This window comes from Castanea sativa, chromosome 5 (genome assembly GCF_040712315.1).
Source record: "Castanea sativa cultivar Marrone di Chiusa Pesio chromosome 5, ASM4071231v1".
Taxonomy (NCBI): Eukaryota; Viridiplantae; Streptophyta; class Magnoliopsida; order Fagales; family Fagaceae; genus Castanea; species Castanea sativa.
This window is the reverse complement of record NC_134017.1, coordinates 58,761,667-58,833,755: the sequence shown is the minus strand read 5'-3', so window position 1 is coordinate 58,833,755 and position 72,089 is coordinate 58,761,667. Positions and strand designations below refer to the sequence as shown.

The 72,089-nt window shown below is 35.5% G+C and overlaps 2 protein-coding genes, 1 long non-coding RNA gene and 1 pseudogene across 5 annotated transcripts in view; all 4 read left to right on the top strand.

Moving 5' to 3' along the window:
* LOC142636388 (GDP-L-galactose phosphorylase 1-like) overlaps window positions 1–6,315 on the top strand; it is a 7,460-nt gene extending 1,145 nt beyond the window's left edge. The window contains exons 2-8 of the mRNA XM_075810597.1: window positions 1–180; window positions 1,899–2,020; window positions 2,101–2,160; window positions 2,273–2,503; window positions 3,507–3,686; window positions 4,647–4,898; window positions 5,908–6,315. The exon at window positions 1–180 is cut by the window's left edge and continues 276 nt beyond it. Coding sequence (XP_075666712.1) covers window positions 90–180; window positions 1,899–2,020; window positions 2,101–2,160; window positions 2,273–2,503; window positions 3,507–3,686; window positions 4,647–4,898; window positions 5,908–6,105 — 1,134 coding nt within the window. The 5' untranslated portion in view covers window positions 1–89 and the 3' untranslated portion in view covers window positions 6,106–6,315. The remainder of the gene's footprint in view (window positions 181–1,898; window positions 2,021–2,100; window positions 2,161–2,272; window positions 2,504–3,506; window positions 3,687–4,646; window positions 4,899–5,907) is intronic.
* A 34,353-nt stretch (window positions 6,316–40,668) lies between these two features.
* On the top strand, window positions 40,669–42,207 carry LOC142633304 (phenylacetaldehyde synthase-like; annotated as a pseudogene).
* Window positions 42,208–53,512: 11,305 nt separating this feature from the next.
* LOC142633968 (uncharacterized) lies at window positions 53,513–55,354 on the top strand. Its single transcript, XR_012844007.1, has 3 exons — window positions 53,513–53,629; window positions 54,669–54,886; window positions 55,077–55,354. It is a non-coding gene; the product is annotated as an uncharacterized LOC142633968 (long non-coding RNA).
* A 9,317-nt stretch (window positions 55,355–64,671) lies between these two features.
* Window positions 64,672–70,896, top strand: LOC142633902 (2-succinylbenzoate--CoA ligase, chloroplastic/peroxisomal). 3 transcript variants are annotated; one of them, XM_075808162.1, is made up of 10 exons: window positions 64,672–65,058; window positions 65,147–65,219; window positions 66,441–66,609; window positions 66,721–66,819; window positions 67,526–67,623; window positions 67,815–67,989; window positions 68,525–68,662; window positions 69,522–69,910; window positions 70,170–70,384; window positions 70,476–70,896. In XM_075808162.1, the coding sequence occupies exons 1-10, from the start codon at window positions 64,811–64,813 to the stop codon at window positions 70,603–70,605; spliced, it is 1,734 nt and encodes a 577-aa protein (XP_075664277.1). In that variant the 5' UTR covers window positions 64,672–64,810; the 3' UTR covers window positions 70,606–70,896. The 3 variants fall into 3 exon arrangements, with proteins under 3 accessions (XP_075664277.1, XP_075664276.1, XP_075664278.1); XM_075808161.1 differs by having other exon boundaries at window positions 67,815–68,008; window positions 68,535–68,662; XM_075808163.1 differs by having other exon boundaries at window positions 64,982–65,058; window positions 65,147–65,190; window positions 67,815–68,008; window positions 68,535–68,662.
* The last annotated feature ends 1,193 nt before the right edge of the window (window positions 70,897–72,089 follow it).

Sequence of the window (72,089 nt, the reverse complement as noted above, 5' to 3'; positions counted from 1 at the left end):
TTCCCTGCTCGTAGAGGGTGCTAATATCTACATTGAATAGGTTTCTTTTGGTTTTTGTACTGGTTAGCTTGCACACCATATATACAGTCATGGTTACAGTTAAGCAGGTTGAAGATGACAATTTGGTTTCAAAAGTTGCAATCCCTGAGCAGTTGAAGTGTCCTCGGTTCTGTTTTCAAGGTCAGTACAGTTGCGATCTAGCCCTTCTTGTTAATATGTTAGTAAGCTGTAAAGATTCTTAGATGTTTAAAGTTTTTAGATTTCATGGCTTTTTCTTCTAGTACATTCCTGCTTTTGTTCATCTGGGGGACTTGTATCTATGATATTCCACTATTTTTGTTTTTATATTTTTTGATCAAAATGCTTACCTTGATTAGATTTTTTGCTTATAATCAAACACTTATATTTATGTCTCCATTAAATTCATAAGACATTCGATGAAAAATTGGGGACTGGAAAAAAAAATGTGGACTGCCAAATGTAGGCATAGTATGATTGCGTTCCATTTTTTCTTTTGTTTATAAATACTGGAATGATCACATGTTTAAATTTGTTTGAAATCTCTGAAACAAGCAACCTGATCTAAGAATATGTTTGGATTAATGTTTTGAATTTAATTGAACTGGGAAGTTGTTTAGTAATGGTGATTAAAAAGAATATAGAATGATTGTCATAGCAGCAGTGCCGATGGTGTTATTGTGGGGGACTGGGAATTTGACATTGGCCATGTTTATTTTTCGATGGAAGGGAGTGGTGGCTGCAATGATGCCTCAACGTTGTGGGGGTGGTTCCACACAGTATGTCAGAAGGAATATTTGATGTTTGGGAAATATGTGAAATCTAAAATATTTGTGAAATTCTATAATTTTTGTAAATTGTATACCATTGTTTCTTTTTAGTTCTGAATACAGCTAAAGTGGAAAACGAAATAGGGCTGTTGCTTTTTACTGAATTATGTTATATTTGTATCATGTAATCCGAGTTGCTTTTATAAGGATCACATGAGCATTATCAATGTACTTGTGCTCATCTACATCCTACTAAAGTAGTCTTGTCTCTTTCCTCAATCATTACTTAAAATATATTCTTAATATAATGGATTATCTTGGAGGAGTTAACTTTGTGGACATCAGATTATTTCAGGGGATGGTGTGGGTTGGCTTTAGTTTGTGTATGTCTATTGAATTTTTTTTGGTATTGTACTTCTTGATTGCTTGTTTACATGGTTTTGTTATGTGAATTATGGGAAGTCATAAAGTTGTTTATGTGTCTGTATTTGTTGGGTTTATAGAATATTGATTCTCTCTACAGAAAGGTTGTTTATGAAACATAGGGTAGATGCTTCTGCAATTAAAAAACTAGTTGACAAATTAACAGTTTTGATGAGGCTGCTGTCATTAAGAGTAGTGAATAATTATATTGCTGTATAGTTGGTACCAAAAGCAGGTGCTTTCTTTCATTTCTTCTGTTATTTTTAGGAGACACCGTCAGGGAAAGTGGGTGCCTTGATTTGAAAATTGGTCTAAACTTACAGGAAAATACATAAGAATGGTGGTAGGTAAACAAAGATGTAATTGAATCTATTCACAGATTATAGTAACTGTATATAATAACACCACTTTATATCATAGTAGTGATGGATGAACTGAATTCCATATTTGTTTTCTTTGTTTTTTAATTTTTTTAAGGAAAATCGTTTATGTGCTTAGTATCATTTAATTTGTTACCGCTCCCAAGCCCAAAAAAAGGAGGAGGATTGTGGTGGTTGACGGCCAACGTATAATTTTATCACTTTATTATGACTGTTTTTAAATAAAATGGTGGTTTGGTTTATAAATCTTGGGATTAGCTAACATCTTCTTTCACATAAATTCATTTTGATTGTTTAATTTGCCCAGATATCAGGATTCCTCTTTATCGCTTCAGTAGCCAATCTCTTTTGGATGATAGTCCATTTGAAGGACGTGTATGCATTACAGAAGATGAACAAAGTGCACTAGATTCTCTTCTTCTTGCTCAGGTGAGATTCAAAACAAATATAAACAATGATATTTGTCGAGGTCTAGCCATAATATATGTGCTCCTTTATTACATTGCCAGTGGGAAGATAAAATGTGGAAAGGCGTTCTCAGATATGATGTGACAACCTCTGAAATTAAGGTAGGTTATGCTGCACTAATCATCTTCTTCTGGTATAAGCTGTTTGTTCCTTTTGCATGGGTCCAGATTTAATCACCACAGAAGCACTTATTTACTTAGATACTTTATGCAGGTGATATTTGGCAGGAGAAAGTTTATTGCCCAGTTGAATGAAAGACTGGGTATGGATTATGTGCCCAAACCTGAGGCGGATAAAATTTGTGGTCAAGGGAATTTCTCTGAGTTTCAATGGACAAAACATCAAGAGGAGTCTCTCTTTTATGTTGCAAGTGGTGAAATGGCAATACCTGAGCTTATTCCTTCTGCTGCTATGCCTGATGGCGCTGTCTTGATTATTATTAATGTAAGGTGGAGGGTTTATGGCTTGTGTTTATATATGCAGTTTTAATCATCTTCATGCAATTATCATGACTCAAGGTGCTCATCAGGTTCAATAATTATGCATACATATGATCCTAACTTAGGAAGCAGGAACTTGGCAAACTCCCTGGACCGTATGTGTCCCACATGTATTGTACACAAATACTTTGAAGTGTGAACATCAGAGAAGTCATGGTTGAAGAGGATGGAGCGAGAGATCTTGAGGATGCGAGATTCAGTGGAGGATTATGGATGGGAGGGAGAAGATAGATTTAAATGAGAGAGAGAGGTTGGGTCTTTAGGGCAGGGGGTGGTTTGACCAAATGAGGGGCTAGGAAGCCGTTATCCTCCATGACACTTATTTTTATTTTTTGACTGGGCACTGTACTCTGTGACACTGACTGGGATTTTAATTGTTAAGTTGACCAAAGAAATTGAGCTTTAGATTGAATGACTAAATAAATCAATTTTTGGGCCATGGCTTGCGTCTGGATTGATGGGAAACTTGTTGAAGCCCAGTAACTTGACAAAATTTTTTGTTCTATTAAAGAGGCCAAACAAAACAAATTTTTGGATAAAAATTTATTGCATTCCTAAGATCATGTATTTCTAAATTAGATACCAAAATTTTGGAGGAAAATTAAAATATTTTATCTAATCATAAATTGGTTTGTTGATATCTTTTCAAATGTTATGGGACTAAGGTTTTGTTGTTTCAAATGTTTTTTGGCAGTATTATTTTCATCTCTAAAACTAATAAATAACCCTAAAAGTATTAATTAATTAATTCTTATATCTATGTTTTCAAGAATTAATGTGTTGCTGTGCAGCTGTGTTTGTATATTTTCGTAACTGTGTAATATTTTTTGTATCATGTGTGGGAATAATTTATTATAGATGCTGATTGCAATTAGTTATGCAGGCTTATATGTTCTAATGTCATTCTCAAGGGTAAGATTTGATTTGTAATCAACTTTATTTTCTAGGAAATCCCTCTGGAATACGGTCATGTCTTCCTGGTGCCTTGTGGCTCAGATAGTTTGGCCCAGGTCCTAGATACAAAATCTTTAGAAATGGTTGCAAGGTTTGCAGTTGAAATCAATAATTGCTCCTTTCGCTTGTTCTATGACTGTCCTACAGCTGGTACTTCTCATCGATATTTTGAGGTATGAGATTACTTATACTTGTTGATTTTTCACTTCTTTCAGCATGACACTGTTAATTTGGCAACTGATGATGTTATTTTCTCCTGATAATATGTGAAGCTTTGTTGCATAAGGTTATTGTGGGCTTAGAAATTTTTTTTCCATTTGTGTTTTCTTGTGAATTTATGAGGATGCATTAATGACTCGTGGTATCTGTTTCTCCACAAGGTCTGAAATAAACCTAACATTTGATGAATGTCTCCACAAGTGGGGCCATGGTAGATTTGACATTTGTCTAGTAATTGATTAAGTCTTTCTCTTTATAACTTTTAGTTTAATTAATTCATTTTTTTGTTCTTGAATTTACAAGACAACTTTCTGGTTAGTAAATACACACATGCACATTCTTGGGGGAGCAGGTGTGGGTGTTTCACATATACTAATAAAAAAAAAAATTCTTAACATGGTGGTGTCAACTCTTTTAAGATTGAGAAGACAAGTAAAAAAAAAAAAAAAAACTTAACATGATGGTGTCAACTCTTTTTAGATTGAGAAGACGAGTTTGACGCTGCATGTCAAATTATAAAATAAACCAATTTGAACTTCTCATGTAAGCATTAATTGTTAAATGTGTCACCTTATAAGTACATTGTTAATATATAACAACAGAACTACAGGAATCTCAACAGTTTTTTTTTTTTTTTTTTTCAAAACCTAATTGGCATTTATCATTTAACTTAATAGAGGATGGAGGTGAAGCAGTGAGTTTGGTTTCTGATACTAAAATTTTGACAACATTGAAGATATGGTTAATGAACTGTACATACTACATACTTAGGTACCTTTTAGTTGTTCCTAGAGTATGTGTTTGGTTTAATAGCAGTATATTTTAAAAACTAAAAAGTGTATTTCCTGTGCCAAAAATTTTATTCTGCTTGGTTTATGATTGGAAATGCATTTTTTCCTCCTTCGATAATGCAGGCCTGCTACTTTCCAAGCCCTTTACCTGTGGAGCTGACACCTGTTGATACTTTTTTTCATGAGGGGCGGAGGGGGATGCGCATCTCCGCCGTTACAGATTTCCCCATGAAGACCCTATTGTTTGAGAGTAACAAAAAATTTAAGGGAATGGTGGAGGTTCTTGTTGAGATATGTTATCAATTACAGGAGAAGAGCATTCCATATAATTTGTTGATATCCGATTGTGGTAAAAAGATCTTTTTGTTTCTTCAGGTAAGATGGCCTTTAGTCTCATTATAAGCTTCAAATTTTTTCTTATTTTACTACATACTTCACCCTAGGAGTGATTTGTAAGCATTAGTTTAAATTGAAACTTGGATTTCCTATTTTTTTCCTGGACACTGAAAAGTTAGCAGATTGAGGTGCACTTTAGGAGTGTGGCAGGAATAGGTAGACAATGTACAATTTATTTCAAACCTCTTACTTGTCCTATATTTTGACCCTTATGTGCCCTTTGAGAGAATATAAAAGAATCTTTTTGATAGCTGTGTTACTTACAGCAAAAACATCTGTCTATATATAGTTGAATCTCTTTTTTGCATTTTTATTTTGTTTCAAATTTGAAATCAGAAGCAAACGTTTGATTTTGAATTACACATATACCACAATGAGCTGTATGTCAAATGACTCATCTTCTTCTATAATAGTGAGGAGATTAGAGTGTGCTTGGAAAGTGATGAAACCAACAGCTTATTAGAGTTTTTAGTTTATTTTTATTACTATTTATAGATCCCATTGTATTTTTTGGTACTATTTATGAGTCTCACTGCACTATTCAGTTAGCTTTTAGCTTTTTTTCTACAATACTTTTAGCAAAAAATTTTCAGTTTCAGCTAAATAAACTATTCCCAAACGGACCCTAAGGTAGTGGGTTCATGATCCGGTGGGTGCCTATGTGGGTAACATACAATTTTTTTTATTAAACAAAAATCACTTTTTATGGCTTCTACATTTTCTTTAATATTTACATTCTGGCAACTTCATTATGCTTGTGCAGTTGTGCTGAGTTCTGAGAATTTACCTTGAGGCAGCATATAATTTTTCTTTTTTGGAGATGCTTCTTCCTCCATTTGTATAATGTATCTTTTCATGAATATGCATGTGAATTTCTTGTTGATATAGTTATCATGCAAAGTTGATGTAACTCCGGAGGTTCAAATGTGCTCTGCCATTGGTTTTGGATTGACTGAGTGTTTGCTAATCAGTGATTGATTCTGTGCAGATGCAAAATATGGCAAACTCCGGGACCCTATCAGCTTGGGAGTGCGGAGGTTATTTTTTGTTTCAATCAAGGTCTGAATTTGATCAAGCCACTGAGGAGGCTATGCTTAATAAGCTGCGTGATGTCTCTCTTGATGATGAAGGCTTTCAAGTAGTGAAGGAGCTCTGTTGCAGTATTGCTGATAAGTTCGCCGCATGAATTTGCACCTTTGCTGAACATGCGGCACAATAGATGTCCATTTGACAACTGTTGATACTTTATGGTTAACACGATCTTGTTTTCAAACATTCTTGTGCTCTTTTGCAATGTTGTGGATTAGTTTGTTACTTGAATTTGGGACCTTTGATGAATGTAATGCACGAGTATTTGTTGATTCTTTATGGTTAATGTGATTCTATATTTCAAACATTCTCGTGCCTAACTCAGATATGTAATAATAAACATGAAAGAAGTGGGATTCGTGGTTTTGTTCATAGTAATGTTACTTTACTTTGGATTTGATGTGATGAAACTTACCTTTGGATGAGGGAGGAGGATTAATAAAGCCTTTTTTTCCCCCCAAATCAAGGGCAGGAGAGTAAGATTGAAGGTGGTTTCCTTATTGCGTGACCATATTAGCATTTTATTTGTTAGGATTGGCTGAGACATGTTCCTCAAAAAAAAAGAAAAAGAAAAAAAGAGGATCGGTTGAGACATCATGACCCAACCCCACTAAAGGCACGAGTGGACATTGGGCTAGTGGCATGGGTGGCATGGAAATTATTCAAAGCGCTTCCTAGTTTGGGATTTGATACCAAGACTTGCAACTCATTTCTAGTAGTTCATGCTCCAAAAATTAATTCAATGAAAAGCTTTAACTGTTTTTTTTTTTATGATGTTAAATATAAAATCGATTTTATTTTGGTCCCTTAAATATGTATTGAGTTTGATTTTGGTCTTATAACTCTTGGGAACTTAGAAATTCTGAAGGCACGAGTGGATATTGGGCTAGTGGCATGGAAATAATTCAAAGCGCTACCTAGTTCAGGATTTAATACCAAGACCTACAACCCGTTTCTAGACGTTCATGCTCCAAAAATCACTTCAATGAAAAACTTTAACTGTATGTTTTATGATGTTAAATATAAAATCAATTTTATTTTGGTCACTTAAATATGTATTGAGTTTGATTTTGCTCTTATAACTCTAGGGAACTTAGAAATTCGATGAGAAAATTTGAGGGATACAATTGTCTCCACGGTAAAGGATTTGTCTGTCTCACATGGACCTAGGTACCACATTTGTTCTCAATAAACTCATCTTCTGAGGTAGAATAAGCTTGAATCTGACTCATCTTCTGAGGTAGAATAAGCCATGACTGTCAAGGCTTGAGGAGAATAATCATCATCTAGGGAAAAAAGTGATTCAACATCTAAAAATGAGGTGTCATCTGCATGAATTTGAGCCTTCTATGATAACAAGCATGCAGAACAAGTTCGAGGAAAGCTCAGATTGGTAATCAATTACCAAGATCTTAATCATTTCCTTGCTGATGACAAGTTTCCACTGCCAAACAAAAGTGCTCTCTTCTAGCATCTTTCCAATGCCAAAGTATTTTCAAAGTTTGATCTCAAAGTAGGATTTTGGCAATTCATCCAGAAGAAAGATACAAGACAGCATTTTGTATTCCAGACCACCATTATCAATGGACAGTAATGCCTTTCGGCCTCAAGAATGCTCCATCCCAGTTCCAAAAAGCAATGGTAACTCTGTTTCAACCACTGTTGTCAAATGCATTGATCTATGTAGATGATATCCTCCTATTCTCAAAAGATGCAGAATCCCATGAAAAATTGCTTACGGAATTCTACAATTTAGTAAAAGCTCAAGGGATAATGCTTTCAGAAAAGAAGATGGTCATAGGAGTATCTTCTATTGACTTTTTGGGAGTAAACATTTCAGATGGAAAGTACACTCTGCAGCCTCACATAGCAGTCTCTCTCAGTGAATTTCCAGATACACTCACCAGCACCAAACAGATCCAGCAGTTTCTTGGAATTGTTAACTACATGTCAGATTTCATTCCAAAAATTTCCAGACACAGAGATTGTTTGTCCAAGTTGTTGAAAAAATCTCCTCCAGCATGGAATTCAGTCCATACAGAAGCAGTTCAACAATTGAAAAAATTAGCAGAAAAGCTTCCCCCTTTGCAGATTCCAGGAACAGGAAAAAGAATTCTACAGACAGATGCAAGTGATGAGTATTGGGCAGTAGCTCTCTTTGAAGAAAGTGATGGTAAAAGAAACATTTGTGGATACAAAAGCGGTGCATTCAAGCCTTCAGAACTCCATTATCATTCTACTTTCAAAGAAATCCTGGCAGTTAAACATGGCATTGAAAAGTTCTAGTTTCACCTCCTTGGTCACAATTTTCTTGTAGAAATGGATATGTTCTCTTTTCCAAAAATGCTCCAGTTCAAAAGAAAAATGCTCCCCCATTCCCAGTTACTCAGATGGTCAAATTGGTTTTTACAATGGTCCTTCCAAGTCAAACACATCAAAGGTACAGATAACCTTATCACTGATTACCTTTCTAGAAAGCCTCCTGTCCTTCATACCACAATAATTCCTCCACCCTTATGTGTATACTCAATCACAGATCCATTCTCATCCTCTGGTCCTTCTACTTTAACCTCTAATGAAATCATGAATATGATAGAAACCCTTCCCTCAGACATAAAAGACCAAATAAAAACCCTGACCCTTCAAGCCAGATCCAAAAGAATCATTCGAATCCTCCATGATTACATCAAACAACACCAAAGCCATTTCCTTGCCCTTTTCCCAGACATTGAGCAACCATGGAAAACCCCATTTGCATTTTGGATATCAAATTGGAATGTTGTACATTACCTTTACATGTGGTACTTACTCAATGAGTACTACTTGTGTATTTATTTTGAACCACAATTCTACTCATACACTTTTCCTTATCAAAATAAATATTTTCACAAATTTTGGCATGAAATTTTGAAAAATGATGCTCATGATGGTCAATGGTCCAAGTATCACAAAATAGATCACCCCCGGTTTGGTCACAAAATTACTTTAGCATGTCTAGTAGCAAAGTTGAACTCCAAAAATAATGTTCAAGCAGAAGGAATTGTCCACCCTCCAGAAGTACATTGGATAACAAATGCCGACGAAACTATTCACAGACACACGGATGTATCTTGGATATCCTGTCACTATTCACTCACAATGGCAGAATCCCTCAATCAAGGAATCCTTCCAGACATTGTGCCAGCAGACCTAGATGTTTGCAGACAGCAATGGCCCCATCAACACCATTGGAAAATGCCCAGTCCTTTCGACTTTGATGATCCTTATTACCATAACCATGATCCAGATGCAAACATTGATGAAGAATGGTTCCAAGGAAGAGATGATTAGAGAAAAATATATACAAAAGATACATGCAAAAAAAAAAAAAATAAAATAAAATTTGCGGGACCTACTTTTGGACCCACTTTTGTCTTGGCTTTCCTATCTCCATTGCCGACACACTTCCTTTAAGACTTCAACTATTTTCATGCATGATGCTTCGTCCTTTCCCTCAGTTTCATAATTCCCATTGTCAGTAAAGAATCCTGCAGAAAAATAATTCCTGCCCATTCAAAAGACAGTTGGCACTGCATCATCACACCTCTTCGACAACTGTAAAGAAGGAAGTCAGAATTCACATTTCTCCACTGTAAATTATTTTCTCATTTTGTAAAATATTTGCCTATAAATAGGCCGTTTGTTTCCTTAGTTCAACAGGAGTTGAAAGAGTGGAGAGACTTAGAAAAAATTCCAGAGTTAGAGTTAGCCAGTTTGTGTAATATTTCCTAGTTTATGTCTTCCAGTCCTGTAAAAAACTTGTTCAATATAATAATATCCCTCAGTTTGTTGTATCTAGTTCTATGTTCTATTCCATATTTTTCTGTTATTTTCTATAGTATTTTAGTAATATATGCCATTAATAAGCTTCCATGATCTTCTTACACTCCCATTATCCAGTCAGCGTGTTCGTCTTGTAGTCATAGCTCGTCCTTATTGTCATTCACCATTTCTACTTTCCCGTAGCTTCCTACTTCATGTTTTAAGTTTGGTTTTTGTATTTTAGTTGTTCTTTGTCTACTACCTTAGTCTTCGTCCCTTTCTTCCTTTGTATTTTTGCCTAGTTTTCGTCACTTTCTCTTGGTCTTCGTCACTTTCTCCCATAATTGGTATCAGAGCATTACTGTCCATTGATAATGGTGGTCTGGAATACAAAATGTTGTCTTGTATCTTTCTTCTGGATGGATTCCTAATTGCCAAAATCCTGCTTTGATATCAAACTTTGAAAATACTTTGGCATTGGAAAGATGCTGGAAGAGAGCACTTTTGTTTGGCAGTGGAAACTTGTCATCAGCAAGGAAATGATTAAGATCTTGGTAATTGATTACCAATCTGAGCTTTCCTCGAACTTGTTCTGCATGCTTGTTAACATAGAAGGCTTCACACGCCAATCATTGTATAAAGATTTGTCCATACCAGTACCCTCACCATTCTCCCCAGTTTTCCCATACCAAAACCTCCAACCACTAAACATGACACATCCAGCCCAAAATCCTTTTAAACCATGTGTGACGGAAATTTGATGAAGGTACTAAATTTCAAAAATTTGAGGGACCAAAATTGAGCCTTTTGAAATTAAATTGAGAAAAGAGGGGGAGGGGGAGTGGGGGAATCAAACAAACCATATATTTGAGGAATCAAAATTTCAATTTACCCTATTCTATTTTAATCATCTATCGCGCGCACACACAAATTTTATATATATATATATATATATATATTTTAATTATTAAATTTGGGTCTTACAGATGTGCTTGTGTGGTTTGGTTTACTCATGTGTTTTTACCATTTGGCACATTATATATACATTTTTTTTAACGGTAGAGAGTGAAGACAGGGAAGTGGAGTATAAACCACAAACATGAAATACTACTAAATATATCATTACCATTGAGTTATCACTTCAATCTCATATGTACATTTATATTGTTAACATACTTATATTATTAACATACTTATATTAGTGTACGGTAAAACTTCATTATTAAAGTTTTAAGAAATTTAGAATACTGCTCTTATTAAAACTAAAACCAAAATTTTCATGAAAATTAAAAAGAGTTCAATTATTTATATTATAAATAAATTACAAATTATAATTAATGGTTTAACCTAAACATGTGTTTGAATTTGCCTCATTTGTTAAACAAATGAAAATAAACAAGTTTAAAAAAAAAAAAACCTTTTTCTTAATCAAAACTCTTTATTTACGACCTAGTTATTTTTGTTGATAATTTAGTAGTTGAATGAAGTGGAATTAGAATCCTAGACATCTTTGTTAAAAACACTAGAAAGTGCTAGTTTAGTTATAAGGCTCTAGGTCATTTATCTCAATATATAATTTATTAATCTAGAATTTGACATTTTAAAACCTAAAATTTAGACCATATTTTGACAAAAGTAATTGCCAAAATTTACACCTTACAAAAAATATTAACTTGGGACAAAAAAAAAAACCACAAAAATTACTTATATTCAGGCCCATTCCATAATCCGTGGCCTTTTAAAATTGCTAACAAAACCCTAATTTTCCTTTGGGTCATTTTATCGTATTAGGGTACGGCACTCACATAAATCTAAACCATTAATTTAGTGTTGTTTCGATCTGGATCTTTCATTTAATTTGAGTAGATACTGGTAAAACATGGATTGAGATCCGATGCAATAACTAGTAATTTCTCCCACAACATTTTAACTTTTTAAAAAATTTCAACTTTTTTTTTTTTTTTAATCCATAAAAAAGTTAACTTTTGGTTTTGGGGCTATTGCATGGATCTCAAACTGTAAGGCTTTGAGCATGCATATATATAAAAAAAAAAATTAAAAAAAAAAAAATCAGATGGGGTTTTCTACTTTTCTCAATACGCTTCAGTCTTCTCTATTAACTTCTTCTCTTCCAACCCAACCGCAAGAAGAACCCACCATAGAAGATACAGAGTACTTGTCTTTAACTTTTATTCGCTGTTACTAATCAGCTAATGTTACTAATTGCTTTAGTTTTGGTGTTGCTCGTTTGGAAAGTCTATTAAGATTCTTAGTTTCATTGAGGATGTTGGATTGAATATTCACCAGCTCTTGTGTGGTTCAAATTTTTTCATATGAACAATGCCCCACAATGAGGTTTCAGAATATCAAACTATGCTGCCATGTAACAACAATTGAGAACCAAAACTTGGGATAATTATTGTTGTTGCAATTCTGTGATTTTGTATGTCTGTCTTGGTTGTTTTAATGTGTTAATATGCTCTTTGCAAGGACAAATCCATCTTGGGTTTAAAAATTAAGGCATATATGCCAAGTGCTTGAGGAAAGTTCTCATAAAATTTCAAATTGGGGTGTCTCTCAACCTTCTAGTTTGGACCTTTATCCTTGAAAAAGGTAAATACGAGTTCAACAGGTTCTGCATCAAATGCACGTTCAAAGGGAGGATGGGTTGGGTTTAACTGGAGGTTATTGATGTTACTTGCATCAAACGCATACATAAATTGGAATTGGAATAATGATACCATGTTCAAATGGTTTAGTTTATAGCCAGAATTTGTGACCCATGTTATCTTTCTATTTTTTGTGATATTATTTCATGTATTGGTAATAATTTGCTTCCTTTTGTTGCCACTATGTTTGTGTGGGGTATTTCCTTGACAGTAGGTTACATGTATTGTTCTTAGTCCTGAATTATTAACATGGCAGAGGACATTAATTGATTACTGCTCACTCGTGAGTGTACATTGTCCACACACATCGCTTGTTTCATATTTTACACGTGGACATGCTTAAAAATGTGAATATTGTGTGGGAAATTATAGACATTCATCTTCGTTTGAGAATTGCTTATTTCCGGTAGTTTATTCTCATAATATGAGATAAAAAGCCAAAAGCTAACTTATTTTTAAAAGATTGGAAGTTAGATTATTTAATGTGAGGCCCGCAATTGCCATGAAAATTAAAATACTACTCTGATTAAATCTAAAACCAAAATTGCCATTGAAAATTAAAAAGAGTTCAATTATTTACTTATAAATAAATTACAAATTATAAGTAATAGTTTAACATGCTCGAGTTTGGTTTGTTTGTTAAATAAATGAAAATAAAGTAGTTATTTTATTTTATTTTTTATTTTAACAAAATTATTCATAGTTAGCCCACTTCATTTATGGTCTAGTTATTTTTGTTGATGATTTGGTAGTCGGAGGAAGTGGAATTAGAATCTTAGACATCTCTGGTTAAAAGAAAACACTAAAAAGTATTAGTTGAGTTATAAGACTATTGATTATTTATTTCAATATATATAATTTACTAACAAAAAAATAATCCAACTAGTTTATAACAAAAATAATTTTATCATAAACATTCCTCATGCCGGATCAATAAAGTTGGGGACATAACAAAAATTAACAATAATTTCACAACATTCTTAAATTAGTCTAGCATTTCACATATGGACCCACCACAATATGCAATTTAAATATTTTTATATGTGAGGTAGTAGGCTAATTTAAACATATGAATTTTTGTTGTGTCGCAACTACTCATGTCAAATTTCATAACAAAAATTGTAAAATACTAAAATGTTATTGCCTTTTATTCCTCATAGCATGTTTCAATTCTTGGACAAAAGTTGTTTTGGATATGCCTTCCAAAAACAAAAGCCCCTTACCTGGGAAATTTTATTTTGGGAAGCACTATCCTTTAGAAAGACAACAGTGTTTGTATTTTATTGTCTGCAATCAGCTGTTTGGATTTAATCGAGTAACCTAATCTATATCTAAGTTTTATCCTAAATTATGAACTTTACTTTTGCATTAAAAAAACAAAAATCCTTTACTTTTGCAGATTGAGCAAGTAGAGTAGTAGAAGTAATAAACTAATGGTACTACTAGGCTTTTGGTATTTGCCAATGGAAAATGTAATCGATCAAGATCATCAGCATTCAGCAATGACTGCTCAATTGATCAAGATCAGCCTCTCTTCAACGAGGTTTTCACTTTTTTCTTTCCCCTTCTTTCTTAAAATGATTTTGGCTTGAATTATTAGTGTATTGCTATTATTAGCTATATATACGAGTGAAATGGTTATTTTATGTTGAGCTTCTGTTGTTTTTATTCATTAGCGGATATCCCCAATGAGTAAGTATATCTTATAAATTCAAATGAAAATATTTTGTGAAATTAGTTAGTAAAATACGGTACGTGTTTAATATGGTAAGTATATGGACGGATATAATTCGGTATCTTTTAGAAATATGAAAACTGCACACCTTTGGTGTGATAGTCACTCCACAAGTATAAGTGCTTGTGGGGTGTGGGGTGTGGGGGGCAAGGGCTAGGGTTTAAGTCTCCAGGAGAGAGCTTCACACACATATACACTTAGATTAGGCTAGAGTAGAATTCTATCTTGTATAAAAAAAAAAGAAAAAAGAAAAAAGAAATACGGAAACATATAAAGAACGATATGTGTATAGCACGAGTATGTTACTTTATTTTTAAAAATTTCTTAACAAAAATACAGAAATATTTACAATATATGTTATTGAGATTAATACTATAATCCACTGCACTGGGGACAAGATGCTGATAGAGAGATGCTAGTGTCGAAGCTTATTGATACTGAATTAAATTGGTGGAGATGTGATACTATTCTGGAAAAAATTTGTGAGGAGGAGGCTGCTACTATCTGCAAAATCCCATTGAGCCGAAGGAACATTGTTGATTCAGTGGTATGGACGCATACCAAGCATGGGAAATACTCTGTTAAGTTCGGGAATCATCTGGCAAGGAAAGTGATAAGGAATGATGATGGGGTTGGCAGCTTGGAAGGTGCTGGTGGTCAGCAAATATGGAAGAAACTTTAAAAGCTACATGTGCCAAGCAAAATTAAAATATTTGGGTGGAGAGCTTGCCAAAATATTCTACCACCCCGAATGAATCTTGTTCGATGGAAAACAATAACTGAGATGGGATGCCAATGCTGCACAGGGGTGCCTGAATCTGCAATACATGCAATCCGGGAGTGTGGAGTTGTGCAAGATGTGTGGGCTGGCTGTGCTATAAGGTTACAGAAGTGTACCATTGATTTCCCTAACATTATGGCTTTGTTTGAGTATGTTTTGGACAGGTTTTGGACAGGTTTTCAGCAGCTGAGATGGAGGCGTTCCTTGTTCAAGCCTGGTTTATTTGGAATCAGAGAAATGCAATTATACATGGAGGATAGATGAGGGACCCGAAGTGGCTGAATCAGAGAGCAGTGGAGTATTTAGATGAGTATCGAAATGCTCAAACTCATGTGAATATTCCACACTCACAGCCACAGACCGGACAGAGATGGAAACTACCCCCTTCACAGTTGTACAAGCTTAACTTCGATGCTGCGGTATTTTCTGGAATTCAGAGATTGGGATTTGAAGCTGTAATAAGAAATTCTGCAAGTGAATTAATGGCGGTAATGTCTGTCAAAGGACCCTTGGTTAGTTGCAGTGAAGAAGCAGAGGCTTTGGCGTGTCAAAAAGCTCTTGAATTTGCCGTGGAGTCAGGTTTTGCTGAGTTGATCATAGAGGGTGATAACGTTGCTGTCATGAAGGCAGTAGCAAGCACTTCAGGCAATCTCTCTTTGCTGGGACATGTGTATGAGGACATCAAATGCAGCATTCATGGTTTGCAATATGTTGACTTAAGTTGTATTAGAAGAGGGGGAAACCAGGTTGCCCATATTTTGGCCAAATATGCTAGAAATGTTGATAATGAATTGTATTGGCTCGAGGACTCTCCTCCCCCGGTTATAGAAGCCTTGTATCAGGATTGTTTAAACATGAATGAATTAATATTGGATTTGCTTTCAAAAAAAAAAAAGATTAATAATATAATTTTTATATCATGACCTTTAACTGTTATCAAGTGTGATTATATATATATAAATGGAGGTTAGGATTATTACAAATTTAACTACATAGGCTACATATATATGGAGTGTTTAAATCTTGCCCCATCCCCGCCCTACCACCATTGCGGGGCGGAGAAAACCCGTGCGGGGCTAAGCGGGGAGGGGCGGATTAAGCGGAGCGGGGCAAAATTGCCATCCCTATACATAGGGGTATTGATGTGTCAATAATCATAAAAAAATAATTTAAACACTCATTTAGTCTTGTGTTGTGGTCACACCAATCTCATTAGTTGGCACATCAATTTGTAATTTTTAAAAGTAAAATTTGTACTCCATTTTTAGCATTTTTTTAAAAAGGAACTATAAGGTACTAATTTACAGGCTTACAGCAATGATTTTTTTATTTTTATTTTGAACAACTTTAAAAAATTGGAATTTGTGTATAGAAGCTTTAGTTTTTAATTTTGGGTTTAGGATTTTAATAAATTAATAAAATATTCTTATAGCAATCAGAGGCGGAGCGGTGGCGGCAGGGGGGGGGGGAGTGGGGGGTGAGTGCCCCCACTGACTCCTCCTAAAATATTCCATATTTACTACTGTTAGGAATTTTTTAAAATGCTTTACCCTTCTTGATGCAGAAATTAAACACAAATCAGGAAAAAAGCTTCCCGCCCTGCTGAAACAAAGGGAAAATGACAAGCTTACCTAATGCCCAATAAGTCAATGACACTGTGCAAGGAAAAAAAAAAAAACAGAAAACAAAAAAGAAGCTTACCTAATGCCCAATAAATGGAAGAATTTCTCCTTGGCATAATAACACACACCAAGAACTTTGACTTGTCAGTTGTTAGCTTTTAAGAGCATCCACAGTAGTGGAGCTATTTTTTTAGCTATTTGGCACAACTATAAGTTTATTTATCTATTTTACCTACTCATTTTACAACACATCCGATAGCAGTAGATCTATTTCAGCTTTCAGCACAATAAAATAATATAAACATCACAATAAAATAATATACCTACTACAATGAAATAATATATCCCACCATAGCCACCACCACTTCATATAGCCCAACACCAACACCCTGCCCACAATCTACTCCTACCGCCACCACAACCACCAAAATCAGCCCACAACTACCCAAGAAAATCAACCCACAATTACCCAAGAAAATCAATCCACAACCACAAAAATAAAACCCACAGAGCTTCGATTTCTCGGAGAGATAGAGTCTTGTAGACTCAAAGAGACTCTTCTTCAGCTCTTGGATACCAACACCACCTCCGTACTTGGATCCAATACTTTGTATCCACTTCTCTGATCGTACACTCTCCTCCTTCAATCACCTGTGTTGACCCAAGTCCACAGATCTCTCATTTTCTCCACAGATCCGAGGTAAGCCCGATCCCAGTTCCAAAATCTTGAAATTTTCAAAACCCAGTTGTGCTTTCATGTAGAATTCAGAGTAGCAATGGCACCAAGCTAATCGATTTCTCGGAGAAAAAAAAAAAAATCAAATATGAGCTATTTGAATCGGGTTTGGATGGCGGCGAGTGTGGCAGTGGCAGCGAAACAAAAATTCTTCTCTGGCACCAATAGCGACGTGTCGGATCTCAGGCCATTTTCAAGAATGATCGGATCGAATCTCCGGCCACTTTCAGGGGACGGGTCGGCGACGAATGAGCCAGAGACAGTTGAGAGAGAGTTGAGAGTTGAGAGAGAGAGAGGTGAGAGAGTGGTGACTTAGAGATAAAAAGAAATAGAAAAAAAAAAAGAACAAACAAATAATAATTTAACGGGAGGGAGAATAAAAAAATAAATTTTTTTAGCTTTTACTTACACAGTGCACAACCATAAATAGCTGTGCATTGTAGCAAGAAGGTAAATTTTTTTACCTATGGCACCACTATTGTAGCATGGATTTTTGTGTTTTGGTGAAGCTAAAATAGCTATATAGCTATTTAGCTTCACTGCTGCTAATGCTCTTAATTATCATGCACTTAAGCTTAGCACAATAATAATAATAACAATAATCATGCATTTTAGTATCTTTCTTATGACACTTCAATTGATAGTCCTATATCTTACACAATTTTTTTTTTGTCCTCAATTTCTTGACATTTCAGTTTTAAATTGTGGGTTTATGTTATGAACAAATTTTTCGATTATTTTGAAAAATAAATAGAAAGTAGAATTTTACCTATAGTTTAAAAAACAATTAAAAAAAGATAGTGAGACGTGTATAGAACTTTGCAAGTAAACTGCTATACTTTTAATATTTTCAAATTAATTTATTTACAAAATTTATTTTATAGTATTAACTTAAATGTCTAACTATAGTTTACGTTTAATTAGTTTTTGTATGACACTTATAGTTGTTATTGTTCTTTTTTTTTTTTGTTAATATAGATTTTTTCTGTTTTTATTTTTATTTTTAATAATGACTTCTAATCTTGCCCCCCTGAATTGAAATCCTGGCTCCAACATTGATAGCAATACGTTTCATTAGAAACTTTTCAGTTTGTGTTCTATAGCAATACGTTTTAGTACTTTATTGTTATCAGTTATCATATCGTATTCTAGATTATGGATTCAAGAGAGTGGGAATGTCAAGGGGAGAGAAAATTCGATCTATTGATGCATGTCTCTATTTCTATCATAACTCTCTCTCTACCTTACCACTAGATTTTCTTATTTTCTTTTGAGTTTCTTTTCTCTTTTCTCTTTGGGTGTTTTATATCTACCTCTTGTCACTCCTTCCTCCTTCCGTTCATCCCCTGTTCATGGTTACCTCTATCCCTTTTGTACTTGCTTAAATTTATGAGATTTCTCCCTTTTGTCCCTAAGGTTGTACCAACTACTTTTGGCATCTTTCCAAGACTACCCACTAGCTTGTTGGTTGCCTGGCCATTACCTCTGCTCAGAGGGTGCTTGCCACACCACTCCCCATTTCCAAACAAAAATTCTTGTTTTGTTTCTCCCCCGCTCACTACCTAGTGTCCCCTTAGCGGATAAGGGTTGAGTGCTCTCTATACCTACTCGTATGGCATGCATCAAGTGGTCCTAGCCTGTATTTACCTCTTTTAGGAGAAATGTCATCCCAACAAAGTATTTTCCCAAAAGGAGACTTAGTAGGAATCCCATAATAGATCTCTTTTCAAACCACACCCTTTGAATCCCTTGACCGAGGACCCACCACCTATGTATTGGCTGGGTACATGTAGGTTGTGCCTTGGGCCTTGTGTGAGTGCCACTACCATCTAGGTTTGTCTTCTTTCATTTCCACGCCATTTTTGTCACTCCTGCACCGTATTCTACTGCCACGTGTACTGGGTAAAGTTTGTCTTTTGCAGCATGAAGCATGCATGGGCTTTTGGGCCTGCATAACCCTCTGTGGAACAAGCATTGCCCAAAAAAGGGCCTCTGTCCGTATAGCTCATTGGATGCCTATTCCTGCCATTCCTTTTCCATTCCATGGGCCTACTGGCCATGTTGACCGATTGGGCATATTACCTCTTTCCTTGGGCTCCTTCGGCCCACTTTCCTTATCTTTTCCCCTTATTCTTCCCATGGGCCTACTAGCTATTATTCCAGCCATGTTGGCCCATTGGGCTTGCTACCTCTTTTCTTGGGCTTCCCCAGCCTAGTAACTTCATCTTTACCTTTTATTCTTCCCATGGGCCTGCTAGTTGTTATTCTTGTCATGCTGACCCATTGGGCTTACTAACTTGCGTTTACCATTCTTATTTCATTTTCTTTCAATTTCCCTTATTGTTGAGCTTCTTCTATTATTGGGCCTTTCATAGAAAATGGGCATCAACAATAGGAAATGAAATTATTGTAAATGTAGTATCTATTACATACTCACTAATATACACACAAAATTGTGTGTGTACAAGAGTATGTGTATTAGTGCATATATAACAGAATTTTTCAATTTTGTAATACGTTAAAGCAATCCAAATCACTAGAGCAAGGTTTTGAAACCTGGACCGGACCGTAGTCCGACTAGGAAAACCTGGAACTACTCATTTTTGCGGTTCTTTTAGCCTTAAGAACCGCTCTATAGGGAAAAAAACATTGACCCGTGCGAACCACAGTCGGACCTCACAGTTTTGAGAACCGTGAACAATTCTTGCGGTTCTCATAAGTTCCTTCTTAAAAAAAAAAAAAAATTAAAGCCTTAAATGACACCATACCAGAATAGTTACTAGTTTTGGTTTGAAAAAAAAATTCACTGGTAAAGAATTTGAATAAAAGTAAAAAGAAATCATAAAAGAAAAAAAAATAGAGCAACTTTACCACCCGCTATTTTATTATCTCGTCAACCAAATAGTAACTTAGCTCCACCTCAGTCATTAAAACAAAATCCAAAAGTAAAATCAGAACACAAAATTTTTAGAGCAAGTAAACAAAGACTATAAGAGAGAGAGATAGAGACCGTGGAGAAGGTCGTAAAAGCGATCGGAGATTTGGAGGAAGGTAGGGGCGGAAGCGACAACGTGGGGAGTGATACCATTGCAGCGTGGAGACAAAGTGGAGATGAGAGAGAGATCAGCTGGTCTGACCAAGGTGGAGATTTTTAGATCCATTTTTGACTTCTTTTTCTCTCTTCCTTTAGTTTCATCTGCCTTTGTTTGTATTGCTTTTTTATCTCTTCCATTAATTTCATTCAATTTTGTTTTTAGTGCTTTTTTAGGTTTGTGAATGTGAGCTAGACAGCTGGTCACGTAGGCATTGAAATGTGGAAATTGAAAAGACAATCTGAGACTTTGTTTCCTACAAAGCCTTGAGCCCCACATGATATGATTATACATCATATCATCCTCTTTTGTCCACTTACTGGTACAAATTAATGCTTTTAATTTTCTTTTTATAAAAAAAATGGTTATTATTATTATTGGATAGATATTTCATATTTGGGTTCGAGATGGATATAATTGACAAAGTTAAAATATGGATTTATAGTTTTAATTGGACTATTTTAGTTAATTTTTCTATTTTTTACTAATTTAATATTTATATATATATTTAAAATAATTATGACATCATCACGGTTTGACCCCGGTTCGACCTCAGTTTGACCTCAAAAATCTTGAACCTCTCCTTTAACGGTTCAATAAATGGTCTGGTTTTCAAAACAATGCACTAGAGACCGATTTCATAATGGTAAGCTTGACGTGGTAAGCTTTCAATCTTCAACGTGTTGGAAAACATATATCTTGATATGTCTTGAAGCATTCAATCTTCGAGATATTCAAGATATTCGCTAGGAAAGTTTAAAAAAAAAAAAAAATTAGAATACTAAGTATTTATAACCACACACACACACACACGGGGAGTGGGGAGAAGGTTTTTCTTAAAGAAACTTACAGTGGTGTATATCCAAAAGAGCCTAAACACTGTGGCTACATATATCTAGATAGCTAGATTCTGGACCTTTGACTTCTACTCCTATTGTTCATCTGGGCATCAACAATAGGAAATGAAATTCTTGTAAATGTAGTATCTATTACATACTCACTAATATACAGACAAAATTGTGTGTGTACAAGAGTATGTGTATTAGTGCATATATAACAGAATTTTTCCATTTTGTAATACGTTAAAGCAATCCAAATCACTAGAGCATGGTTTTGAAACCTGGACTGGGCCGTACGGTCCGACCGGGAAAACATCGAACCGCTCATTTTTGTGGTTCTTTTAGCCTCAAGAACCGCTCTATGGGAAAAAAGCAGGGACCCGTGCGAACCGCGGTCGGTCCTCACAGTTTTCATAGGTCCCTTTTAAAAAACATTTAAAGCCTTAAACGGCACTATACCAGAATATTTACAATTTTTGGTCGGAAAAAAATATCCACTGGTAACGAATTTGAATAAAAGTAAAAAGAAATCAAAAAAAAAATAGAGGTACGTTACCACCTGCTATTTTATTATCTCATCAACTAAACAGTAACTTAGCTCCACCTCAGTTATTAAAACAAAATCCAAAAGTAAAATCAGAATACAAAATTTCCTGAGCAAGCAAACACAGTCTATAAGAGAGAGAGATAGAGACCGTGAAGAAGGTTGTAAACGCGATTAGAGATTTGGAGGAAGGTAGGGGCGGAAGCGACGACGTCGGGAGTGATACCATTGCAGCGTGGAGACAAAGTGGAGATGAGAGAGAGATCAGCTGGTCTAACCAATGTGGAGACTTCTAGAGTTGTTTTTGACTTCTTCTCTCTTCCTTTAGTTTCATCAGCTTTTGTTTGTATTGCTTTTTTATCTCTTCCCTTAATTTCGTTCACTTTTGTTTCTAGTGCTTTTTTAGGTTTGTGAATGTGAGCTAGACAGCTGGTCATGTGGGCATTGGAAAGTGGAAATTGGAAAGACAATCTGAGACTTTGTTTCTTACAAAGCCTTGAGCCCCACATGATATGATGATACATCAGATCATCCTCTTTTGTCCACTTACCGGTACAAATTGATGCTTTTATTTTCTGTTTATAAAAAAATGGTTATTATTATTATTGGATAGATATTTCATATTTGGGTTTGAGATGGATATAATAGACATAATTAAAATATGAATCTATAGTTTTAATTGGACTATTTTAGTTAATTTTTCCATTTTTTACTAATTTAATATTTATATATATATTTAAAATAATTATTAAATGAATTATGATGTCATCACGATTCGACCTCAAAAACCTTGAACCTCTCTCTTTTATGGTTCAATAAACGGTCCGGGTTTTAAAACCATGCACTAGAGATAGATTCCGTAATGGTAAGCTTGGCGTGGTAAGCTTTCAATCTTCAATGTGTTGGAATACATATATCTTGATATATCTTGAAGCTTTCAATCTTTGAGATATTCAAGATATTAACTAGGAAAGTTTTTTTTATAGAATACTAAGTATTTTTAACACACACACACACACACACACACGTGGAGAGGGGAGAAGGTTTTTTTAAAGAAAATTACAGTGATGTACATCCAAAAGGGCCTAAACACTATGGCTACATATATCTAGATAGCTAGATTTTGGACCTCCGACTTCTACTCCTATTGTTTATCTGGGCATCAAGAATAGGAAATGAAATTATTGTAAATGTAGTATCTATTACATACTCACTAATATACACACAAAATTGTGTGTGTACAAGAGTATGTGTATTAGTGTAGATATAGCAGAATTTTTCTATTTTGTAATACGTTAAAGCAAGCCAAATCATTAGAGACCGATTCCCTAATGGAAAGCTTGACGTGGTAAGGTTTCAATCTTCAACGTGTTGGAATACATATATCTTGGTATATCTCGAAACTTTCAATCTTCTAGATATTCGAGATATTCGCTAGGAAAGTTTTTTTTTTAGAATACTAAGTATTTTTAACACACACACACATGGGGAGAGGGGAGAAGGGAGAATTTCTTTTTAAAAAACTTACAATGGTGTATATCCAAAAGGGCCTAAACACGGTGGCTACATATATCTAGATAGATATATTCTGGACCTCTGACTTCTACTCCTATTGTTCATCTGGGCATCAACAATACGAATGAAATTCTTGTAAATGTAGTATCTATTACATACTCACTAATATACACACAAAATTGTGTGTGTCCAAGAGTATGTGTATTAGTGTTTATATAACATAATTTTTCCATTTTATAATATGTTAAAGCAATCCAAATCACTAGATCATGGTTTTGAATCCCGGACCAGGTCGTACGATCTGACCGAGAAAACCTCGAACCGCTCATTTTTGCGGTTCTTTTAGCCTCAAGAACCGCTCTATGGGAAAAAAGCAGGGGCCCGTGCGAACCGCGTTCGGATCTCACGGTTTTCATAGGTCTCTTTTAAAAGAAATTTAAAGCCTTAAACGGCACCATACCGAAATATTTTCTATTTTTGGTTGGAAAAAAAAATCCACTGGTATAGAATTTGAATAAAAGTAAAAAGAAATCGGAAAAGAAAGAAAAAAATAGAGCTACGTTACCACCTGCTATTGTATTATCTCATCAACTAAATAGTAACTTATCTCCACCTCAGTCATTAAAACAAAATCCAAAAGTAAAACAAAACACAGAATTTTATGAGCAAGCAAACAAAGTCTATAAGAGAGAGAGATAGAGACCGTGGAGAAGGTTGTAAACGCGATCGGAGATTTGGAGGAAGGTATGGGCGGAAGCGACGATGTCGGGAGTGACACCATTGCAACGTGGAGACAAAGTGGAGATGAGAGAGAGATCAGCTGGTCTAACCAATGTGGAGACTTCTAGAGCCGTTTCTGACTTTTTCTTCTCTCTTCCTTTAGTTTCATCAACTTTTGTTTGTATTGCTTTTTTATCTCTTCCTTTAATTTCATTCACTTTTGTTTCTAGTGATTTTTTAGGTTTGTGAATGTGAGCTAGACAGCGGGTCACGTGGGCATTGGAAAGTGGAAATTGGAAAGGCAATCTAAGACTTTGTTTCTTACAAAGCCTTGAACCCCACATGATATGACGATACATCAAATCATCCTCTTTTGTCCACTTACTAGTACAAATTGATGCTTTTAATTTTCTTTTTATAAAAAATGGTTATTATTATTATTATTATTGGATAGATATTTCATATTTGGGTTTGAGATGGATGTAATAGACATAGTTAAAATATGGATTTATAGTTTTAATTGGACTATTTTAGTTAATTTTTCTCTTTCTTACTAATTTAATATTTTTTATATATATTTAAAATAATTATTAAATTAATTATGACGTCATCACGGTTCGACCCCTATTCGACATCTGTTCGACCTCAAAAACCTTGAATCTCTCCCTTTTACGGTTCAATAAACGGTCCAGGTTTCAAAACCATGCACTATAGACCGATTCCGTAATGGTAAGCTTGAAGTGGTAAGCATTCAATCTTCAACGTGTTGGAATACATATATCTTGATATGTCTCGAAGCTTTCAATCTTCGAGATATTCGCTAGGAAATTTTTTTTTTTAGAATACTAAGTATTTTTAAGACACACAAAAACACGAGGAGAGGGGAGAAGGTTTTTTTAAAGAAACTTACAGTGGTGTATATTCAAAAGGGCCTAAACACGGTGGCTACATATATCTAGATAGCTAGATTTTGGACCTCTGACTTCTACTCCAATTGTTTATCTGGGCATCAAGAATAGGAAATGAAATTCTTGTAAATGTAGTATCTATTACATACTCACTAATATACCACAAAATTGTGTGTACAAGAGTATGTGTATTAGTGCATATATAACTGAATTTTTACATTTTGTAATACATTAAAGCAATCCAAATCATTAGAGATCGATTCCGTAATGGTAAGCTTGACGTGGTAAGCTTTCAATCTTCAACGTGTTGGAATACATATATCTTGATATATCTCGAAGCTTTCAATCTTCTAGATATTCGAGATATTTGCTAAGAAAGTTTTTTTTTTTTTCTTAAAATTTTTTAGAATACTAAGCATTTTTAACATACACACACATTGGGAGAGGGGAGAATTTTTTTTTTTAAATAACTTACAGTGGTGTATATCCAAAAGGGCCTAAACATTATGGCTACACATATATAGATAGCTAGATTTTGGACCTCTGACTTCTACTCCTATTATTCATCTGGGCAACAACAATAGAAAATGAAATTGTTGTAAATGTAGTATCTATTACATACTCACTAATATACACAAAATTGTGTGTGTATATGTATTAGTGCATATATAATAGCATTTTTCCATTTTGTAATACGTTAAAGCAATCCAAATCACTAGAGAACGATTACGTAATGGTAAGCCTGACGTGGTAAGCTTTCAATCTTTAATGTGTTGTAATACATATATCTTAATATATCTCGAAACTTTCAATCTTCGAGATATTCCCTAGGAAAGTTAAGCCGTAACACTGTGGCTACATATTCTGGACCTTCGACTTCTACTCCTATTGTTCATCTAGGCCCATCGAATAATTTGGAAAACCACATATGATACAAAACATAGGCTAAGGCCCAACGATTGTGGCTATTGAGACAATGGTGGTCTATTTCAAGAAAATCACGTGAATTTCATTCCTCACGTAGCTTCATGACATCTATATAAACTCTCCATTCCCTTCATTTTATCTCATCAGCTACAAGATAGTCTCTAGTTTCTCGTTTCACTTTTTCCTTTCCACAATTATAACCCTTCCACCCAAAAATCAAAGAATCTTGAACCATTTCTTTTCCCCCTAGTACACATATATGGGTAGCTTCAAGTCTGATCATATGCCCAACCATACTTCTTCCCATAGCATTAACCCATTAGACCCCAAGGAATTCAGGATGCAAGGCCATATGATCATAGACTTCCTTGCCGATTATTATCGCGATGTAGAAAAATACCCGGTTCTAAGCCAAGGCCATATTATACTCCCTTGACCACAGCATGAGTCATAAAGACACAGCTTGACATGTTAATGGACTCCAACAATTTGCGGTTTGCCTCATTCGCAAGTTCCTCGCTTACTATGTCTAGCTTACCATTTTTGTATACTGTCTCACTTAGTGTCAATGGAAAAATCTTGAAACAAACCATGACAAAATTTATAGGTACCACGATTTCAAACCTTTTATCCATAGCTACAAATCCTTCAAAAAGGTTGGCCATTTTCACATGGTTTCTTATGAAGCTCCTAAGGTTCGCTACACCATAGCTTCTAAGCACAAACCATAATTTCAAGGAACGAAATCTTCGGCTTAGGGTTATCTGCCAGTCTTTATAGTCCACTACTTGCTTTGAATCCGAGGCTTTATTCCTCAAGAACTCAGGGTTGGTTGAGAGTGACTTTATCAAGGCACTCGGATTTTTTACCCGAAGGCAGCAACAATCCAAAGAGGTTAGGAACCATTTGTGACTTTATCAATGCACACAAATGGTTCTTGACCTCTTTGGATTGTTACTACATTTGGGTAAAAGATCCGAGCACCTTGATAAAGTCACTCTCAACCAACCCTGAGTTCTTGAGGAATAAAGCCTCGGATTCAAGCAAGTGGTGGACTATAAAGACTGGAAGATAGCCCTACGCCGAAGATTTCATTCCTTGAAATTATGGTTTGTGCTCAGAATTTATGGTGTAGCTAACCTCAGGAGATTCAGGAGAAACCATGTGAAAATGGCCAACCTTTTTGAAGGGTTTGTAGCTATGGATAAAAGGTTTGAAATCGTGGTACCTATTGTTAGAAATACTGAATTGAATAGTATTGTATTTCTTAAGTAAAATAATATACATGAGTGCCTTTATATAGGAGGCATATGCGTGCTGTACAAGTAAATATGAGTGCAGTACAAGAAGTACAGTGTGCAGTACAAGTAAGTGATCTAAATGGGCCAAGCCCACATATGAGTGTACGTTAACAGCCCCCCTCAAACTCAAGGTGGATGTGAGACCAACTTGAGGTTGTCAACCAAATCACGAAGGCGTCCCTTAGGATGGGACTTGGTGAAGATATCTGCAAGTTGATCTTTGGAGGAGACGGAGAAGAGCTTGAGAGCACCATGAACAAGATGATAACGGATAAAATGACAATCAATCTCTATATGTTTAGTCCGTTCATGGAAGACATCATTATGAGCAATGTGAATGGCACTCTGATTATCACAATAAAGAGGTGTAGCAGAGGATGTAGACACACCTAAGTCTGTAAGAAGCCATCGTAACCAAAGAAGCTCAGATGTGGTATCAGCAAGAGCATGATATTCTCGCTTCGCATCGGGAGCGGGCCACAAAGGTTTGTTTCTTACTTCGCCAAGAAATCAAGGAAGAGCCAAGTAGAAAACAATAGCCGTTGGTAGACCTACGATCGTGGGGATCTCCCCGCCCAATCAAGATCGTAGAATGCACGAAGTACAAGAGGAGATTGAGCCGAGTAGAAAAGGCCATGGAAGAGAGTGCCCTTCAAGTAACGAAGAATGCGCAATGCGCAACATAGTGAGTCGATCGTGGAGCGTACAACATCGGCTGACCCGATGAACAAAGATAAGAGATGTCCGGACGAGTAACCGTGAGATAAACTAGGCCGCCAACTAATCGTCCGTAAAGAGAAGGATTAGACAATGGTTTCCCCCCGAGGGAGTCGATGCGCATTAAGCTTAACCGGGGTGTCACGCTTTGCCGTCGCGAGTCCAAGACGAGACAAAAAGATCAGAAGCATACTTGGCTTGAGTAATATAAAGACCATCTGAGGAACGAGTGATTTCAAGCCCCAAGAAATAGTTAAGGTGTCCAAGATCTTTCATCTCAAACTGCTGACTAAGAAAATCCTTGAGTTCTTGTATGCCACTAAGGTCATCACCAGTTATGATCATATCATCCACATAGAGGAGAAGTAGAATGGTGCCTTTATCAAGACGACGAAGAAATAAGGCAAGATCATAAGGACCTGCCGTGTAACCCAAGCGAAAAATAGTAGAGCTAAATTTTGCAAACCAGTGCTCGAGGAGCTTGTTTAAGACCATACAATGCTCGGCGAAGGTGGCAAACCTTGTTGGAGTCAATGGAGAGACCTGGAGGAGGTTGCATGTAAACTTCTTCACTCAAGTCCCCATTAAGGAATGCATTTTTCACATCCATCTGAAAAAAGATCCCATTTTCTAGCAAAGAAGAACAATGTCGCAGGGCACGAACAGATGAGATGCGGGCAACTCGGTGCAAAGGTCTCTTCATAATCAATCCCATACTCCCGTGTAAAACCTTTTGCAACAAGGCGAGCCTTATAGCGCTCAATGGACCCATCTCGAGCGAGTCTTAATCTTGTAGATCCACTTACAACCAACCACAAACACGTCCAGAGGGAGAGGAACTAAGTCCCAAGTATGGTTTTTGGTTAATGCATCAATTTCCTCTTTCATTGCAACCTGCCATAAAGGGTCGCGGAGGCCTCACGATAGGCTCGAGGCTCGTGGAGTGTAGCAAGTGCAAGTGTAACAATGGTAATCAAGTAAATGTGTAGGAATGGATCTTACCCGGGTGGAGTGACGAAGTGGAATGTCTTGTGGAGGTGGAAGGTCTTGTGGAGGATCTTCAGGCGGAGCAGGAGCGGGAGACCTAGGCTCGAGTTGGGATAGCTCGTCATCAATCTGTTCATCTTCGACCAGGCCCAAGAGACATTAAAAGGATCGGGTGTTTGGATAGAGAAGTCTAAAGGAGGATCAATTGGAGTTGGAGAAGGAACATGAGACTCCTCCGGAAAACTTCAAGTACAGTATGAGGTAGTGAGAGAAGAACGAAAATGAGAGAGTTCAACAAACAAGCGGTGTTCCCGTAAGACAACATTACGAGAAACACGAAGGCGATGAGAGACAGGATCATAATAGCGATACCCTTTTTTGTGTTTCGCCATAACCAAGGAAACAAACAGAGTCTAGATCGAGGCTCAAGTTTGTTGTGCTCATGAGACCGAAGAAGAACGAAACAAGGCATCCAAAAGAGCGAAGGTGATGATAGCCAGGGGGTGACCCAAAGAGGCGCTCATACGGAGTTTGATTATGGATGATGCAAAGCTTGAATGCGGTTAATGGTGTGAACAAGATGAAGAGCAGCTTCACCCTTAATGGAGGAGGAACCTTGCGAAGAAGAAGAGTACGAACGTTGTCAAGAATATGACGAAGTTTACGTTCAAATTTCGACCATTTTGTTGAGAGGTACCTGGACAAGTTAGATGATGTACAAGCACATAGGAGTGTAACGCAGCTTGAAAAGCATATCGAGTGTATTCAAGAGCATTATCGTAACGAAATATTTTGATTCTTTTGGAGAATTGGGTTTCAACCATTTTTGCAAAGTTACTATATATTGGCAAAATTTCAGAACGAGATTTCATAGGAAATATCCAACTGTAACGAGAATAATCATCGATGAAAACAACAAAATATCGAGATCCACCAATACTAGCAACAGGAGAAGGTCCCTAAACATCAAAATGAATTAACTCAAAAATACTATTGGAAATAGAATCACTATTATTAAAAGGTAAAGCTGGCTGTTTTCCTAACTGGCATGAAGTACAATCAAAATTGTCTTTGGACACAGAACCTAACAAACCCTTAGAAACTAACTGTTGTACCCGAGAAGAGGGTGCATGACCAAGACGAGAGTGCCAAAGTGAGAGAGAAGGTAGGGAAGACACCGCAGCAGCAGCAGCAGCAACAGACACCGGAGCAACAGGTGGAAGATGAAGATTATCCACTGGAAACATACGCCCAACTCTAGGGCCGGTCCCAAGCTCTCGCCCCGTCCCTGGATCCCGCACAATACACCTAATAGTAAAAAATAAGGCGATAACCTAGTTCGCCTAATTGTCCCACGTAACACAAATTATAGGATAGGTCGTGAACATGGTAGACCCCAGAAATCGCAGAGGTTAGAGGTTGAAACAAAACCAAGACTATTCCCATGCATGGTGGAACCATCACGGCGTGAATATTGAGTGGGATGTGGAGTGTGGTCAAGTTTAGAGAATAAGGACGAGTGAGGTGTCATGTGGTTGCAACAGCAATCAAAAAGCCAAGTTTGAGACTTACCGGTAAACCGAGAGAAGCGTGGAAAAAGATGCATTACTACCATACGAACAAATTTCGAGCTATGATCTCCCGTAGGTCAAGTGGGTGAGAGGTTGATAAAGGATCCAAGACCGGGACTCACTCGAAATGGGAGGCATTGCGCAGTAGCAGACTCGTGTTAGCAACTGCGCGCAAGCAGATTTGTTGCGACGGTAACAAGTCTCAATAGTGTGGCTGTGGCACTTGCAATAGTTGCAGTAACTTTTTATTGGTCGTTCGCGACGATTGTTGGAGCCGAAGAATCACCCGAGTGCCGAGGTTGCTCTATGGAAGGAGTAAGGCCAGAACATTAAACTTATCCCGGGCTCGAAGAGTTGCAAGGCGAGCTTCTTCTCTCGACTAACTCATTCACAAGAAGATCAAGAGAGGGAGGAGGAAAACGATTCGTGAGCCGACCTCGAATGGGCTCATAGTCCTTGTGGAGTGACATCGGGAACTCATAGAGACGAAATTCATCTCTAATAGCAAGATATTGTTGGGCATCTTTTGAGCATGCCCAAGTTGGATCGAAAGGTCAATTTGGTCCCAAATGAAGCGAAGCCGATCATTGTAGTCATTGATGGACTCCGTCCCTGCTCTTACCTCGAGTTGATGCAATTCAACCACTAACCGATATTTCATGGATCCGTGAGTAGTAGAGTATCTTTTGGCCAACATATCCCATGCCGATTTCGCATCATCAAAGCCGCCCAAGAAATTGGAGATGGAGGGAATGGAAGTATTTCGAATCCATGCGAGGATCATGTGATTGTGACTATCCCATTCAATCATGCGATTGAGAAAAGAAGCATCTTCTTCACTTGCTCCCTTCACAGAATAGTGATTGCACCCGTTGCAATAATGCCAGAGCATGCGACCCTTAAGGAAACTGCGCATAGCTTGAGACCAAGATAAGTAATTCCTAGTCCCCTCCAATACAGTATTGATGGGACGAGGAAGAAAAACATCCTTTTTATCCATTTAGAGACACAATATGCAAAAACAAACTGCAAAAATGAAATCTACGCGAAAAACTGAGTAAGGAGAACCTGGCCCGAAAAAGTCAACTCCAGAAAAGTCAACGGTCAAAGTCAACGGTCAACGGTCAGAGGTGACGTCAGCAGCACACTGGAAGGTGACGTCAGCGATGACGTGGCAGGCTGACGTGGCAAGCTGATGTGACGGGCTGACGTGGCAGCTGACGAGTCTAGGGCTGACGTCAGCAGGACGGACCTGGCGCGTGGCGGCGCGTGGCGGCGCGTGGCAGCGCGTGGCGGCTCAGATCAGCGCGTGGAGGCGCGTGGGCGCGTGACCTTTAGGGCAGAACCTTTGGGCGGCGCGTGAGGGCGCGTGGAAGCTCCGATGACTGTAAGGTTTTCACGAGCAGGCAGATCGGAGCAAGACGATCTTCGTGGTACCTTCAGAAAATTTTTCGGAGCAATATTCACGGCGGTGCCGAAAATGCAGTGGTCTTTGCAAAGGTTCGAACTCCCAACAAGAAGCCGTGTCCGAACCTGAGGACGATGTCTAGATGACTCAAATGTTCATCGGCGAAAGATCGTGCGCGCTTGTTGTGACAACGAAGCAATATGAAGAATGGAGTTACACCAATAAAGACAAGATCGAAGAAAAGGTCGCAGCAAAGGCTCGATACCATGTTAGAAATACCGAATTGAATAGTATTGTATTTCTCAAGTAAAATAATATACATGAGTGCCTTTATATAGGAGGCATATGAAAGTGCCAGTACAAGTAAATATGAAAAGTGCAAAGACAAGTAGTGCCAAGTGCAGTACAAGTAAGTGATCTAAATGGGCCAAGCCCACATATGAGTGTACGTTAACACCTATAAATTTTGCCATGGTTTGTTTCAAGATTTTGTCATCGGCACTAAGTGAGACAGTATACAAAAATGGTAAGCTAGACAAAGTAAGCGAGGAACTTGCAAATGAGGCAAACCACAAATTGTTGGAGTCCATTAACATGTCGGGCTGTGTCTTCATGACTCATGCTATGGTCGAGGGAGTATGTGTGATATGATTTGCCGTTGGTGCAACTCTAGTTAAGGAACGACACATTATCACGGCTTGGAATGTGGTGCAGGAACATGCAAATGTCATACTAAGTCTTAGGATATTAATAAATTAATAAAATATTCTTATAGCAATCAGAGGCGGAGCAAGGGGGGGGGGGGGAGTGCCCCATTGACTCCTCCTAAAATATTCCATATGTACTACTATTAGTAATTTTTAAAAATGCTTTACCCTCCTTGATGTAGAAATTAAACACAAATCAGGAAAAAAGCTTCTTGCCCTACTGAGACAAAGGGAAAATGACAAGCTTACCTAATGCCCAATAAGTCAATGACACCGTGTAAGGGAAAAAAAAAAAAAACAGAAAATAGAAAACAAGCTTACCTAATGCCCAATAAATGGAAGAATTTCCCTTAGGAATAATAACACACACCAAGAGCTTTGACTTGTCAGCTGTTAGCTTTTAAGAGCATCCACAGTAGTGGGTCTATATTTTTAGCTATATGGCACCACTAAAAGTTACTTTATCTATTTTATCTACTCATTTTACAAAATATCTGGCAATAGTGGATCTATTTTAACTTTTAGCACAATAAAAGAATATAAATATCACAATAAAATAATATACCTACTACAATAAAACAATACATCCCACCATAGCCACCACCACTTCATACAGCCCACCACCACCACCCTGCCCATAGTCTACTCCTACCGCCACCACAACCACCTTGCCCATAGTCTACTCCTACTGTCACCACGACCACCAAAATCAACCCACAACTACCCAAGAAAATCAACCCACAACCACCAAAATAAAACCCACAGTGCTTCAATTTCTCAGAGAGATAAAGTCTTGTAGACTTAAAGAGACTCTTCTTTAGCTCTTGGATACCAACACCCCCTCCGTACTTGGATCCAATACTTCACATCCACTTCTTCGATCGTACACTCTCCTCCTCTGATCACCTGTGTTAACCCCAAGTCCACAGAGCCCTCATTTTCTCCACAGATCCAAGGTAAGCACGATCCCAGTTCCAAAATCTTGAAATCTTCAAAACTCAGTTGTGCTTTCATGTAGAATTCAGAGTAGCAATGACACCAAAATAATCGATTTCTTGGAGAAAAAAATAATCAAATATGAGCTATTTGAACTGTGTTTGGATGGTGGTGAGTGTGGTAGTGGCGGCGAAACGAAAATTCTTCTCTGGCACTGGTAGCGACGCGTCGGATCTCCGGCCACTTTCAGGAATGATCAGATTGGATCTCCGGCCACTTTCAGGGGATGGGCCGGCGACGGTTAAGCCGTTGATAGTTGAGAGAGAGTTGAGAGTTGAGAGTTGAGAGAGAGAGAGGTGAGAGAGTGGTGACTTAGAGATAAAAAGAAATAGAAAAAAAGAACAAGCAAACAAATAATAATAATAATAATAATAATTGTGGGGGCGAAAGACCCAAGATACGTTTTTGGGCCGTGGGCTTAGCCGAGGACGTCTGATTTTTCGAGGACGACTGATTTTTCGAGGACGAATTAATGGTAATAATGATATCAAACGTATAGCCCTGGAAGTAAGTGTGGTAGATGAGGTAAATGTAAATAATCTGAGGAAGACTACCTCCTCGGCTGAGTACAACAAGGATCAAGTGATGCGTCATGTTAATTAGAATGATATTTTTAGAAGGTCTAGGGGATGAAGATATGTTGAAAAAGGGGCACAAAGAGCAGGGGGGGGTAAAAAAAATATCTTAGAGAAAGCTGCTACCACCGCATTGAATGCTCTGTGCCAAAGTCTCTGGCTGCATTTATGAGGAAGTGATACCTGAACAATGATATTCAGCCTTACAGCTATTATCTAGGGACTTCCAAAAGATGCGGATGAGACAAGTATCAAGGGGAGCAATCTGAATCTAGAGAGAGGGGGAAAGGGACTATAAGAAGAGGAGAGCTCCTGTAGAAAAGGGGGGAGGAGACTTGAAAAGAATCTTTGGAGAAAGAAGAATATAAACATTAGGTTCTCGGCTTGAGTCCGAGAATAAATTTCATTTTATAAACTTGTTCATCTATATGGTTTTGTGATCTTGGGTCATTGTCATGACCGTTCAAACTCATTAGAACCAAGATTTCTAGCTCACACTCTACAAATTTGTTGTATCGGGCTTTTTGGGCCTACGTACCCCTTTTTGTTGGGCTGGGGCGCCAAATTGTGACCTTACAACAACAACAACAACAACAACAACAACAATAATCATCATCATCATCATCATGCATTTTAGTTTCTTTCTTATGACATTTCAATTGATAGTCCTATATTTTACACAATTGTTTTTTGTCCTCAATTTATTGACATTTTAGTTTTAAATTGTGGGTTTATGTTATGAACAAAATTTTTAATTATTTTGAAAAATAAATAGAAAGTCGAATTTTACCTATAGTTTCCAAAACAATTAACAAAAGATAGTGAGACGTGTATACAACTTTGCAAGTAAATTGCTATACTTTTAATATTTTCAAATTAATTTATTTCCGCAATTTATTTTATAGTATTAACTTAAATGTCTAACTATAGTTTACGTTTAATTAGTTTTCGTATGATACTTATAGTTGTTATTGCTTTTTTTTTTTGTTAATATGGATTTTTTCTGTTTTTTTTCTTCTTAATATTGACTTCTAATCTTGCCCCCCCTGAATTGAAATCCTGGCTCCGCCACTGATAGCAATACGTTTCATTAGAAAACTTTTCAGTTTGTGTTCTATAGCAATATGTTTCAATACTTTATTGTAATCACTTATCATATCGTGTTCTAGATTATCGGTTCAAGAAGGTGGGAATGTCAAGGGGAGAGAAAATTTGATCTATTGATGCATGTCTCTATTTCTGTCATAACTCTCTCTACCTTACCACTTGATTTTCTTATTTTCTTTTGAGTTTCTTTTCTCTTTTCTCTCTGGGTGTTTTCTATCTACCTTTTGTCACTCCTTCCTCCTTCCGTTCATCCCCGGTTCATGGTTACCTCTATCCCTTTTATACTTGCTTAAATTTATGGGATTTCTCCCTTTTGTCCCTAAGGCTGTACCAACTACTTTTGGCATCTTTCCAAGACTACCCACTAGCCTGTTGGTTGCCTGGCCATTACCTCTGCTCAGATGGTGCTTGCCGCACCACATTTCCAAACAAAAATTCGTGTTTTGTTTCTCTCCCTCTCACTACCTAGTCTCCCCTCAGCGGATAAGGGTTGAGTGTTCTCTATACCTACCCGTATGGCATGCATCAAGTGGTCCTAGCTTGTATTTACCTCTTTTAGGAGAAATGTCATCCCAACAAAGTATTTTCCCGAAAGGAGACTTAGTAGGAACCCCAGAATAGATCTCTTTTCTCCCAACCTCAAAACCACACCCGTTGAATCCCTTGACCGAGGACCCACTTCCCATGTATTGGCTGGGTACACGTAGGTTGTGCCCTGGGCCTTGTGCGAGTGCCACTACCGTCTAGGTTTGTCTTCTTTCATTCCCATGCCATTTTTTGCCGCTCTTGCGCTGTATTCTTCTGCCACGTGTGCTTGGTAAAGTTTGTCTTTTGCGGCATGAGGCATGCGTGGGATTTTTGGCTTGCATTACCCTCCGTGGAACAGGCATTGTCCAGACAAGGGCCTCTGTCCGTATAGCTCATTGGGTGCCTAATCCTGCCATTCCTTTTCCATTCCATGGGCTTGCTGGCCATGTTGATCCATTGGGCCTATTACCTCTTTCCTCAGGCTTTTCCTGCCCACTTTCCTTATCTTTTCTCCTTATTCTTCCCATGGGACTACTAGCTGTTATTCCAGCCATGCTGGCCCATTGGGCTTGCTACCTCTTTTCTTGGGCTTCCCTGGCCCAAAAACTTCATCTTTACTCTTATTCTTCCCATGGGCCTGATGGTTGTTATTCTTGTCATGCAGACCCATTGGGCTTACTAACTTGCTTTTACCATTCCTATTTCTTTTTCTTTCAATTTCCCTTATTGTTGAGCTTCTGCTATTATTGGGCCTTTCATAGAAAATGGGCATCAACAATAGGAAATGAAATTCTTGTAAATGTAGCATCTATTACATACTCACTAATATACACACAAAATTGTGTGTGTACAAGAGTATGTGTATTAGTGCATATATAACATAATTTTTCCATTTTGTAATACGTTAAAGCAATCCAAATCACTAGAGATCAATTACGTAATAGAAAGCTTGACGTGGTAACCTTTCAATCTTCAACGTGTTGGAATACATATATCTTGATATATCTCAAAGCTTTCAATCTTCGAGATATTCGCTAGGAAATTTTTTGTTGTTGAGAATACTAGGTATTTTTAACTCACACATACGGGGAGAGGGGAAAATGTTTTTTTAAAAAAACTTACAGTGGTGTATATCCAAAAGGACCTAAACACTGTGGCTACATATATCTAGATAGCTAGATTCTAGACCTTCGACTTCTACTCCTATTGTTCATCTGGGCATCAACAATAGGAAATGAAATTCTTGTAAATGTAGTATCTATTACATACTCACTAATATACCCACAAAATTGTGTGTTTACAAGAGTATGTGTATTAGTGCATATATAACAGAATAATTCCATTTTGTAATACGTTAAAGCAATCCAAATCATTAGAGTTCAATTCCGTAATGGTAAGCTTGACGTGGTAAGCTTTCAATCTTCAACGTGTTGGAACACACATATCTTGAAGCTTTCAATTTTTGAGATATTCGCTAGGAAAGTTTTTTTTTTTCCGAATATTAAGTATTTTTAACACACACACACACGGGGAGAGGGGAGATGGTTTTTTTAAAGAAACTTACAGTGGTGTATATTCAAAAGGGCCTAAACATTGTGGCTACATATATCTAGATAGCTAGATTTTGGACCTCCGACTTCTACTCCTATTGTTCATCTGGGCATCAATAGTAGGAAATGAAATTCTTGTAAATGTAGTATCTATCACATACTCACAAATATACACACAAAATTGTGTGTGTACAAGAGTATGTGTATTAGTTCATATATAACATAATTTTTCCACGTTGTAATACGTTAAAGCAATCCAAATCACTAGAGCATGGTTTTGAAACTTGGACCGGACCGTACGGTCCGACCAGGAAAACCTCAAACCGCTAATTTTTCCAATTTTTTAGCCTCAAGAACTGCTCTGTGGGGAAAAAGCAGGGACCGGTGCGAACCGCGATCGGACCTCATAGGTCCCCTTTAAAAAAAGAAATTTAAAGCCTTAAACGACACCATACCAGAATATTTACTATTTTTGGTCAGGAAAAAAAATATCCACTGGTAAAGAATTTGAATAAAAAGAAAAAGAAATCAAAAAAGAAAAAATAAAATAAAATAGAGCTACGTTACCACCCGCTATTTTATTATCTCATCAACCAAACAGTAACTTAGCTCCACCTCAGTCATTAAAACAAAATCCAAAAGTAAAATCAGAACACAAAATTTTCTGAGCAAGCAAACAAAGACTATAAGAGAGAGAGAGATAGAAACCGTGGAGAAGGTTGTAAACATGATCAGAGATTTGGAGGAAGGTAGGGGCAGAAGGGACGGCATCGGGAGTGATACCATTGTAGCATGGAGACAAAGTGGAGATGAGAGAGAGATCAGCTTGTTTGACCAAGGTGGAGACTTCTAGAGCCATTTCTGACTTCTTCTTCTTCTCTCTTCCTTTAGTTTCAATTGCTTTTGTTTGTATTGCTTTTTTATCTCTTCCTTTAATTTCATTCACTTTTGTTTCTAGTGCTTTTTTAGGTTTGTGAATGTGAGCTAGACCGCAGGTCACATGGGCATTGGAAAGTGGGAATTTGAAAGACAATTTGAGACTTTGTTTCTTACAAAGCCTTGAGCCCCACATGATATGATGATACATCATATCTTTTGTCCACTTACAGGTACAAAATGATGCTTTAATTTTCTTTTTATAAAAAAATGGTTATTATTATTATTGGATAGATATTTCATATTTGGGTTTGAGATGGATATAATAGACACAGTTAAAATATTGATTTATAGTTTTAATTGGACTACTTTAGTTATTTTTTTCTATTTTTTACTAATTTAATATTTTTATATATATTTAAAATAATTATTAAATTAATTATGATGTAATCACGATTCGATCCCGGTTCGACCTCAAAAACCATAAACCTCTCCCTTTGATGGTTCAATAAACGGTTCGGGTTTCAAAACCATGCACTAGAGACCGATTCCGTAATGGTAGGCTTGACGTGGTAAGCTTTCAATCTTCAACGTATTGGAATACATATATCTTGATATATCTCGAAACTTTCAATCTTTGAGATATTCGATATATTCGCTAGGAAAGTTTTTATTTTATTTTAAATACTAAGTATTTTTAACACACACACACACACACACAAGGGGAGAGGGGAGAATGGTTTTTTAAAGAAACTTACAGTGATGTATATCCAAAAGGGCCTAAACACTATGGCTACATATATCTAGATAGCTAGATTCTGGACCTCCGACTTCTACTCCTATTGTTCATTTGGGCATCAAAAATAGGAAATGAAATTCTTGTAAATGTAGTATCTATTACATACTCACTAATATGCACTGAAAATTGTGTGTGTATAAGAGTATGTGTATTAGTGCATATATCACAGAATTTTTCCATTTTGTAATACGTTAAAGCAATCCAAATCATTAGAGTCTGATTCCGTAATGGTAAGCTTGACGTGGTTAGCGTTCAATCTTCAACGTGTTGGAATACATATATCTTGATATATCTTGAAGCTTTCAATCTTCTAGATATTCGAGATATTCGAGATATTCGCTAGGAAAGTTTATTTTATTTTATTTTATTTTAGAATACTAAGTATTTTTAATACACACTCACACGGGGAGAGGGGAGAAGGTTTTTTTAAAGAAACTTACAGTTGTGTATATCCAAAAAGGGCCTAAACACTGTGGCTACATATATCTAGATAGCTAGATTCCAAACCTCTAACTTCTACTCTTATTGTTTATCTGGGCATCAACAGTAGGAAATGAAATTCTTGTAAATGTAGTATTTATTACATACTCACTAATATACACGCAAAATTGTGTGTGTACAAGTTTATGTGTATTAGTGCATATATAACAGAATTTTTCCATTTTGTAATACGTTAAAGAAATCCAAATCACTAGAGACCGATTTCGTAATGGTTAGGTTGACGTGGTAAGCTTTCAATCTTCAACGTGTTGGAATACATATACCTTGATATATCTTGAAGCTTTCAATCTTCGAGATATTCGAGATATTCACTAGGAAAATTTTTTTTTTTTTTAGAATACTAAGTATTTTTAACACACACACACATAGGGAGAGGGGAGAATGTTTTTTTTAAAGTAACTTACAGTGGTGTATATTTAAAAGGGTCTAAACACTGTGGCTACATATATCTAGATAGCTAGATTCCAAACCTCTAACTTCTACTCTTATTGTTTATCTGGGCATCAACAGTAGGAAATGAAATTCTTGTAAATGTAGTATTTATTACATACTGACTAATATACACGCAAAATTGTGTGTGTACAAGAGTATGTGTATTAGTGCATATATGATAGAATTTTTCCATTTTGTAATACGTTAAAGCAATTCAAATCACTAGAGATTGATTACGTAATGGTAAGCTTGTCATGGTAAGCTTTCAATCTTCAACGTGTTGGAATACATCTATCCTGATATATCTCGAAACTTTCAATCTTCAAGATATTCGCTATGAAAGTTAAGGCTAAACACTGTGGCTACATATTTTGGACTTCCAACTACATATTTTGGACTTCCAACTGCTACTCCTATTGTTCATCTGGGCCCATGGAATTATTTGGAAAACCACATATGATACAAAACATAGGCTAAGGCCCAACGATTGTGGCTATTGAGACAATGGTGTTCTATTCAAAGAAAATCACGTGAATTTCATTCCTCACGTAGCTTCATGACATCTATATAAACTCTCCATTCCCTTCATTTTATCTCATTAGCTACAAGATAGTCTCTAGTTTCTTGTTTCACTTTTTCCTTTCCACAATTATAACTCTTCCACCAAAAAATCAAAGAATCCTGAACCATTTCTTTTCCCCGTAGTACGTATATATATGGGTAGCATCAAGTCTGACCATATGCCTAACCATACTTCTTCCCATAACATTAACCCATTAGAACCCGAGGAATTCAGGTGACAAGGCCATATGACCATAGACTTCCTTGCTGATTATTATCGCAATGTAGAAAAATACCCGGTTCTAAGCCAAGTTGAACCAGGATATCTCCGAAAATGCCTGCCAGAGTCCACCCCACATAATCCAGAACCCATTGAAACCATTCTTCAGGATGTACAGGAGCACATAATTCCTGGTTTAACACATTGGCAAAGCCCTAACTTCTTTGCTTACTTCCCAAGCAGTAGTAGCATTGCAGGGTTTCTTGGCGAGATGCTTGGCACTGGCTTCAATGTGGTCGGATTCAATTGGATTGCATCACCAGCAGCTACTGAACTAGAGACAATAGTTTTGGATTGGCTTGGAGAGATGCTTGAGCTTCCAAAGTCTTTCCTTTTCTCTGGCAATGGCGGGGGTGTGCTACAAGGGACTACTTGTGAGGCCGTTTTGTGCACAATGGTCGCTGCAAGGGATCAAATGCTAAGCCAAATTGGGAGAGAGAACCTTATAAAGTTGGTGGTTTATGCTTCTGACCAGACACATAGTGCAATCCAAAAAGCAACACAAATAGCAGGGATCCATCCAACGAATTTCAGAGCCATCAAGACTTCTAAGTCAACATCATATGCACTATCACCTGGCTCATTACGAGCCCAAATTTGCGAAGATGTGGAAGCAGGCCTAGTTCCATTGTTTTTATGTGCCACCGTGGGAACAAGTTCAACAGCTACCATTGATCCACTAGAATCGTTATGTGTTGTGGCAAAAGATTATGGAATGTGGGTTCATGTTGATGCTACTTATGCCGAAAGTGCCTGTATTTGTCCTGAGTTTCGGCACTTCATCGATGGTGTTGAGGGTGCAAACTCATTTAGTCTCAACGCACACAAATGGTTCTTCACCTCTTTGGATTGTTGCTGCCTTTGGGTAAAAGATCTGAGCGCCTTGATAAAGTCACTCTTAACCAACCCTGAGTTCTTGAGGAATAAAGCCTCAGATTCAAAGCAAGTGGTGGACTATAAAGATTGGCAGATAACCCTAAGCCGAAGATTTCGTTCCTTGAAATTATGGTTTGTTCTTAGAAGCTATGGTGTAGCTAACCTTAGGAGCTTCATGAGAAACCATGTGAAAATAGCCAACCTTTTTAAAGGGTTTGTAGCTATGGATAAAAGGTTTGAAATTGTGGTACCTATAAATTTTGCCATGGTTTGTTTCAGGATTTTGCCATCAGCACTAAGTGAGACAGTATACAAAAATGGTAAGCTTGGCATAGTAATCGAGGAACTTGCGAATGAGGCAAACCGCAAATTGTTGGAGTCCATTAACATGTCGGGCTGTGTCTTCATGACTCATGCTGTGGTCGAGGGAGTATACGTGATACGATTTGTCATTGGTGCAACTCTAGTTGAGGAACGACACGTTATCATGGCTTGGAAAGTGGTGCAGGAGCATGCAAATGTCATACTAAGCACTTAATTAGTTCTTGTGTAAGCCTAGCTAGGTTGAATCTTCTTTGCATGCAGCTAGTAAAATATTTTTTTTCGTACAATAAATGGGGTAAGGATTTGAAATTTAGTTCTTCCCATGAGAAGAATCAATTCCCTCCACCATTTGTTAAAATATTACCAATGTAATTTTGAATTTAAAAATAAAAGCATGAATTTGCTAAGTGTGTTTGCGGAAATATTATAAACTAGCTTTTTATTTTGAGTATTGTTTGTGTTTCTCATATTACTTTTTGTATTAACTTTATTTCAATAATCAAATTTTCAATTTTTTGAAATATGCTAACTTTTAGCTTTTTGTCCCATATTATGCAAATAATCTATTGAAAATAAACAATTCACAAACGAACTTCCATTTGAGAACAACTTATCGATAACCTTTAGATGAAATCATTTGTTAAAAGTATTGTAGACAAAAGTTAACATTTAGTCTAATTTTCAGTTTTTTAGAAATATACTAATTTTTAGCTTTTCATCTCATATTATGCAAATAATCTATCGAAAATAAACAATTTACAAATGGACTTCCATTTGAGAACAACTTCTATAGCCTTTTGATGATATCATTTGTTAAAAGTATTGTATATAAAAGTTAAAAACTAAATACAATAAGTTAATTGTTTATTTTTACTAAAAATACTCTAGCAAAAAGAGTAGAGTCAAACCCGCAATAATTAAAAAGTAACTAGCATTTGTGCAAAAACTAGAGCATGAGACCTACAAACAATCAAATTTACCTTACTTAGAAAAAAAGAAGGTTATAGTGGGTCCCCCAATGTGCCAAGCCGGCTGACTAATTAAGCTCACTTAAGCCAAAAAAAAAAAAAACCTTCTTCTTTGCAGTACCCACAAATAATAGAAGCAATAAGTAATAAGCTAGCAGTTTTAAGCTATTTAAGTGCATCCGAAATGCACACTTAGTGTTGGAAAAACATGGTTTGTATCGCATACAAAACACACGCAACGAAAAATTAACGGATCCACTTCATTCGTAATTGATAACATATACTATGTAAATTTTAGAATTTAAGAAAAAGAGAGCGTATCTTGGTGCGGTGAAATTCAAAACTAAAGATTAAAAATACTTGGGAACACTTTTAATCTTCATTCCAATTCTACTTTTGCCCAAGCAGTTTACATGTATGTGTTCAAGGAAGAATAAGAGAGTGGCTTACACTCACATACACACCATTTCATTCTATATGAAATTTTGTTTATCTCCTTATATATAATTGATTATCTAATTTGGCTAACCTTTTTGGGCCATTCAAATTAGGCTTTAGTATGTGGCTTGGAGTGGGACCAAAAGGAACAAATAAGATACTAGCTCCAATGGGTTTTGGACTTTTCTGTCAACTTTTGACAAGCTCAAAATTACCATTAATTATATTTAATATCACTACATAAATATAATTTCACTCTAGGCCTTATTAATAAATTATATCCCAAGACTTTATTAGACATTCAACCTCTTTATTAAAATATTCGTAGGAATACAAAGTCATGAATGTTGACTGCCACTTTGAAGATTACTATATCTTAATCCTTGAGTACCTGGTTTAATCTTTTAAGTTATTCATCATATATTTAAGAAATTCAATTTCTGTTTACTAGAGATATATATAAAATTATTAGCTAGAGATAAAAAGATATATGTAAATTGTTAGAGATTTTTTATTTATTTTTTATTTTATATATATATATATATAGTTTTTTTATGATTAGAAATATGAAACGGGTCTGTAACCAAGATTCAAAACGTTCTAATGAATCAGAACATTGTTTCTTTAAATTAACATAGGCTACTAAACACCAAGTTACTAAGAATATCAAAACATTTAAACCACTAACGAAAAGTCACTTGTTTTAAGGTGTTTTATATGTAAACATGGTTGGTGCAATAAGGAGTGGTGTTTTATATTATATATGGATAGATATAGATTTTCAGTATTAATATAGTGTGAGGAGAGGAAGGGATGAAGGAGTTAGAAAGCCAAAGTCTGGCATTAAGAAGTTGAATGGTTGCCGTTTGAGATTGTAACCGTGAACACAAAGGGTTGCTATTTAAAATTGTAACTATGGAACATAAAAGGTTGCCATCTAAAATTGTAACCATGAGAGAGAGAGGGTTTGAATTATTTTCTTTTTATTAGGATTTTTAGATTTAGGAAAACTATTTTTTAAATTGTAGGACAAATTCAGGAAAAAAAATGGTAATGACATGGTTGCTTATATGGCTTAACTTAAGTGTAGTAACATTAAATACTACGCTTCAGTTTTTAGTAATATATAGATAGATATAGATGACATAGTAGTTGATGTGGCTCAACCTGAGCGTAGCAACATTAAATGTTACGCTTCAGCTTTTAGTAATATATAGAATATAAATTTTTAGATTTAGAAAAACTATTTTTTAAATTGTAGGACAAATTCAGGAAAAAAAATGGTAATGACATGGCTGCTGATGTGGCTCAATCTAAACGTAGCAACATTAAATACTACGCTTCGGCTTTTAGTAATATATAGATATAGATATAGATATGGATGACATAGTAACTGATGTAGCTCAACCTGAGCGTAGCAACATTAAATGTTACGTCTTAGTTTTTAGTAATATATAGATATATAGATAGATATGAGATAATAGATATTAACTCTTTTATTTTTTTTTAAAAAAAAAGGTAAGTCCATATTATTACGGTAAATCTATCTGGAATACATCTTCCAAATCAGGTGGTAGCTCTTCTAACCACACATCAGTATCTGCAGCTACAACTGTTCTTCTAGCCAGGGAGTGGACTAATATAACTATGTTATAGTGCTTTCTCAAAAAACTATGTTATAATGTTATACGGCTTTGACTTTAGAGTTTAGATTAAAAAAAAAATTGCTCATATTCGTGCCCATCATCCTAAATTAATCCGTGGCCTCTTCAAATACTAACAAAACACTTGTAATTATCCTATAAATAAATTATAAATCACCAAAAAGAAGTAAGGAGATCTACAGTTACTGCTCGACTCCTATGCTCCAGTCCATGCCTTCAGCCCCTGGTATCTCTCTCTCTCTCCTTTGAGATACAATTATCAAGCGTTTATCACTGTTGCATGTGTCTGTTTATATCGTTATTCATGATAAATAATAGTATATTATAACATCTAGTATATAATGGTTCTGTTGAGTATGTGTTCTATAATATATATATATATATATATATATATATATATATATATGTCCATAAAAAAATAATATGTATATTTATAATAATATAACATATAATAGTGATTTGTTTTTTTTAATAAGAAACTTGTAACTTTATTAAGACAAAAATAAATTCAATACATTATGAGCAATAGCTGATTCAATCAGCGATAGATTTTCTTCTATCCATGTTACAAAATTATCACTATTGACTATATTTTTTTGCATGTTTTGCTAATATACATGTTGGCTTATTGCCTTGATGCCTAACATGAGACACTTGAGCTAATCAAAAATCCTAACACTTAAAAGATACCTGGCTAAGATATTTGAGATAATTATAGGTGGTGTACATAACCCCAAAAGGGCATTAGATACAATCTTGGAGTCACATTCAAAGATCACTTCCCTTGTACCCACATCCCAAGCAAACGAAACCCCAACATCCATAGCTTTTGCTTCGATTTCCAAAAGTCCCAGCGTGGAAATAGAGTGGTTTGCTGTTTGAAATTTATCTAGCAACACCCAAGCTATGTGCACTACCAGATTCGCAGATTGTCGTGGGCTCCCATGTTGAGCTGCATTTCGATTATGCCACATACTCCATGCAATCATAAATAGCATCTCTAAAAGGTCATTCCCCACATGCTGGATAAAAATGAGAAACCAGACCAGATCAACAAATTCATTGTACCTGACTCCTTGTGCTTCGAAGATAATGCCAGACTGGACCCATACTTCACGAGCTGCCTCCCACTCCCAAAAAATATGCCCACTGGTTTCTTTACCCAACCCACATGCTTCACACATATCATTATCAATAACTTGCCTATGACACAAGTCCACCTTCGTGGGAATAACATTTCGGCACACCCGCCAGGTGAAGGACTTAATTTTATTCAGTACATTTAAGCTCCAGAGTCTCCTCCAAAATGTTTTGTGATCCTCACCATTCGAAGTTCCCTATGCGTGTCGCCATCGAATCAGCTATTGCAATCTTGTACGCACTACGAACTATAAAGTTTCCCTTTGAGGTGAAACCCATACCAACTTGTCCCGTGGCATGCGAACACTCAAAGGGATGCTCAGGATGGACTGAACATCGGCTGGAAGAAAAACCTGTCTCACTAGTCAATTACGCCATCCACCAGTCACTGGGTCAATGAGTAGGCTAACCAAGGACTGATCTAGTAAGGTATTCGGTCTAGTAAGCACACTGAATGTGGCCGGCCCATTGAGCCATTTATCTACCCAAATATTAATTGAAGCTCCATTACCCACTTGCCATATACACCCTTTCTGAACAATATTCTGTGCCACCAAAATGCTCTTCCATGCATAGGGGGGAGATGTGGCGGCTAACAGGTTTCTATGGTCATCCTGATACAAATCAAAGGGAAGAGACGTGGTCGATACTTGAATCTTTTAGTCAAAACAATCAATATCCATGGTTATGCATTGGAGATTTTAATGAGATTATCAGTAGTTTTAACAAAATCAGAGCCGGGGCGGGGGGGAATGTCAGACCTACAAAACAAATGGATAGATTTTGAAGAGCCATCAATCTTTGTGCGTTTCATGATTTAGGGTATATTGGATCACCTTTCACTTGGTCAAAAAATATTGGAGATGAAGGTAGGATAAGGATCAGGCTGGATCGTGCTTTGGCAACGTCTGAATGGATGGCGAAATTCCCGGGAGCCAAGCTACACCATATTTCCATGTCAGCCTTTGATCATTCCCTTCTTGTTTTGCGTTTCCCGAGTACTAGTAACCAAACCCGTGTTATAGGAAAAGTTTTTTGGTTTGAGGCGATGTGGCTACAAGATCCTCGGTGTGATGAGATTGTCCAAGAAGCTTGGCAGGAAGGATTATACAAAACGGGTGGGTCTCCATTTATGAACTGCATGGAAAGCTGTCGTGATAGGCTTGTGTCTTGGAATAAACTAGAATTCGGGCATGTTGGGAGAAAGATTGCTGAGCTGCAAAAGAAGTTACAAATCTTGGAACTTCAAAGTGGAAGCAATATAAATGGTGAAGTAGATGAAGTCCGTAGGGCTTTAAATAGTTGGTTGGATACAGAAGCAGCAATGTGGAATCAACGCTTTCGAAATATGTGGTTGGTAGGGGGTGACCGAAACACCAGTTTTTTTCATGCTAAGGCCTCAAATAGACACTAGAGAAATTTGATCCAAGGGATGTGTGATGCTAATGGTATTTGGCAGGAAGATGACCGAAGGGTGGAAAGCATTGTGGTCGACTATTCTAGTAGTATTTTCAAGATTGGTACATATTGGCATGTGTGATGCTAATGGTATGGTAGTTTTCACGTTTGGCTGTTCATAATTGGTACATATTTTAAGAGAGAAAACATGTTCAAGATCTCAAAGTTATTGCTCAATCCTATGACCTAACGATGAAACTTTAGAGGTTGTGCTTGGACCTCAAGAAAGGTTCAAAATCTGAACCTAAACAAATAAATATTGCTTTCTTGCCACTGTTCTTATACAATACTTATTGCTTTTGTATTATATTTGAGAATTAGTTACTTTAAAATATATATATATATATATATATTTGAGAATTAGTTATATACTTATATTACATGTAATTAAGACTAGTAAAACTGTAGATTATTATGATTGAAATTATGTAGTATACAGATATATACTGTTTGAATGAATTCACAACTATTTAATTTGCATAATTATTTTCTAATTTTTTGATTGCGTGTAGTATTAAATTTTCTTATGTGTTTTGCTAGTTTTTGTTTCAATTGGTGCTAATGCAACTGAACTTGATTATGAATTCCATATTAGTTAATTTTTAATATAAATCTTAGAAATAACCATATAAATTATAAAGACCTTTGTGTCTTAGTGGCATTGCAAATAATTTTATATTGCTAAGTGGTTGCCCATAAATTTTATTAAAATTCAAGTACTAAGGAAATAAAATGATTTATTGTTGAATATATATAAATAATAAAAAATTGATAATCTATTAAAATCTTTGCTTAAGTGGAAGGTTAAATGAAAGAATTCTAAAAAAAATGCACCACATCAAACATGGGTTCTGGCTTTTACACATACTAGAAAATGAATCCTGTATATTACTATATTGATCTAGGCAAGTATTATGGACTATAATGTTTTAATCCTAGTTGGCATGGCGTATGATTTGATTTCTGAGGTTCTTTTGCTGTTGGACTTTTTATTTATTTATTTATTTTGGTCTTCAGAACATTGTTTGAGAATGACTGCTATCTGTTTAGTCCACTCAACTAGATGTCAATAATTCCAAATGAATGACAATTCATTTCTTTTCCTATTTCCAGAGTAAAGCAAAGGCAGAAAAGAATCAAGCAATGGAGCATTCAATGAGTGAGGACTATTGTCAGTTGTGTGCAGCTGGGAAGCTCACTTTTGAACCACCCGGCCCCTATGTATTGCACTCCATGTGGTGCTTGCATCAAGCGAAATGCAATGTATTATACCATGGGTGCTACTGATACACAACATGTTTTCTGTAATACATGCTATAATGAGGCTCGTGGAGATACCATAGTTGTTTATGGGACTGCCATTCCAAAGGCAAGGCTAGGAGAGAACAACAATAAAAAGATTGAAGAATGGGTATCTTCTCTTAATCGTTTTACTGTATGATTTTGACAACTCTTCTTTTTTATTAAACTGTCAATGTCATGTGCAGTGGGTTCAATGTGAGAATTGTGAAGGTTGGCAACATCAAATTTTGGCTTTATATTACTGTCGAAGAGCACCAATCGAATACACTTGCCCAAAATGCTACATACAAGAGGTTGAAAGAGGAGAGTGCAAGTATTTACCACAAAGTGTTGTTCTTGGGGCCAAAGATTTGCCAAGAACAATTCTTAGTGACCATTTAGAGGAGGGATTATTTAGGAAACTGAAGCAAGAAAGACAAGAGAGGACAAGGATTCATGGAAAAGGTTTTGATGAGGTGATTGCATTTAACATGCTCTCATTGTTTTCTAGTGAAGATATTATGAAAGGTTGCATTTCATCATGGCATATATCTATAATTTGGAGTTCCTTTGCTGAATAATGTTAAGTGAAAGCTTCAAGCCATTACTTACAACATTTGATTAAGTTACCTTTTAGTTTTTTGATGGCTAATCATAACTAGTGTGTACAACAACAACCAAGTCTTAATCCCAATTTTCTTAAATGTAGAAATTGCAAATGTCAGTTTTGAACCTGGGTGCAAATGTTTTGTTAATCCATTCATAAAAGAGTGACAAAATTTTAATAATTTGCTATCTTTTGATGTCACAAATGCACAATTGGCAGTTGTATTAAAAGAAACTAGCCTTTTTGCATGCCATTGCATGAGGATTAGGGGTCGTTATATATATAACTTTCTATTAATCTCAACTTATAAGGGTTTATGCATTTATCACTGAAATTTATGCATTTTTTTAATAAAAAAATTGATCCACTTTGGTCAATTTTGATCCATTTGTTTCACTTTGGTCCATTTCGGTCCACTTGAATTTGCACCTTTGCTGAACATGCGGCACAATAGATGTCCATTTGACAACTGTTGATACTTTATGGTTAACACGATCTTGTTTTCAAAAATTCTTGTGCTCTTTTGCAATATTGTGGATTAGTTTGTTACTTGAATTTGGGACTTTTGATGAATGTAATGCATGAGTATTTGTTGATTCTTTATGGTTAATGTCATAATGTGATTCTATATGTCAAACATTCTCGTGCCTAACTCAGATATATAATAGTAAACATGAAAGAAGTGGGATTCGTGGTTTTGTTCATAGTAAGGTTATTTTACTTTGGATTTGATGTGATGAAACTAACCTTTGGATGAGGGAGGAGGATTAATAAAGCCTTTTTTTTCCCCCAAATCAAGGGCAGGAGAGTAAGATTGAAGGTGGTTTCCTTATTGCGTGACCATATTAGCATTTTATTTGTTAGGATCAGTTGAGACATGTTCCTAAAAAAAAAAAGAAAAAAAAAAAGGATCGATTGAGAGACATCATGACCCAACCCCACTGAAGGCACGAGTGGACATTGGGCCAGTGTCATGGAAATAATTCAAAGCGCTTCCTAGTTCGGGATTTGATACCAAGACTTACAACTCATTTCTAGAAGTTCATGCTCCAAAAATCAATTCAATGAAAAGCTTTACCTGTTTTTTTTTATGATGTTAAATATAAAATCAATTTTATTTTGGTCCCTTAAATATGTATTGAGTTTGATTTTGGTCTTATAACTCTAGGGAACTTAGAAATTCTGAAGGCACAAGTGGACATTTGGCTATAGTGGCATGGAAATAATTCAAAGTGCTTCCTAGTTCGAGATTTAATACCAAGACCTACAACCCATTTCTAGAAGTTCATGCTCCAAAAATCAATTCAATGAAAAACTTTAACTGTTTTTTTTTAATGATGTTAAATATAAAATCAATTTTATTTTGGTCCCTTAAATATGTATTGAGTTTGATTTTGGTCTTATAACTCTAGGGAACTTAGAAATTCAATGATGAGAAAATTTGAGGGATGAACGGAAATTTGATGAAGGTACTAAGTTTCAAAAATTTGAGGGACCAAAATTGAGCCTTTTGAAATTAAATTGAGAGAGGGGGGGGGGGAGTGTGGGAATCAAACAAACCATATATTTGAGGGATCAAAATTTCAATTGACCCTATTCTATTTTAATCATCTAGCGCGCGCACACAGAGGTTATATATATATATATATATATATATATATATATATATATATATATATATATATATATATATATATATATATTTTTTTTTAATTATTAAAGTTGGGTCTTATAGATGTGCTTGTGTGGTTTGGTTTACTTACGTGTTTTTACTATTTGGCATATTTTATGTTCCTTTTTTTTAAAGGTAGAGAGTGAAGGTAGGGAAGTGGAGTTTAAACCATAGACATGAAATACTACTAAAGATACTATTACCATTGAGTTATCACTTCAACCTCATATGTACATTTATATTATTAACATACTTATATTAGTGTACGGTAAAACTTCATCATTAAAGTTTTAAGAAATTTAGAATGCTGTTCTTATTAAACCTAAAACCAAAATTGTCATGAAAATTAAAAAGAGTTCAATTATTTATATTATAAATAAATTACAAATTATAATTAATGGTTTAACCTAAACATGTGTTGAGTTTGCCTCGTTTATTAAATAAATGAAAATAAACAAGTTTTTTTTTTTTAACAAACCTTTTTCTTAATTAAAACTCTTTATTTACGACCTAGTTATTTTTGTTGATAATTTAGTAGTTGAATGAAGTAGAATTAGAATCCTAGACATCTTTGTTGAAAAAAACACTAGAAAATGCTAGTTTAGTTATAAGGCTCTTGGTCATTTATCTCAATATATATAATTTATTAATCTAGAATTTGACATTTCAAAATCTAAAATTTAGACCATATATTGACAAAAGTAATTGCCCAAATTTACACCTTACAAAAAATATTAACTTGGGACAAAAAAAAAAAAATTCACAAAAATTACCTATATTCAGGCCTATTCCTTAATCAGTGGCCTCTTAAAATGCTAACAAAACCCTAATTTTCCTTTGGGTCATTTTATCGTATTAGAGTACGGCACTCACATAAATCTAAACCATTAATTTAGTGTTGTTTTGATCTCGATCTTTCATTTAATTTGAGTAGATACTGGTAAAACATGGATTGAGATCTGATGCAATAACTAGTAATTCCTCCCACAACGTTTTAACTTTTTCAAAAATTTCAACTTTATTTTTTTTTGATCCATAAAAAAGTTAATTTTTGGGTTTGGGGCTATTGCATGGATCTCAAACCGTAAAGACTTTAAGCATGCATATAAACAAAGAAAAAAATAAATAAAATCAGATGTGTTTTTCTACTTTTCTCAATACGCTTCAGTCTTCCAACCCAACCACAAGAAGAACCCACCATAGAAGATACAGAGAACTTGTCTTTAACTTTTATTCACTGTTACTAATCAGCTAATGTAACTAATTGCTTTAGTTTTGGTGTTGCTCGTTTGGAAAGTCTATTAAGATTCTGAGTTTCATAGAGGATGTTGGATTGAATATTCACCAGCTCTTGTTTGGTTCAAATTTTTTCATATCTGAACAATGCCCCACAATGAGGTTTCTGAATATCAAACTATGCTGCCATGTAACAACAATTGAACCTAAAACCCAAAACCTAAATAAAGTCCTTATTGCAACCACCCAGATCCAATCTCAAAGCTAAAACCTAGAGATACCGTATCAACATTCGCTGCAACTCCTGCGCCGAATATATTTACCAGGGCACCAATCTCTTTGCCTACAAGGAGGAGGTTCTTGATGAGGTACCGTATTTCTCGCTCTCTCTCCCTTGATCTTTTTGTTTGATGGATGGTTTCTCATTGCAGAAGTATCCAGACTTTGAAAGCCACCAGATATGCCTCAAATGTATAAGTTGCTCTGCTAAGATTTGGGTTAGGTCAGACCCAAAAAACAAAGACTATGCTGTTGTGTCTGGCGCTACCAAAGAGCGTCAGGTAAAAATTTTAGCCTAAATCTTGATATCACAAATGGAAGGATTTTGATTTCGTCAGTAATGACATGTTTGGGAGTTTAGAGAGGGAGGAGAGTAGAGGGGAGTAGAGGGGAGGGAAGTAGTGGGGAGGAGAGTAGAGGAGAATGATTATCCTCCACCTTGTTTGGATGTTTTTATAATTAGTAAGGGGGAAGGGAGTAATTAGCCCTTCCCCTTGTCTTTAACATTGTAATTTTATAAATATAATAAGGGTAAATTAGGTAATTTACTTTATCAATAATTTTATGTACTCTACTCTCCCTCCAAATCTCTCCAATTTGGGGGAATTAAAAATGAGGGGGTTGGAGGTAGTTGAAACCCCTTCAAACCTCTCCCCCTCCTTCCTTAAAAAACTCCCAAACAAGGTAATTGAATTACTCCCATTCCCTCTACTCTACTCCTCCTCATTTTTTAAACATCCAAACAGGCCATAAATTAAAACTATTCCTTTTACCATGTTGCAGTGTCGAAAAAACGGAAAAGGGAAGCTGAAGAGGGTGGAGATGCACCGAAATCTTTAGAGAACACAACCTTGGGTTCTAGAACTAAAAGAGATGAAATGAAATCCATGGAGGTAATTTGTCTTTTACACATGTTGCCTGAGATCATCATCACTGTATGTGTGTCACATTTTTCCTTAATGGGTAATTTATGCATAAAGTAACACTTTAATGTGAACTAAAGTCATATAATTTGTCCATTAAAACTTAAACACGTCAACATTTCATTTATTTCTTTTGCCAAAAATGCAAATTGCACCTTTTATATTTGACTAAAATTTATTTAAGACCTTTAATTTTATTTTTGTTCATTTAAGTCACCTCTAGGGTGTTTCCTGTTTAAGGAATAATGGTTAAAATTACTGATATTAAAACAATAATGTTTTTCTTACGCATCTCTCTCTCTCCCTCTCAACGATGACAGAGGGGGTTGTGTTTGCTCCACGACAGCTTTTGTGACAAGGGTGTGATCAGATCTCTAGGTTTTAGCTTTGAGATTGGATCTGGGTGGTTGCAATAAGGACTTTAGGTTTGGAAAGTCTATTAAGATTCTGAGTTTCATTGAGGATGTTGGATTGACTATTCACCAGCTCTTGTTACTTGCATTGAACGCATACATAAATTGGGATTGGAATAATGATACCATGTTCAAAGGGTTTTGTTGTGGCCAGAATTTGTGACCCATGTTATACATCTTTCTATTTTTTCTGATGCTATTTCATGTATTGCTAATAATTTGCTACCTTTTGATGTCACTATGTTTGTGTGGTGTATTTCCTTGACAGTAGGTTACATGTATTGTTCTTAGTCTTGAATTATTAATATGGCTTACTAAAGTGTGGTGATGGAAAGAGGAGGGCAGACATTCCCTATAATTATCCTCATGTTGTAACATTAATGGTTTTGTTTTTCAAAATTTTTCCATCTTTCCTTGTAGTTCTGCAATCTGCATATGTTCCTTCACTGTGTATTGGGATGCCTTTGTCCAAGGCTTTGCAATACATTCTCTTATTTATAGCTTTCATATATTGACCATATATATGACCATGCAATCTGGAGACCTTTGCATCTTTATATATTCGGTCTGACATCAGTGGTTATTTCACATTGCAGCTAAGGAAGATGCTTGATCTTCTGGTGCATACAGCACAATGCGTTTCCGCAAAATGCCAATACACAAATTGTAGCAAGGTGAAGGGGCTTTTCAACCATGGGATACATTGCAAAATCAGCACTACTGGAGGTTGTGTTCTCTGTAAGAAAATGTGGTATCTCCTTCAACTTCATGCTCGAGGCTGCAAAGAATCTGTGTGCCATGTACCACGTTGCAGGTTTATGGACCATCATCAGTCACTTGCTGACTTTGCTCCTTTTCCGGTCCTTTTTCCATTTTGTGTTTGATGATTATATTGTCACTTGCTGACTTTGCTCCTTTTCCGGTCCTTTTTCCATTTTGTGTTTGATGATTATATTGAATATATATATATATATATATATATATATTTTGAATAATTTGTTCAGAGATCTAAAAGAACATATTAGGATGCTAAAGCAAGAGTCTGATTCACGCCAAAAGAGCTGCCATGATGGAGATGATGAGACAGAGAGCTGCAGAGGCTGCCAGAGTTGCTGAATGATCAATTTGTACATACTACTATGGAGTCTTGAAGTAAGCCTCTAAGTAGAGGGAGGTAGACCATAGCTTTTGTCCTGCTCCACCAAGACACTGTTGGAAACTACGCAGTGATGGCAAAGGGCACTGATTACTGCGCACTCATGAGTGTACATCGTCCATACACATCACTCATTTCACAGTTTACAAGCTTATTTATGATAGCTTATTTACATAAGATGAGATAAAAAGTCAAAAACTAACTTATTTTTTAAAAAACAGATAGATTATTTGATGTGGGGCAATTGCTATGAAAATTAGAATACTACTCTGATTAAATCTAAAGCCAAAATTTCCATGAAAATTGAAGAGTTCAATTATTTATATTATGAATAAATTACAAATTATAATTAATAGTTTAACCTAAACATGTGCCTGAGTTTGACTCGTTTGTTAAATAAATGAAGATAAACTACATTTTATTTTTTAACAAACCTATTCATAATCAACTTGCTTAATTTACGGCCTTGTTATTTTTGTTGATAATTTGGTAGTTGGAAGAAGGGGAATTAGAATCTTAGACATCTAAGGTGTAAACACTTAAAAATGTTAGTTGAGTTATAAGGCTCTTGGTCATTTATTTCATACATAGAATTTACTTATGGCATGTTTAGTAGACTATAATAGATTCTGTAATGTAATAGTTATTCTTATAGTTTGGTTATGTTTTTATTACAATGAGTAATCATTCTTTATGAATAGTTACTTTTCAAAATGAGGAATAACTCTTTAAAATATTGTATTAGCTACTTTTTAGTAAGTGCACTAATTTCAAAACATAATATATTTTCAAATAAATAAACTTTTCATATACGTCTAATAATTATAAAAATAAAAAATCATAAAAAATAACACATATCTCTCTTAAATTTAAAAATGTTAGGTTCTAAGACTTTAGAAACTAATGTATTAGAACTTCAATGTGTATTATGTTGGCAAACCATGATCAAAACATAGAGTCTAGGTTTAGACTTGCTCAAAGTGTGATTTAATGTAAAATTGCAATCGAGTGATTGCAGGATTTATTGGACAAAATCTGCAAGGCTCGATCGATCAAAAATATCGAGCCTTGCAGATATTGAAAACAACAATCACACCAAAATGAAAACAACAGTCATTGTCAAATTCCAATGTATATAATGAAAGGTTTTCATAGAAAGATACACTGATACTCAGCTCTAGGAACTATATTAAATCTTTTGCTCTATGACTAATTATGTATCTTTAATAAGAAAAAAGAAAGAAGCGTAGATTTGATATTTTGAATGGAATCAAAAATATAATCAAGGGCAATATTGATGGAAGAAAGGGTACCTATGCTGGCTCCATTTCTACCTCACCTTTGGACTGATTTTGAAGAAGTTTGAGTCAGCGGGATCTTACGGGCTGTATCTATGTATCTCTCTGTCTCTGTCTCTATATTTTTCTGTAGGGCCAAACTTTTGCTTTTATATATAGCTAGCCTAATAGCCGTGCTATGCATGAGGTACCCTTCTATTCAAAGAAACCATCTCTAGATAGATGCTAAGATTTGAAAATATTTGACCCAATACACTAATATTTTCCATAAAGTTTCAATTCCTATAAAAGACAAATGCCTTTATCTGAAATCTAAAATTTCTAAGCAAATAAAAGAATTCTTGACATTTATTTCTTTTCTCCTATTATCAGCAAAAATAACATGAGACCCAAACAAAAGGAATTAATAAATCATTCAGAGGAAAAAAAAAAAAAAATCCAAAAATGACCTATAAAGACTAAAGCAAGCTTCATCTAACTTTTGGCATGTAATAATAAAAAATCTATTTGAATGAAATCATAAAATTAAACATGATTATGGTGTTTTTCAACCCACATGTTGATGCTAATTGCATCAAGTTCACATGTAGAATGTAGGATGCTCCTTTCCTTCTTCCAGCTTCTACCTTTGCTTTATGGTCTCCATAATAATCCCAACATATATTATGGATAAGATACTCGGACAATTTTTAGAAAGTAAAGGAAAAAATACTAACACTGTATATTAATATTGTACAACATAACTAAGCTCAACCATAATGAGCATCTCCTCCAATGCCTCAAAGCACTATCTTCCCTATCTTCAACACTACCAAACACTACAATAACAACCACCAAATTGATAACCTCTAAACAATTGCTCTTTCTATGACCACCTGAAATTTCTTTCACACCATGCTGCATTGCAGTGAATTCTAACACCCTTAACAATTATCACCACAGCTATTATCATTAATGTAACGATTCTCTTATTTACATATGTACTTACTAACTATGATTTTTTTTATGCACTGAAACAAAAGGCAAATAAATAAATATTTGAAGTAAAAAATAAAAACTTTCAAAAGGGTTAACTAATTGGTGCCGTCATAGAACTTACCTCTGTGCTGCAAAATAATCAGGAAATGCAACAGCAACACCCTGTAAAAGAGAACTGAACAAAGTAAGGCAAAATGACATATCTCACCATATAAATGACATTTTGTAATAAGAAGACTGCCTGAAACCCCATTAGTTCAAGCTAAAATTTCATGATAATCTTTTAAAATAACTTTAAAAAAATCAAAATATAATGCAGCAGAAAAACTACTCGGCAATATGGTATTTCTTTCATGGATCAATTTCGAGCGTGTAAAAACTCAAACCCAAATGCCGCATCTCACCTGAACGTCAAACCCAATCATTCAAGACAAAAGAAAACACCTTCCCCCCATCCTTTCAATAGTCACTGCAACGGCCATATGATCTACTGCTTTGCTGCTTTGCCCCCATCTCTTCTCTGTCACATTATTTTGTAAAATCTGAAAGTTTAGAGTGTATAGCAATTTATAATGTTTTCTAAGCGAAATTATGGTTTTCTGGTTTTCTATATTGCAATCTGTTATGATTCTAGTTTCATAACATAATTGAGAGCGCTAACATACCATACACAAAGAACACAATTGAAGGATGATTCTTTCATGGACCAATCTAATTATGATTCTAATATCATAACATGATTGAGATTGAGAGCAATAAACTAATAGAACATACACCGATACTATATTTTTTTTGTTTTTTGGCAGGGATATCCAAGTGAGAGGAATTTAAAAAACAAGACAATCATAGTAAATTTAATTTGTATAAAATTTCACCGTAGATTTCCACTGGCTTTTAAAAAGGGACCATTCAAAAACAACAGACCCAAAAAAATAAAATTTTAAAATAAAACTTTGGTGTGGTTTTGATTATTAAAAATTTGTGTTTTGAGTGACAGAGCAAATCTTCACCTTACTCTAAATGGGAAAGCAAATTCAAAATCAAAGTGACCCAAATGGGAAAAATCGATTCTAGATACCTAAAACCAATTTAAGCCAAGCTAGATACCCTAAACAAAACAACTTCTAACCAAAATCCCTCGAACCTAAATCTAACTGATCTGTTAAACTAATTAAACAAAACTACTCCTAATTGAAAAACCTAAATCATAACCAATCAAACCAAAATACCCCAATCTAAATCATAAATTATGCACAAGTGATTCTAAAAAAAAAAAAAAAAAACCCTCAATTTGTAAAATTAAAAACAAAACTTTACTTGGAGCGATTCCAATTGTCAGAACTTGTAATGGCGCCCCTCAGATTTATCTTTCTGTCTCTCACATCTACTTATTATTTTGACTTTCCATCTCTCTATTGTTCTCTCTCTTTCTCTATCGGCTTATTCCAAATGGTTATTAAAAGAATCTTCAAACGATGTAACGATCGTTCTCTTGGGACTTTAAATTGACTTGGTGGTAGAAATCTAAGTGGGCAAGTTTGCACTTTGTTGCAGAGAAGGAACAGAATAGAGTGAAAGGCAGATCGACAGGGAAAACTCTTCTGTGGCGTTTGGTACGGGGGAATCCACATTACTTCTGGCATCCAGATTCCTAGGAATGTGATTCCTAGGAATCACATTCCTAGGAATGTATTTATTCCTATGTTTGGTTTCATTTGGAGATTCTTAGGAATGTGAGATGATAATGTTTGGTGTATTCCCAGGAATCTTAAATGAATTATTTATTTTTCCCATTTTGTCCTTAGATTTGAATGTGAACTACTAAGTCCTTTAAAAAAAACTTCCTTTAAATAAATAATGAAAAATATATATAAACTATTAAAAATATCTTCCTCTAAATAGATAGATAAAAAAAATATTTTAGAATTAATATGAAATTGACGTTTTTAATCAATGATATTGTAATTTGCTCAATCGACAGGTAAACAAGGGTGTCACCTAATTTGAACTAATTAATGGTACCTCTTTGTTAATGAATTATTTTGACACTACTTTTATGAAATGTATAAAAAAAATGGCAGAAAAAATCAATTTAAAAAAAAAATTCCTAACAAGTTTCTAGAAATTTAAAATTTTCTTTTCCATTAATTTTTTTCCTTACAAAATTGGGAAAAATTAATAGTTAACTAAGAGCATAGATTTCGAAACTTTTTTTTATGAAATAAGAAAAAAAAAAAACCAACATCCATGTCCAAGCTAAAGCAAAAGCAAAAGCAAAAGCAATCCTTAGGGCGGTTAGTTTGGCTAGACAATTGAATGTAGATCAGATGGTGTTTGAAGGGAATTCTAAGGCCTGCATTGAAGCTTTGAGTAAGTCAAAGCCTGTCTCACGATGGCGGCTTGTCACTTTTGCAAAGGATGCCCTTCGGACCTTTCGGAGCAATCTAGCTGGAATTTCAATGCCTAGAGCTGGAAATTTGGCTGCCATAACTTAGCAAGATGGTCCTTCTTTTGTAAATGTTGTTCAGAATGAGGCTGGACTCTCTTAGTTTAGGAGCCTCGCCTTTTTTTGTATCATTGTAAAATAAAAATCAAAAGCACTAGAGAGGATACAAATTATTGACATGTACTGTAACATATGAATCTAGAAACAAAGCTATAAATCCACAAAAAAAAAAAAAAGACTACATGAAGCTACTAATTAGATCTATATTTCTAGAAACTACACAAAACTAAGATCTGAGATACGGATAGAAACATTAACAAATTCTCATGAAAATAAATTCATTAAAGTTTTGTTGAACAATACACACAACAGTAAATGTGATTTCTCAAAAAAAAAAAAAAAAAAAGAAAGTAAAATTGAATACCTGGCAATAATGGAGAGTCTCCTTCAAACTTTTTTTTTTCACACGTAAAATCTAAATAGAACCTTGTTAAAATATATATTAACAGGGTTGTTTATCCTTATATTGTTTTGGCGGGAAAAGATAAAGACAAAAGAGAAGATATTGATAATTTGCTTATAGTTTATCTTAATTGCTTAAATGATAAGGAAAAAGGGTTAAAATTGTCAATTTATAAAAAATATAATTTCTTTTAAGCTTGGGAATCTGGATTCCTACCTGTTTTAAAGGGAATCCACATTCCCACTAGGAGGGGTTTAAGAGGGGAATCCAGATTCCCCTGGCATCTGATTCCCAAGCGTAATTTGCAACCAAACATAGGAATCTTTAAACATTCCTGGGAATCCTAAAACATTCCCCCATACCAAACGCCACATTCTTTTTTTTTTTCCTCCTTCCCTTGCTCTATATCACTTGTTTTTTTGTTTTTTGTTTTTTTTTTTGTTTAGAGAGAGAAAATGTTAAGCAGTCTTATGAAAAGAAATCGGTAGGGTTTTTTTAATTGCAACGTTAACGGTTTTTTTTAACCGGTTATTTAATTTATACTTTTTTAATTGCAAGTGTGGTCGAGTTTTGAAAGGCCAAACGTTGTAACGTGCGGCTGTTTTACTTAAAAGTTGTATATGTGGTAGCATTTTAAGGGGCATTTTTTCCTATTTGTCAATATCTCCTTAAACGTAGAAACCAATTCTCTAAGCTTCTGCTATTATATATAGTAAGTATATGATATAGATATGAGTGAAGTGACTATTTATGTTGAGTTTCGATTGTTTTTATTCATTAGGGAATATTCCCTGTGAGCAAGTGTATCTTATAAATTCAAATGAAAATATTCTGTGAAATTAGTTAGTAAAATACTATGTGTTTAATATGGTAAGTTTATTCAATATCTTTTAGAAAAAATATGTTTAAAAAATTCGGCATAAAAATAGAGAAACAAATAAAGAATGATACGTGTATAGTATGCGTATGTTACGTTTATTTTTAAAAAATTTGTAAGAAAAATACATATATATTTACCATATACGTTATTGAGATTAATATTATAGTTTGTATATCATGACGTTTAACTGTTGTCAATATATATATGTGTGTGTGTGTGTATCACACTCAATTTAGCTACGCCAGTGCTTGTGGTCTTGAAAGAGGAAGAAGGTCTTGTGGTCCTGTAGATTCCAAATTAGGAATTGGAGTGGAGGCGGAGGTGGAGGCAGAGGAGGGGCAGTCATGCAATCAGTGGCCTGGGCGGTCGCACTTGTAGCATCCTATTGGTGTTGCGGCTGCATTCTCCTTTTCTTCTCTTTCTCACTCACTCCTATCCAATATTCTTCTCAACACCAAAAAAAAAAAAAAATCATTCGTTTTTTTTTTTTTGGCTGAGGGCGTTTAAGCATTTGCCTTTTCTTTTTCCTTGGCGGGAAAATGAGGAGGGAAATATGTTTGGTCGGATACTCTTGAGTCTCAGATGGGCGTGGGCCGAAACTGGGTTTAGAATCCTATTCATCTCAGCCCATCACGAATGAGGCAGGCTTTCTCTTTTTAATTGAGCGAACAGAGTGGGTTTGGGCCTCCTTGTCCTATTTAAATCCTTCAATTCTTTTTTTTAATTTATAATTTTATAGTTATAATGAGAATGAGGTGGTTGAACTTAAATATCTTTGCTACAAACACCATAAATAATGAGGTGCCAATCAATTAAACCACAAGGCTTTTAATTTTTATATGAGTTCAATAGGTTCTGCATCAAATGCATGTTCGAAGGGAGGAAGGGTGGGTTTAAGTAGAGGTTACTGATGTTACTTACATCAAAAGTATACATGAAATGGAATTGGAATAATGATACAATGTTTAAAGGGTTTTGTTTATAGTCAGAATTTTTTGACCCATGTTATGTAGTGGCGGTTGTAGGAATTTTTTTTTAGGGTGATCACTAAAAAAATTAAATTAGATAAAATCTAATAAAGAAATTACTTGGATGTATGTCACAAAAAAAAAAAAAAAAACCCCGCAAATACATGAAGTATTACCATTTCTTTCTATTAACAAAGTAAATGTTGTGGATGTAACATTACTCTTATTTTTGTTGTGAAATGCATTTTTTTCATTGACGTAATATTACTCTTATTTTTGTTGGGCTAATTTTTATTGTTGTTATTTATTTATTTATGGTTTTTTTTTTTTTAAAGAGGTTAAGGATTATATTGGGGGGGCCAAAATTATTTATGAAGTAATGCTATGTTCATAACATTTTCATAACAAATTTTATGCGACCAACTATTATATATTGATAGATAAAAAAGTGATGTTAGTATTAGGCTCAAATTAAAATTAATAATAGCTTACTACAATATTATTTCTCAAGTTAGAAGCTGCAATTTGTAGTGAGATTATTGTGAAAATATTGTGGATGCAACATTATTTTTATTTTTATTGAATTCATATTTTTGTAATTCTCAAGTCTCAGTGTTCAATATTATTATTAGAGTGGTCAAAATAGGTTATTTTAGTATATAATTTATTTTTAATTTCAAGTGTATATATATAAATTTTGGCAAGTGAGGGTGGTCCTGTGACTAGGGATGGCAAATTTGACCCGCCCCGCTTAACCCTCCCCTCCCCGCTTCGCCCTGTGCGGGTTTTTTCCGCCCTGCAAATGTGGTGGGGCGGGGATGGGGCAAGATTTTAGCCCCGCACCACGGGGTGGGGCGGGGATGGGTTTAAACTTTTTAGACCCACCTCGCCTCGCCTCACGTTACTAAGGGTTATAATTATAAATTTTTCATACCATAAAACCCTACTATTAAAATAAACATATCAATATTAGCTTATTTTATTCTACCTAATGTGGTTTCCTGCCTTTATTTGGTTATATGTTATATTATGAGATTTATTTATTTATTTTATTTTTGTGATTGTTTTGTTAAACACTTGGATATATTATTCAATTTTTTTCTAAAAATTGATTTGATTTGATGGGATAAATTTAGTTGTAATTTCAAATATATTTTTATTAATAACATAGGTTTCATTAAAAAAAACTGTACTAATTATAGGGCAAAATAACAAAAAGTAGCGTTTTATGGGGTGGGGTAGGGCTTCGTGGGGCCCCAAGGGGCGGGGATGGGGTGGGAAAGTTTTCCCTATCATGCGGGGCGGGGATGGGACAAGACAAAACCCCCCGCCCCATTGCCATCCCTATCTGTGACCACCCTTGATTATATGTGGAGCCACCATTGATGTTATCTTTCTATTTTTCTAATAAATTTCATGTATTGCTAATAATTTGCTATCGTTTGATGTCACAAATGCATAATTGGCAGTTGTATTAAAAGAAACTAGCCTCTTCTATATATATATATATAACTTTCTATTCATCTCAACTAAGGGTTTATGCATTTGTCATTGAAATTTATGCATTTTTTTAATATAAAAAATCTCGATTAGTCAATATTGGTCCATTTGTTTCACTTTGGTCTAATAAGCTCACTTTGGTCCAATTCGGTCCACTTACTCTTTTATTTTTTGAGAAAATTTTCAACCTATGCATTTCATGATGAGTGCTCTTTATCTATAGGTTAAGAACTAATTGGTTAATGGTATAAGCAAGGTTCAAACCTCAGATTTTTTATTTAACAAGAAGATATTTTATCAGTTGAGTTAACTAAAACTCTTTCAGTGCACATTTAATAATTGAAAGTTATAATTTCAATGCCATTTTAGTGTTCATTTTTTGGAGTTAAACTTATAACAATTTTGGTTGTATCAATAGTTCATAAATATATAATATTATTGGAAAATGTGTAAACTTTAAATTGGAATGAATGAAAAATTATGATACTAAATAATAATAAAAAAGTCTCATTGTATGATATAATTGAGTAAAAAAAAAAAAAAAATGCAATCGGAGTATCAAAATTCTAACAATAAATAGTGAAAAATGAATTGAAATCCTGTGATAAAATTGTATGTAGAAAACAACATAGTGAAACAATAAATATACATGTTAAAGCATAACAAATCAAATTACATATTCTTGTAAAATTGTAGTTTAAGTGGACACATTTTGGTTTTTCCAACTGAAAAATTCAGGATTGAAATCCCCAATCTCCTGCTCTAATATGGAATTTCCAAAAAAAAAAAAAATCCTTTATTTTACAACACTTTTTATTGCTTCCATAATTACTAATTAGACAAGTTTCCCTATCAAAAACAGAAAGTTTAACAAAGGTTGTGAGTCACACACACTGGAGTCAAGTACGAGATAGGCTTTTGCAATCACAATATCCAATCAGATATAGCTTTGAGGTATCTGGGGAATTATCACCGACATATAACCTTATTTTGTCTCTCAGTAGATAAGGTATTGTTTGTTTATAATACCGCGCTTTCCAGCTTCCTCAATGAATTTAAAATCCCTCCCCCCCAAAAAAAAAAACAAAATGAGTAGTAAATTCTCATACTCGGAGCCCCACATTTGTGAGTGCCTGACCCGCCTCTCAACTCTCCGGAGTGATGACGTGGTCACCATCACCAGCAACCGGCAAAAGACAGGCAAACAATTTGCCGATGAAGTGTTGTGTCTTGCTCGTGGACTTCTTCAACTCGGCGTCGCCACCGGTGACATTGTTGCCATCTCTGCTTTCAACAGGTTCTCTCTCTCTCTCTCTCTCTCTCTAAATTGTTATTGTTATTTTTGTTTTTGTTTTGATAAATGTGAATGTGAATTTTTGTTACAGTGATATGTATATGGAGTGGTTACTAGCCATTGCATTCGTTGGAGGTATAGTTGCTCCTCTTAATTACCGATGGGTCAGTCCTCACTCCTCAGTTTAATTCATGCAAATATATATATATATATATATATATATATATAATTATTTAATCATAATTTTAGCACTTTTTTGTGTGTGGACCCAACTTTTTAGTGGGGTTCATCACTTTATGATTTTTAACCTGAAAAATAAGATGAGTGTTAACTAAACATATTAGTTATGTGGCCTTATTTGGAACTCAAGTTCCACCGGAAACTTCAATAAAAAAAGTTTCAAATGAGGCTGCATAAGTAAGTTTGCAAAAATAGCATAACGGGCAAAACATGATTGTTTTGATAGTATGATAAATTACTGATTTGTTTCCAAAAGTTAAAATGTTAAGAAATGATGAATTTAATTGTAATGCTAAAATTGATTTAATTTGACTGGGACCTGGGATATTTCAGTTGACTATAGGAGTTATATAATAAACATACAATCATTCCGTGAGAATGAAGTTACCACACTTGAGTTAGTTTTTTTAGTATTTAATTATGCAACTCATGGAGATATATAAGCTCTTGTAGTTTTTTAATAGATGGTTATCATGGTTTACTGAATGTGGACATGAAATATAACATACATGTATGATGTACTGTATCGAAAATGCTAAAATGGTTATGATTAAAGGGCTTTATTCTGAATCTGAATCTAGAATCTAGAATTTTCTTCTGAAGCTGGATGAGTAAGCAGTAAGCTACTAGGAAGTTGTCCAGAAATGTATTTCAAGCATATATACCATACACTAACACATATGCTAGTTCATAAGATCCATGAGGTATTGGGTTCAAAACTCCTAGCCTGCATTTTGGGTCTACCTGACTACCCCGAAGGAATTCTTATTTTTACCTTGGTTTGTATGAGATGGGCGCTATACACCCGTGGAATAGTTTGGCGCTCAAAGAGCTTTGGACATGTTAGCAAAACACACACGCACATGCACAACCTTGAATCAAATGTGAAAACAGAAGAAAATTGCTAGAATCATGTCACCACTAAGACTAGAACCAAAGACCTCATAGACATCCATACTCTGATCCATGAAAAGGCTGCTGTTTTAGGTCTGCCAGTTGACCTAATTAAGGCTATTTCTATATTTTTTTTATATCTAGAAACTGCATGGAGATTGATGACAATCATTTTTATATAAAGGATTAGAAAAGTATCCTTTTCATGTATTCCTACTGATGTATTTGATATTTTCATTTTTAACTTGTAGAGCTTTGAAGAGGCAAGATTGGCAATGCTGGTTGTGAGGCCAGTTATGTTGGTTACTGATGAGAGCTGTCACTGCTGGTATTCGAACTTCCAAAAAGATGACATACCTTCCCTGAGGTGGCATGTTTCTTTAAATTCCCCCTCCTCAGATTTCATGAAGATGTGGAATGGTATGTAGTCTTGTGGACATTTAAAATGCTGCTATGAAGAATGATGACGTAATGGATTGAAGAGTTTACCTGCTGTTTGACAATGGTACTTGCTTCTTTCATTTTTTCCAGTATTAACTACTGAAATGCTCAAGAAGAATTCTGTAAGTTCTCTGCCATTGAACTACTGCTGGGCACATGAAGGTGCTGTTATAATATGCTTCACATCAGGTACAAGTTCATTATTTCTTTTCCTTATAATTTCTATATGGATTTTGATTGTGGATTAGGAAATGCTTCTGCCTAATTGCATAATTTATTGCCTTTCAAAAACTTCCATAAGTAATTTATAGATGAGTAATTTGATTAATTTGGGCAGTCATTATAGTTGTACTGTCTGGAAATAAAAATCCCTTCTAGTAAGCTGTACTCTTGCTTTTAACTCTGCTGTACCCTTCCTTTCAACCCTGATATATGCATGCATGCTGCATTATATATAGAATTGGGCATTCATAATTTTCAGCGAATAAATTGGTAACAAGTGCCAAAGTCAGTGCTAAAATTGTTTTGATGAGTTAATATTTGAGCAAATCTAGAAAGTGTGATGATGTGCAACTAACTGCCAGTCCTAAATACTGTTTGAGCTAATGTTAGGCACTGCCAATCTGAAATTTTGAGAGCTTGGTAGGATTTTATCAATTATTAAAAGTTTGTACCTGTAGTTTCAGAGAAAAATCTTGTATGGAACACGCATATATGGAGCTCTAGCTCTGCCTATTTCTACAGTCAATGGTCACTATTTTACTCGAATAAATTCAACAAAGAATTCAAGTGATGTTTTCAACCAAAAAAGAAAAAAATCATTATATAGAATCTTAAGAAATATAAAATGATAAAGATTTTTAGTTTTTTGTTATGATTGTTCTGTTTTCTACAGGAACCACTGGGAGGCCAAAGGGAGTTACTTTAAGCCATGCAGCTTTGATTATACAATCGTTATCAAAAATTGCCATTGTTGGTTACGGTGAGGATGATGTATGTTATTCGTCATGATGTGTACATGTTCTTTTTAGTTTATACAATATGCATTGAGGATAATACTGTGAGCACTAAAGGTTTTTGAATTAAAGTTGCACATACACGTGTTAGTAGGGGATAAACCATTTACACCGAAAGCAGCTCAAGGAAGAATGATTTCTAAATGTCTGTTGTGCTGGTATATGCAGGTTTATTTGCATACTGCACCATTGTGCCACATCGGTGGTCTTTCGTCAGCCATGACCATGCTAATGGTTGGAGGTTGCCATGTCTTAATTCCTAAATTTGAGCCTAAATCAGCCCTCGAAGCCATAGAACGACACAAAGTGACTTCTTTTATCACTGTCCCTGCAATAATGGCTGGTATAATTTCTTTAATAAGGTATACTATGTTTTTTCTTTATTTCTTTCTTCTTCTTTATTTATTTATTTTTGGATAAAAAAATAGGCAAACTATACATTCCAATGTATTTGGAACAAATATTTGCGGAGCTTTCTCATGTGGTTTGTGCTAACCAACGAGATGATATAAAGTATCTCAATTGCATGCTACTTTGAAAATAGTTTAATGAGCTATATAATAATAAATTTTGGTACTAAATTTATAGAAATAAGATCATATGCATTATTTTGTGAATTTTTATGCTTAATTTACTTAAAGCACATCATGTCCTAACAATTTGCAGACGGCTATACTACTGTTTTACTATTCTTTCTTCCTAGATGTTGTCTCTTCTAAATCATCAACAATGCCCTTTTGCTATCTTTAAGTTCACTCCAGAAATTTAATGCTTCTGCCCCTCCTCAATGTCTTGCCTTTTATACAATATGTATCATACAGCTTAATGCTAGTAAGTTGTATCTATGATGTATGTAGTTTACTCAGTCATGTTTGAAGGCTTTGTCAGGCAGAAGGAAACTTGGAAAGGAATGGAGACTGTGAACAAGATATTGAATGGAGGTGGGGGTCTGTCAATTGAGCTTATCAAAGATGCCACCTTATTCTTCCCAAGAGCTAAGCTTCTCTCTGCTTATGGTGGGTATCTCTCATACATAGTTTCTCCCAAGTTTCAGTATTACAAGTTCTGTTCTGAAGTGATGTGGAATCTAAAGATCTCGGCTTATATTTGGAAGCAACTTGAAGTCATTTGAGGGGAAAAAGAATGAAGAGCTTTAAAATGAGAAGTTTTCCCCCAAAAATAAATATCTATCTTAAACGCTTAAACAATAACTGTCTTGACCCAGTAATGTTTCCATGTTAACTCCACCCACCATGACCAGGCAAGATACTTTGGTACTTTACTATCAGAAGTGATTAAGATTGACCTTGTGGAGTTGTTAAACAAAAAAATTCTTGTAAATGGTCCTTTGCTTGTACTCCATCTTGTTAACTAGCCCAAGGAGCTGTGTTCAACCTGAGTTTCCACGTTCAATAACTGACCGAACCACTAGCCACTCCCATAATAGATTAGCTTGGGTCCTGAACAGCTAGAATGGGTGTTTTATGGATGAAATGACCATTGAGTATTTCACAATTAGCATTTCTATCTATGCTAATTAGCTGGGTCAATTAGTTGCGGGCAAAAGAATGTGAACAAGCTAAAGCTGAATAATGTTCTGAATTTTGAGTCAAGCTTAAGCATTAAGCTCAGCATAGCTGTGTTAGATCTTGCTCAGAGTTTGCAAACTAAGTTCAAAGAGCCAGGGTCAACTTGTCTTATCTACATACCTCAAGAAGATGAACTAGTAACTAGATGAGTAAAAGAATGTAATTGCTGTTGGTTATTGACATTATGGATATTTCTTTAGATCCCCCCGTGCCCAAAAAAAAGTCTTTTGCAATGTATAATAGTGTTCTTACTATTCTCTCTCCTTTTTCCATTTAATTAATGTAGGGATGACAGAGACATGTTCTTCGCTAACCTTCACGACCATCTATGACCCAACAATGAAAACCTACAGCCAGCACCATCAGACTGTTGCTAATATAAAATATACTTCAGTTCACCAACCACAAGGTGTTTGTGTTGGCAAGCCTGCACCCCATGTAGAATTAAAGATATGTGTTGATGGCTCTTCTCCTGTTGGAAGAATTTTAACTAGAGGCCCTCATTTAATGCTCAGATATTGGGGAGAAATTCCAGCAAAGGCAGCTCACTCCAGCAATGAGAGTTGGTTTGACACAGGTGATGTTGGGTCCATTGATGAATATGGTAATGTATGGCTCATTGGACGAGCAAAAGGGCAAATTAAAAGTGGAGGGGAGAACATTTACCCTGAAGAGGTAGCATAATTTGAATTAGCCTTGCTTAACTATCCACTTATTGAGAAATCCATTAAAAAACAAGCGGAATTAATAAGTTATACACTTTCCATTTGTTTGGTGGTGACCAAAGAAGTAGAAAATGAATCTAATGATTCACTGGGATTCTCTTTCACCAGCAAGTTAAATTTCTTGAAAAAAAAAAATTCTAGCTTTAATGGATATGTATTATATTATACATGGTCCCACACTAAAAGTATAGTTGTTTGGTGATGAATAGGTGGAGGGAATCCTGTTACAACATCCAGGAATTGTTGGCACTGTCATTGTGGGAGTTCCAGATGCTAACCTGACAGAGATGGTTGTTGCTTGTGTTCAGTTGAGAGAACACTGGCATTGGTCTCATGGAAGCTTTGAACACTTACCTAAAAACAAAGTGCCAGTCTTATCTGGTGCAATTCTTCGACGTTATTGTAGAGAAAAGAATTTAACTGGGTATCCTTTCTAAGTACATATTGGTTTTTGTGATTCATGTGTAATATTAGATTGGATGGTTTACTTACTGTTTCCTTTTGATCTTCAAAAGGTTCAAGATTCCAAAGGTATTTATTTTATGGACGGGAACATTTCCAGCCACAACCACTGGGAAAATAAAAAGAGATCAAGTTCGAAGAGAAGTTATATCTCATCTCCAATCCTTGCATAGCAGTTTATGAGTATCTCACTTGGTTGTTCGGAGCATCATATCAGTAAGCAATTCACCCACATTCTAGTCACCAGCACACATATCTGAAAGAAACCGCTGCACCTGGAACAGTAAGAGTGGATGTTGTGACTTGTGAGGATATGTATGCCACAGAGCCGTATTATGGCTCTAAATAAAATTCTAGACCTTCCTTTTAATTATTCATGGCGTAGTTTGATTGCATAAACTCTAGAGCTCCTTTTGATGATAATGTGTATTCATTCTAATTATAAATGAGCAAGGAATGACATATTCAGCTCCATTTCCACAATTAGTTCTTTCCATGATTTTAAAAATTGGCCGGTCCAATCAAGTCAAGTGTGAACCAATGTTGATCTAGCTAAAAATGGTCTTTTTAAAAAGGGTAGCGATTGTTGCACACAAAATGTATGTACACATATTGCATGCAAACAACTGAAATTGTGTCTTCAAGTCATTTTTCAAGTTTGAAATTGTGACTTTTAGTTGTTGCATGTACACAGTGTGCAACAGAATTTACCCTTGAACTTTGGAACAAATCAAATTGGTTCCTTAATCTTCTAATTTAAAATTTAAAACCCTTGAACTATGAATAATATCCAAACTGATGCTTTTATTTCACTCTCATTTCATTTTTATTAAAAAGTCATTTTAGAATAATTTTATTAAAAAATATTTTTAAACTGAAATTTAATTAAAAAATTCAATATATTTTTTTATGCTTCTTCATTAGGGCTGTCCACCTAGACCTGGACTTGTTCCACTTGACCAGACCCGATCGGAACCGACCCACCTGAGATCAATCCATGAGCTTTGGTGGTCGGCGGCGGGTTACAAAGCCCAGAAACTGAGTTTGACAGGTCGGTTGGCGGGTTCTCTCCTTTAAAACCCGCCTCAATCGACCCGACCAGAGACTTACAAGAATCGGCGATTCAAGCTTTTTCCGGCGAGTTTTATGGCAAATTACTTGAGATCTAGCGAGATTTATGCCCGATTTGGGGAGATCTCAGTTAGATTTGGTGGAAATCTTACCAGATCTAGTGAGATCTCATCAGATTTGGTGAGATCTCAGCCGCATTTTGCGAATTTTCGCCTGAGAAAAACAAATTTTTCAGATTTTTCCACTATGGACGACCCGACCGCTATCCGATGTTGATCCGACCACTCCGATCCGACTCTCTCGCTAGTCGGTGGCGGGTTTGAATATTCACCACCCGATTTTGTCGGGTCGGTCACGGGTTGGGCACAAACCCGACCCGGACCGACCTGTGGACACCCCTATTCTTCATGTCAAGACCAACTATACAAAGCAATCGTTGGCCTTTTAATAATCATAGCTGAGACCCACCCAGTACAATAATAGTATGAAACATTGAACTCCTGGACTTCAGAAACAGTTTATACTGCTTTTAGCCTTGTTTGCCCGATCCCCTAGCCAAGACAATATGAATCCATACACAAGCTCCACATTATCCT

Excerpts from the sequence above, each read along its gene's own strand:
- LOC142633902 (XM_075808161.1), top strand. The coding sequence starts at position 64,811 with ATGAATTTAAAATCCCTCCCCCCCAAAAAAAAAAACAAAATGAGTAGT. Across the intron at positions 65,059-65,146 it reads GCCATCTCTGCTTTCAACAG|TGATATGTATATGGAGTGGT; the intron begins GTTCTCTCTCTC and ends TTTTTGTTACAG. Across the intron at positions 68,663-69,521 it reads TAAGCTTCTCTCTGCTTATG|GGATGACAGAGACATGTTCT; the intron begins GTGGGTATCTCT and ends TAATTAATGTAG.